The sequence below is a fragment of the Sycon ciliatum genome, chromosome 10 (genome assembly GCF_964019385.1).
Source record: "Sycon ciliatum chromosome 10, ocSycCili1.1, whole genome shotgun sequence".
Classification (NCBI taxonomy): domain Eukaryota; kingdom Metazoa; phylum Porifera; class Calcarea; order Leucosolenida; family Sycettidae; genus Sycon; species Sycon ciliatum.
The window spans coordinates 6,118,533-6,190,621 of NC_088652.1; the positions used below are offsets into that span (position 1 = coordinate 6,118,533).

At 47.0% G+C, this 72,089-nt stretch overlaps 1 protein-coding gene across 1 annotated transcript; it reads right to left on the bottom strand.

Annotated features, from left to right (window-relative positions):
* Positions 1 to 7,997: 7,997 nt before the first annotated feature.
* Positions 7,998 to 58,888, bottom strand: LOC135826543 (uncharacterized). Its single transcript, XM_065339152.1, has 15 exons — positions 58,488 to 58,888; positions 52,473 to 52,931; positions 49,781 to 50,056; positions 46,415 to 46,822; positions 44,415 to 44,885; positions 37,631 to 37,906; positions 36,648 to 36,932; positions 33,553 to 33,726; positions 31,446 to 31,465; positions 30,692 to 30,781; positions 30,228 to 30,341; positions 27,092 to 27,226; positions 26,458 to 26,604; positions 25,399 to 25,476; positions 7,998 to 8,885 (listed from the first exon to the last, which is right to left on the bottom strand). Exons 1-15 carry the CDS (start codon positions 58,759 to 58,761, stop codon positions 8,802 to 8,804), a joined length of 3,291 nt encoding a protein of 1,096 aa, XP_065195224.1. The 5' UTR covers positions 58,762 to 58,888; the 3' UTR covers positions 7,998 to 8,801.
* Between the last annotated feature and the right edge of the window lie 13,201 nt (positions 58,889 to 72,089).

A 72,089-nucleotide genomic window follows, 5' to 3' on the forward strand; every position in this document is an offset into this window, starting at 1 on the left:
AAGCCCATAACCCGGAACTGGAAATGACCGAAGGGAGTATTGATAGCCGTCTTAGGTACATCTTCCTGACGGATCCTAAGCTGATTATATCCCGAGCGTAAATCCAGCTTACTGAAGTATGAGCTACCTTGAATGGTATCAAACAGGTCATCAATGTTTGGGAGGCAAGCTTTGTTTTTGATGGTGATCCTGTTCAAATTCCGCCAATCACAAACCATGCGCAATGAGCCATCAGACTTTTTAACGAAAAAGACTGGGGCACCGTATGGTGACTTGCTGGGTTCGATGAAGCCCTTGCGGAGGAGTTCCGTGAGCTGGGCTTGCAATTCGTCCATCTCGGGTTTGGGGAGACGGTAGGCAGCCCGTGATGGAGGAACGGCACCCTCCTCAGTCACAATCTCATGGTCGACATCCCTCTCTGGCGGAAGCTCGTTCGGCAGGTCGTCTGGAAAGATGTCCGAGTACCGCCGCAGAAGGTTAGCCAGCTGCTCTTGATGATCTGGGTGTTGTCTGGCGGCTGATGGCTTGCTGTCCTCCTCCTCGTCGTCAGTAGCGTTGACCCACGCCAGGATTCCCTGCGCGCCTTTCCTCAACTCGCGGCGAGCCTGATAACCAGATATGAGCATGCTCTCAATTGGCGGCGACTCCTGACGCTCCGTATCACTATTTTGGCCTGAAGGGGGTTTAGCAACGAGCGGCTCTCCGTTCAGTTTGACTTCGTTGGTCTGAAAGTTGATATCCGGGTTGTGTCTGGTCAGCCATGGCTTGCCCAGGATAACATCATAGCGGCTCAACGGAAAAACTGTGAAAGATTGGGTGTCGCTGAAGTCTTTCACGATAACCTTTACCGGACCGGTCCTCTGCAGTTCCGATGATGTCGATGAGCCATCAGCCAGGGTTACCTTCAGTGTTTCGTCCTTGCTCTCCGTAACAAGGCCGTTTCTTTGCACGAAAGCTTCCGATACGAAGTCGTGCGTCGATCCCGAGTCAATAAGCATAATTGCCCGGCGGCCGTTGATCCTGCCCTCAACACGGAGAAGGTCATGCTCCAAAGGAAGCTCCGTGTCCTGTACTGCGATATCAACGTTGCTGACATGGGATTCCTGTTCGGCAACATCTTCCGAATCAGCTTGCAGCGTCTGTTCTTCCAGCTCTAGTACGCTGTAACGGTTGCGTATGTCAACCGGGTAACCGTTGGGTTGCTTTCCGCTTGGTCGCCAGCGAGCGCACGCCATTTTTCACTGGCGACCGGCGTTTGGGTGTTGATTGCTGGGACAATCCCGAGCTAGGTGACCTGGCTTCCGACAAGCGAAGCATCCACCCTGCCGACTCAGGTGACGCCTCTCCTCCGGTGTTAGCCTTTGGGGTCGTACGGGCTGACTTCGGTGCTGAATAGGGTTCGGCTGTTGGTCCGCCGTTTGCGCTGACCTGATCGCTTGGCTCAGATCAGTGGGGTGCTCTCGCAGCACCCGGGTCTTGACAGATGGGTGCAGTCCATTTACGAACAGCAGTCCTCGGGTCAGCTCGTCGATCTCAGGCACTTGTAGGCTTAGGCGCGAGAACTCGGTGACATAGCTCTCCAAGCTTGAGTGCTGCCTGACAGCGAAGAGATCCAGTCGCACCCGCTCTTGATGATGCAACGGACCGTACACCTTGGCGAGGGCTTCACGCAGCGCTGGCCAACCTGAATAGCAACACAGAAAAAACAAGGATCGCCGCGACAATGGCGAGCTCCAAGAACACCATGTTAACCATCCTCCGCTACCAGTGTAACCGTTTGAAGGTATTCTTGGAAAAGACAATGCTTGCTCAAGGCAACACAACTGATATAGGGCACTTCGTGCACTAAGGTGATAACGCGCGTGCTGACAGGATAGGGAAAGGTGCAAGATAAAGAGCTAGAGGGCAGATAAGGTTAGCGCTAACAGGGAACTGTTACACGCACGCACCGCCATACATGCATTCTTTGCCCTTTTTGGACGATGTCAATTTTGTTGTTGTTTTTGTAGTTGCTTCGTTGTCAGTTGATCGGGTCAGTGACCAATTTCTACAGTGTACTCGTTCAATACGATGGCAGCTTGGTCTGGCTTTTCGGTTTGGGGAATCATCTTTCTCTACTTTTCTGCGATGATGGAATGCCATACCTCAAGACATTTCAGTTACATATCATCGGAAAATACAGTTCTCATCTCGGCAACAGACGAAAGAAACCACTACCGGAATTTCCACTGCGCTGGCACTTGCTCTGACCGCCAGGTCAGGAAAGCGAAAGCGCTTGGATGTCAGCGGCAGTCTTTCAAGAGTCCAAACCTACCCGAATTATTTTCGTCGACTTCAAGTTCAAAAATACAATGTACGAGCGCGCCACGAGGCACTTCCTCCAAAATGCAACATGCGAAAAATTACATCCAAAACGGGCCACAACTTTATTAGGAAACGCACGAACTCTTTTGGATACGAACTGCAATACGAACTGCAATTCGTAAAGTTTGTGTGACAACTTCACGTCTACGCGTGTACGAGGCCAAGTGTGAGCACGACTGCCACGTTTCTGCGTTTTGCTGACGCATGGACGGGTGCTCATGGTCGCAGTGTGAGCGCGCCCTTACGGGGACCGTGATTGGTCATGGGGCCTTGACTGGTCACTGAGTCCTACGTGTATTTTTTTGTGAGCATTTTCATCATAGTTACGGCACCAGGATTGCGTCAGCTTTTTTTGTCAATGTTATCAAACCTTTCTCTTCATCGTGGTCTTTCTCTTTTTGTTGTAGTTTCCCACCAACCCTCCCCTTTATTCTCACTTCTGGATAGGTCCTGCATGCTACGTTTTGTTAAGGGATCTTATGGGGTTATGCTAACCGGTTTTTCCTCAGGGTTGTGCCTCCGCCGGGGTCCTGAGATTTTTTCCGCCAGCTTCGGGCCTGGTTAATTACCCGGCGGCCCCATTCAACACAGTGGTTCAGTTTTCCATCATGTTGGTCGGTTAAATACATCACATGAAACGCAGCGTTACAACGTATGCATATATAATTGGTGGAACCATTCTTTTTACATTTGTGGTTGCTCTCCGCTATTGTGGTGTTGAGCACTGTTCAAACCTGGGTTTGCCCACTTATACGTGGACATGTATATGCGTGAGGTGGCATGCCCTTCTTCTTGCTCATGTATACACTATGCTAAGCTCTTCCATCTTCCACCGTGAGTGAACAAAGACCACACTACTATTGTGATCTGTATCTTTCTGTTGTGTGTGGGTGTGTCTGCGGTGTACGCAGAGGCCAGCTAGCTGGCGAAAACAGTCTAAGACGACTGCTCAGGGAACCTTCAATATAGGGTCGCTGTTACCAGGTGGTCTCCTTGTCCAGGGTCAATTGACTGGAAATAGCATCTCTTGGGCCTTGCACTTGTAACACCAGTAGCGATTAGCTTGCTTGACACGTCATTCCAGCTCGACGCTGTAGTGGTGACTGTTCAGCAACTAACCTGTCCGCACAACAACGTTTGCCGATTTCACGGCGATCTCTCTCACTTACCAATCACGCTACCAGGGTTTCCATGGAGAGTGTTCCTGAAGTTTACAGTTGTGAGTCGCGACTTTAGAGTGCTCCCGTCGATTTCGACGGGTGTTGACAGCTCCGCACTCAAGCATTCATGCTGAGTGCTCCCTAGATCGTCGAACTCTGAATTTTGGGCAAAATGCCGACAGGACAGGGAAATCAAATCCCGCAAAAAAACCGGGGTCATCATACAAAAAGGTCGCGTACTCGATCGATCTCTTCGCGTGAATAAAAAAAACGTGATTTGTGCTGCAATTCAAGTTCTTGTCAAAATTTGAGAATGGACGCGGCTGATGCACTTGCTTTGCTTGATGACCTTGACGAGGAGGGAGCTCCTTTAGTTTCAGTGAGCGACAGGTAAGGGTTGGACGATCTGTTGGATGAGGGAGACATTCTCTCTTCAGACGAGGAAGACCAACTTGACGCAGAACTAGTTTCTCCTGGTGAAAACTGGAGCGATGAAGATTACAGCGCGAGTGATGCACTCTCGTCTTCTGGTGATGATGAGTCGAGAAGTTCATCAGCTGATCATCAGAAAGAGCTGGCTGGTAATGCTCGCGGCGGCAGGTGTCGTCGTGGCCATGGTCGTGGCGTTCCAGGTAGAAGACGCGCAGCAGCTAATGCAGCGCAACAGCAACAGCAAAATTTGCCTGGACGAGTTCTTGCGCAGGGACGTGGACGAGGGAGAGGACGTGGCGTGGTGCAGTGTATAGTCCACTGAAAGGAATCAACGATCCGGACGACGTTGGTCCAGCAAAGTTCCATGCGTTTGAGCCTGATTCCGAAGCTGGACTGAAACTGCCACCTGGTTTTGTGCCAGCATCAGAAGTCTCTTTTTTCAAGTTGTACTTCTGTGCTGAAATTGTTTCAAAGTTCAAGGGCTTCACGAATGCGTATGGGCATGCACATATCCATCAGAAGAGATCATATACCAACAAGAATGGAGAATGGACTGAGACCAGTCTTACAGAAATTTATCGTATTCTCAACATTCCTGGGCCTACTCCTCCACATGGCATGGCACCAGCTCCCACAGATCGAAGATTTCTGGAATACATCCTCTCTTCACAACGGCAACTACGCGCGCAAGATGATACCATCTTGCAGAAGGTTCAAGGCCCTGTTGTGTTTCCTGAAAATCGTTGACCATACATCAGAGGATCCTGGTGACCGCTTACGCAAAGTTCGCTACCTGTAGGATGCGTTTCGTGCTAAGGCTCACAGTCTCTTCAAGCCAGGCCAGCACATCGCAGTTGATGAGCGGATGATCCGGTGCAAAGGACGTAGCGTGATGCGCCAATACAAGCCAGTGGAGCCCACAAAATAGGGATTCAAGGCATTTGCAGCCTGCGACAGTGCCAGTTCTATTCTGTGATATTTTGAAATGTACACAGGGGAAGCCAATACGGAATATGGACTCCCACACGATGTAGTAATTTGGCTCGCCAATGGCCTGGAAGACCAGTAGCATGTTATCTTAACGGTATTTTTACATGTCTCGCTACATCACTTAAAGTCAAAACATCCACCTTATCGACAATGTATGTACCAACTGCCGTGGCTTCCCCAACGTCATTAAGCTAGCAAAACACCAAGACTTTCGAGTGCGTTGCAGAGCGTGGCAAAGATGCAGCAGGTCACCACGTCCAACTGGAACTGAATCAGCCGAAAGTCGTCTCCAACTACAACAGAGTGCTGGGTGGAGTTGATACCTTCGACCAAATGGCAGAAACGTACAGGATGCTCGGGAGGACCAGGAAGACTTGGAAAAGTATATTCTACGATATCGTAGACAGCCACAGGATGTTTGGCATCTGGTTAGCAGCATATCCAGGTAACACCACACGCTCAGCACGCAATCCGCACAACTCATTCCAGGAGCATCTTATCAGACAACATACCGGAATTGCAGTCGACGAACCTCCTCCCAATCGTTCCTTCTGAGGAGCTCCTGAAGAGCCACCAGCCAACCAGCCTGCAGCAGTGCTCATGCATACTGTGAAGTATGATGTGCAGAGAAAAAGATGTGCCTTTTGTGCCCAAGAGGGAAAAGAATTCCAGGTTGTCACGTACTGCAAAGTCTGCCAAGTGTTGCTGCACGTCGGTGAGCAAGACTGTTTCGATCAGTATCACTTGCATAAGTTGGTTAAAGTTCCCTTTGTTCTCGTCGACTAGTGTTTGCTGAACACTTGTTACTACTTCTCCTATCTTCTCCTGTCTTTTTAGTGCTGCACATTTTGTTGGTGCCAGCGACAAAAGTCGGGACTGTGTTCTTGTGCTGGATATAAAAGGTTTCGCATCAGTTTTGGCGACATATCTCCAGCCAATGCTCAAGTAGATGTGATTTTCGGATTCCTTGGTGTAATACCTTTCAGAAAACATACATGTTGCTATTTTGACAAAGTGAATGGTTTCTGAGGTATGATTCGTCCAGTGAAAACTGACGGAAATGTGTATATTGCAGGAAGTCAGTGGCCCTCTAAAGGGAGAAAACGCGTTGGGGTTTAAACTACCACGCGAGCAGTGAATTGAGGTGGGGCGAACAACACTTTGTTTTCTTTATTAATTTTGTCCTTTTCGCCTGGCGTGTTTTGTGCATGCCACTATCTTTCATTTCACCGAGTTGTACGGTTTACCGGGCTTTAGCACCTGCCGTGATTTTCCTTCGGTAACAGACACGATAATTTCCTTTTTTTTCCTTTTTTTGTTAGTTTCGCCCTGGTTTCTGTTCCATAATAATATTGTTCATTGAGTAGTTCACCCATTGTTATGTTCGTTTAATGATGACCGTAACAGGACAACTGTTCTAAACATTTCCTACTTTTACTTTTGTACCTCATAATAATTTTTATCTCTCTTACATGTATCATGCCTTGATCCAAGAGGGTGGTGGCGTTCCTGCGGATGCGGAAAACTGGGCCGTTGGCCGAGTCTCACGCGAACCGTGAATTTATTATTATTATTTTTTACATGTACTTTATAAGAAGAAATGAGGACCAACGAACAACAGGTTACGCGATAATGTCCAATAACATATATAAATGAAACCCTAGGCTCTCCACCCGAGTATCACGTGTAGTTTAGCTATGCATCCTCCCTGAATACTGGGTACCTCTGATGCTCACTGTCTGTCCACTTGTTTGCGATATTTAAGTTGCTGACTCCGAAACGCTTGTTCATAGTTTGCATAGATATACCAAATATACATGACGCACCGAAACAACGGGTGCAATGTTGTTGTTGTTGTTTGGCTTTATTTAAAGTGGAGTTCCAAAACAGGCCTAAACCTAATGACAATGGTCCCACTGATAATAAGAGAAAAGAAAAATATATAATAATAAGCGGGCAAACAGAACCAAGAAGAAGATACAACTGTAGTTAGATAACTAATATGAGCACGGCAGCAGGGGAAAAAAAGTCACAAGCACGGCAAACGGGAAGAAAGGAGTGAGTGAGTGAGTGAGAGAGAGAGAGAGAGAGAGAGAGAGAGAGAGAGAGAGAGAGAGAGAGAGAGAGAGAGAGAGAGGGAGAGAGAGAGAGGTAGTGAAGCAGATGAGTTCATCCTAGTTGACGGTACTGCCTAACAGAAAGGCCAGGCTTAGCGATTTGAAAGTGGAGCGCTTTCTTTTGAGGCGTGCTGTGTCTGGGAGCTGGTTCCACAGGATAGCTCCAGCATGGCTAATGCGCTTAGCTGAGGATGCAGTGGGGGAGACAGGAATGATGAGTAACTTGCTGCTCCCTCCTCGTGTTCGGAGAGAGGGACTACGGGTGAAAAAGCTTGCAAACAGAGTACTTGAAGATTTGTTCAGGCAGCGCCAAATGAATACAAGAATGTGCATGTGGGTGTATATGCTGAGGGTATGGGCATTCATGCGTTCAAGTAAGGGAGCCGTGTGAGTGCGAAAGGCTGCCCTGCACACCGAGCGAGCCGCATGTTTGAACAAACTATTTAGGTGCTTATCCTGATAAGACGATAAGAAAGGGGCATAGGCAGCAGATGCATAGTCAACTTCTGATAGTATAAAGGACCTGAAAAACTGAACACGGCAAGAAAAGGCAAACATGCTGCACTTTGATTTAGTAGCCCAATCTTAGCGGCAACGCGGCGTGCAACATGGCTTGTCATGGTGTTCCAGCTCATGTCTGAGTCGAAATGTAGGCCAAGACACTTGGCCGTTTTCACAACAGGCAGCGTTTGCCCATTACAAATGACATGCAGCTCAAGTGCTTGAGATGGGGATGGGGGAATAGGCAATATCTGTGTCTTTCTTTCATTAAGAATTTAACCACGGCCCTTCAGCCAGGTGGCAATGCGTGTAAGAATACAGTGCTCGTTTGAATGGGACCGAAGGATAATACCATTAACAGACGGTATAGCGATAGTAAATTCAACATAATGCTTTGAAATAACTACTTGATTGAGTTTTGGTGAGTGGCCTATCAGCAATTGATATTATTTGTAATGAAGCTGCGTGAGGCATTCTACAGAATTTTGAAGCGTGACAGTTTGAAAAAAGCGAAAATTCATGTAGTCCAGAACAATGCAAACATGCTAATCAGATCGTCATTCCGAGGCTCAGTAGCATACAGAGCAAGTTCACCAATAAAACGAAAGTAAAAAAAGTTTAAAAAAAGGTAAATCATCGTATCCGTTCCCGAAGGGAACTCACCAATAAAACGAGGTTACAACAAACTGCCAGGCCGAGTGCCTAACATGTGTATGACTAAGGTGGAGGAAAAGATCTGATTCTAGCAATACAGAACCAAGGAGAAACGTTTGCTGCTAAAACATGATCATCTGCAGATATTCTGTCACACACCCTGAGACAAGCTTTGCCAGGTTCCATCTTATGGGCAAGGCTGTGAACGGATAAACAAAACCGTCAATGTTGCAATGTTAAGATTTGATCGAAGTACGAACAATGCAAGGCTCCAAACATAAACAGTGTTGTTATCTTGGTTGTGGAAAAGATATGATCACAGGTATAACAACTCGCTTTGATTTGCCATTCCAGAAAAAACCTCATCTATACTAATACATGATTAGGCTGTTTACTACACAAATGTTATACCGCTGCACGGGGTGGATGTGCACGTCGTTCAGTGATTCGGGCGTATTGGGGCAGTGGGGGGGGGGGGGGGGGTGGTCGTGGCAGAGAGAGATTGAAACATGCCAATGAATTGATCACGGGTGGCAATGAACTAATGGTGGTGACCCGAAATCATATCGAAGGCGTTGATACGTCAACCCTGCTTTCTGTCATGAACGGGACCATCGTTGACGGCGGCATCATAGATGTGTTCGGCTTTGAATCCATCAGCAGTGTTCTGCAACACATTGATCATAGAGTTGACATAAATAAGGCGAAACTGAATCGTAAACGCAGTTCCTTTCTTTATGTTTAAATGTATGACTACTAATGAATAATAAAGTTCTTTTTCTCTCGTCGCTGCTCATATTGGCCTATACAGGCAGCTTGTGTATCAGCTTAGTTATATAGTTTTGCATTATTTTAATTTTTTCTGCTGTTAATTTGGGCTGCCTTTTGACTCACATGGTGCCCCTACGATCAGACTAGTTATGAGGTAATACATGCAGAAACCAGGCAGGCACAGTGGGTTGATCAAAGACCATGATTGAGGTACGAGAGGCACCTGGTTCAAGTCCTGCCTTGGAGTGGTTTTCTTCAGCCGTGCTGCACCCCACAGTCAACTGGGAACTTACGGCAAGGCACAAGGGGTACATAGATGCGGATAAAGGGAACTTTCTCGGCACTTGTGCCAGTGGTTGTGGGACTTATCCACTAACCCCCATCGTTAGGCACTGCAGCTGCCGCTAGGGTTTATTATTATTATTAGACACAATCTCATAGCATGTGACAAGCATAGTTAGTGCAGGGACAGAATCACCTGAGATAAGGGCGTTGAGCCAGCCACGGCAATAGTAAGCTAAAAAAACAAAGCAAATATGAATTAAAGCAGAAAATGAATGGAAAATTACAAAGAAAAACGATTAACAGAAGTGAGCACTATCAAAATTCGTGCATCACCCAGGTATTCGAGAATGTTCTTCGATAATAATTATTGCCGGGTGTTAGCGGCTGTCGTGAGTTTCCTTCGGGAGCTGGCAGGATAATTTCCGTTCATAATTATACCTGCAAATACATTGGACCAACGCTTTTCCTGGCCTCTGTCAACGACGCGCCAGGTGTTCTCGCTGACGGCGCCAGCTTGGAAGCCTATGCTGATGATACAACTTTGTACAGCTTAGTCACCTCCCAGCAGACCCCAACAGTCGCCGCGCAGTCACTGCAGGTGTCCGTTGACCGACTGCATGAGTGGGGTCGTACATGGAAAGTGATGTTTGAACCGACCAAATCCCAGGCCATGACAGCCACCCTCAGACGCACCGGCTTAGATCTTCCCCAACTCCTGTTTGGTTGCACACTGGTGTTGTTGTTGTTGTTGTTGTGTTTATTTTAATTCGCAAACCAAACGGGCAGATCTGCCCAATGAAAAGGTGGCGAATGCAGATAGAAAGCAGTAATAAATGAAATTGGGGACTGATGTAATTAGGATAGAGGTGGAGAAAAACTAAGCCAGCTGATCATCAAACAGGACGTCTGGTACTCTAGGTACTAAGGCCAGTAAGTGTGTGCGGGATCATGCTGGCGCGGAACTGGCGGAGCGTGGAGATGGCACGTATATCGCTGGGTAATGTGTTCCACAGCTGGGCGCCCCGGAACGCGAGGCAACCCTTGCCGAACCTGGTGGAAACTGGCGGTTGGCGCAGACCCATGGTGGAGTGCAACCTAGTTGGGCCAGCTGCCGAAGGAACTAGGAGGGCTTGCAGTTCAGAACTTGCGTGCTCATTCCGAGACCTCCAGACCAGAATGATGAACTTCTGCCTGAATATCTCGGATACTCTGTAGGTGTCCAATTGCAGCAGGAGGGTACGCGCGGAGGTGTGATGCGAGAGTCCGAAAACCGCCCTTGCCGCCCGATTCTGCATGACTTGTAGCCGATCCAATTGGTTGGCAGTAAGAAGCGGGGAAAACGCATTGGATCCGTACACCAGGTCAGACATGATGATAGCTTTAAAGTAGAGAACTCGGCTCTGATGAGTCAAGCAGCGACGCAACCTCCATAGTGCTCCGATCCTCTGGGCCAGTCGAGCGGTGCAGCGATCAACATGGGGCGTCCATGACAGATCCGGGTCGAGGAGCACTCCAAGATACCTGGCCGCAGTAACGACAGGAATCGGCGTTTCATGACAGTTTACATTGATCGTATGCTGGGGCTGCTGAGGCTGCCTGTTGGGGTATACAGGGATCACGTGGCTCTTGGCTGCATTCAAAATGAGACCACGGGTCTGCAAGCAGTCAGCAAGTGCAGAAACCGAGGCCGATAGCGTAGCAGATACCGTGTCCAGGGATGTGCTGCTGCTGATCAGCGCAATGTCATCGGCAAATTGAACTGATGAAGACTGGTTAGCTATGGTTGGAACTTCGCGGGTGTAGATACTGAAAAGGATCGGTCCTAGAACAGAACCTTGTGGCACGCCACAGGATGGTGCAGAAATGGCACTCTGATCCCGTCCAATACAGATACGCTCAGTACGGCCCGACAGATAGGCGGAAAACCACTTTAGGGCTGTCCCTGTTATGCCGATATCGAATAGGTCCTGGAGTAGCCGTTCAAGACGAACCTTGTCGAATGCCTTTGACATATCTAGAAGGCATATGCCAGTACACAAACGCTTGTCCCGTGCACTAAGAATACGATTTAGCATAAGTACCAGGGCATCCTCCGTTGAGTGGCCTGCGCGGAATGCAAACTGAGTCGTGGGGAGGGTACCAGATATGTCCAGAAACTGGGCTAGCTTCTTTTGTACGACTTTCTCCAAGAGTTTTGATAATATGGGAAGTAGGGACACTGGACGGAAGTTAGTGGGAATAGACGGGTCCCCGGCTTTGAACAGCGGGATAACGTGTGCGAGTTTGAAGGCTGTGGGGACAGTGCCATTGACAAGCGAGGCATTAAACAACGTGGCCACGGACGCAGCTAGGATATCGGTGCCCGAGACAACCACCATCACCCTCCTTGGTGTGAAGGTGGACGCAAAGTTGACCTTCAGCGATCACCTACGCCCCGTAGCCACCCGTGCACGCCAACGGCTTGGGGTCCTAAACAGGGCCGCCCACATACTCATCCCCGCCGGCCGGACGACCGTATACAAGGCGTTCGTACGACCAGTCATGGAGTATGCGCCTCTTGTATGGATGGGAGCTGCGCAGAGTCACCTCCAGCGTCTGAACAATGTTCAGCGCCGCGCGCTTCATGCTATCGGCCCTTGGGCACACCTACCCAGCCTGGCCATCCGCCGCACTGTTGCCTCGCTTGCCTGCCTGTACAAGCTGCACTACTTGCCTGGTCCTCCGCAGCTGCTCTCTGTGTTGCCACCGCGCCAAATCATCTCTACCAACCCCAGAACTCGCAGCGAGCACGGTGCTGTCAGTGGCCATGACCACCAGCTCCAACACCAGCTGCCTGCATCTGCCCCGCTGGCACTGAAGCGCTCGTTCCCACACTGCAGCATCAGCGATTGGAACTCCCTCCCTGCCGCTCTCCTATCCCAGCCTCCCCACAGCAAGAGAATGCAATCATTCAAAACGAATGTTTACCGCCATCTTCGCAGCACAATGTGGCTCTGGGCAGTCGATTCCCTATGAATAGTATGACGCTAAGACAGTTTCTTCCCCACAATCGCTCGTGTTAAGCCTTGGTTTTTGCATCTTTCTCACCTGTACAGCCCTATCTTCTTGTCTTTTTTCATTGTTTTTGGTGCGTGTTTTTGGCCGTGACGCCGAGACCTCAGGTCTGCGTCTCGGTGTAGCGCCTGCTCATTAGTTGTCACGTTTGTCCTAGTCGCCGTACCATTGTCTTTCCTTATTCTTTTCGAGCTGGTTATGTGAACGTAGTAAAAAAAAACAAAAAAAAACATACGAATAACTCGGATGGTGAACCAATTAAATAATGGTGAAAAAAGGAGGACAAAATGTTACAAAAAGACTCGATACGAGCGCCAAGGATTAAAATTCAGAAAGAGGACCAAAAGTTTACAAACAAAAGTAAACATTCCTCATTTCAGTGTGTTCCGCAAAGATCGGGAAGGAAGGCAAGGAGGCGGTGTTGCCTTCTACTGTCATACGTCCTTGCAAGTCCGTCGAAGACGTGACCTCGAGTGTGAGCTGGAGATGCTGTGGCTGGAGATTCTAGCCCCAGGTCGACCAGGCAATGAGACGGTCTTACTGGGCTGCTGCTATCGACCACCTAGTGAATCTGCGGGCTACTGGGATGGGCTGGAGTCAAACCTAGAGACTGCCTGCAGTGGACCGCAGACCACAACTGTGCTAGTAGGAGACTTCAACGTAAACTTTAATGATGCCCATGCTGTGACTCCTTTGCATCATGTACTCAACCAGTTTAACCTTCGCAACCACGTCACATCTCCTACCCGAGTTACCAGCAGTACTGCCACACTACTGGTTCTATTCTTGTCTACCACCCCGATCCAGGGTGTTTGCGAGACCATACATTTGGATATCAGTGACCACTCTGCAATACTTGCCAGGCTGCCAATTTCAGCAAGTCACCACTTGAAGGGACAGCATCTGCGCAAGACTCGCTGTTTGCACAAAGTGGATTGGAATATGTTTACATGTGACCTGGAGAAGACGCTAACTACCTGTGACTCTGTCTGTGTGGATGTGCTTGCGTCGTCACTCACTGCGGGAATCCAGACCACTCTAGACAAACATGCTCCACTTCGGGAACGGCGCCGCAAATCTCGACGTCCTTGCCCCTGGATTACAGATGAGTTAGTGGCAAGTGTTCGTGAACGGAACCGGGCGCATCGTCTCTGGCTCCGAGACAAAACCGATCAGAACCTTCAAGAAGCACACCGATCAGCTCGCTCCAAAGCACGGAAGTTGGACAGGAGTCTGCGCAACTTGTACTTCACTAAGAGATGTGATACATCTGATCAACGGCAACTTTGGGCTGTCATGAACGATGTCACAGGCCGACAGAAGACACGGAAAGAACCTGAAGCGCCGCTTGAGTCACTCAGTAAATTGTTTGGAGACATTGTGCATGACCCTATGCGGCCACCTGAGCTGCATATACCACATGGTCCAGCCTCTGCATCTAGCTTCTCAACATTTCAGCCGGTAAGCGTGTCTGATGTTGCACAATGCTTGCAAACTGTGAGTCCTCACAAAGCATCTGGGAGTGACAACATTCCTGGAATTGTACTGCAGCAGTGTTCAGATGTCCTGGCACCTCCATTTACCACCCTAGTCAATGCATCTTTGACATCAGGTACTGTGCCAGTGTGTTTTAAAACATCACACATCAGTCCACTGTTCAAGAGTGGCGATGCAACATCCCCTACTAACTATAGACCAGTGTCATTGCTCCCTATTCTGTCCTGGATTTTGGAGTTCTTTGTAAAGAAGCAACTCACAGCATACCTCACGCAACATAGCATATTACCTAGCAGTCAGTTTGCCTACAGGAAAATGCACTCTACCGAAGATGCATTAGTTCTAGCCGCCAACCGTTGGCTGTTGGCCAAACAAGAGCGAAAATACACAGGTATAGTGATGGTTGACATGTCAAAAGCGTTTGACCGTGTCCAACATCAACGTCTGATTGATAAACTATTCACCCTGGGAGTCAATGGCAGAGTATTGTTATGGTTAGCTAGCTATCTGTCTGGTCGTACTCAGCGTGACAAGGTATGTGAGGCTCTCTCTGATGCAGTACCATGCTCAAGAGGTGTGCCCCAAGGCAGTGTTCTTGGGCCGCTTCTCCTTGTCCTTTACACGAGTGACATTTCCGACGTCATACCTTGCATTGTTGTTCATCAGGAGTTCGCGGACGACATCATCCTAAATTATTCTGATTCAGATCTGGGCACTGTTTGCAAAACGTTGACTACAGCTGTGACACGTCTGTCTGACTGGTTCTCCGAAATTGGGCTTCTGCTGAACACCCGCAAAACCCAAGTCATGGTAATTCAACCTCGGGGACTCACTGGCGACATACCAGTCGTGAAATGTAAGGATCAAGCCTTAACTGTGACCTCCACTGCCAAATACCTTGGCGTAACCATTGATGACCAGCTATCCTGGCAGCCACATGTCTCCAGTGTTGTGCAGAAGGCGTCAGTCGCTATCAGCCAGCTATGGCGCCATGGGCGATCTCTGCCCATAAGAGCCCGCAGACTTTGGTACATTGGCATTGTGCAAGCACGACTAACGTACGCATCCAATGCATTCTTCCCGTCGCTGACACAGCAGCTGCAGAGTCGTTTAATCAAATCCAGCAAATCCGGAATTCGTGCAATTTTCCGACTCTCCAGCCGTGCATCCACATCCCCCCTCTTCGTGCGCTTATCTATTCGATCCCTAACTCACATTTTTAACTACAAGGTTTTGTTTTTGTTTTCCGTTGCCTACATGATCTTGCAAGTCCTCTTTTCTGCACCTACTTTCAGTTGATGGCTAACACAGGTCAAGCATCCCGGGATGATCGCCGAATTACTCGAGGACAGGAGCAGCGGCTACTGCAAGTGCCTTTCCTTCCTGGACCTTCCGGTCGTCAGTCATTGACATTTGTGGGAAGCACTCTTTGGAATGCCCTTCCCAGCGATATTCGCCTCCACAGTGCGGCGGTTGCCTTTAAACTGGCTCTGAACAGAATTAATTGTAATTTGTAACCACCTTGCTCGGCATCCCTAAACATTACTGCATGTTTTCTCGGTGTTTTCTTCACTGCATGCTTACACATACACACACCCATTTGAATTATATACAAACTTTGTGCTTTGGAATTATCATGTTATGATTCTTTTAAATATTTCCTTCTCTCATAATATTATATTCGTTCTTAGCAGGAACCGGAGGTTTTTCCTCTGGTGAGAAGGCAGAATTGCCTGTGCTCTAAACGAATTCAAATAAAAGAAACAAACAAACAAACAATTTATCCGTTTTGTCCAACACAAACGACCGGTTATAAGCAGAATATTTTTGAGTCAAAATAATAAAATTATGCAACAATTAGCACAAAACTGACTGATGATGTCATGAAAATAAATACTACATGTAGGTAGGTACATTTTTATTTGAATTCGCAGAACCAAACGGGCGGTGTCACCCAATTACATGGAAGCGAATGGAAACAGTAAAATATTGTAGGAAATAACCTAACATGATAGCAGGGTGTAGTACAAAGCAAAGAACGCTCAGTCAATGAATAACATTAACGTTAGAATACAACAACGGGGAGGCGGTAAACAGCACATGACTGGTACTGTGCAAACGTTCAAAGATTCCTGTAGGGTTCAGTAGTGGGTGCTACTGCTAGCAAGACAGAACGGGAGGCAGGCTTGTTTGAACTGGTGGTACTGGGTAATACCACGCACGTCGGATGGCAGGGTGTTCCATAAAATGGACCCGCGAGCGGTTGTACGGTCGTGGCCGGCTTTGGCGGCAGATTTGGGCACTCGAAGGCCCAAGCTGCGTTGTGCGCGCGTTGTTCGAGTACTGGGATGCTCCAGAAGGGCTTGCAGTGCATTGCTTGCCCGACCATTCGAGCAACGCCAGATCATAATAAGGGTCTTTTGCTTGTGGAGCTCTTCGATGCCATACAGCTGCAGACGAGCAAGCAGAGGTTGGGCGCTTGTGCGAGGTGGCAGGCTGAATACGGCGCGTGCCGCACGGTTTTGCTGGACCTGAAGGCGCGACCGCTGGTCTTGTCGAAGGCACCCAGAGAACGCCACGGACCCGTAGAGCAAATCTGGCATCACAAAGGATTTCACGTACTGCTCTCTGGACTTTCTTGTAAGGCAACGGTGGGCTCTCCAGAGTGCTCCCACCTTCTGCGAGGCCTTCTTCACAACATTGTTAACGTGTTCGTCAAATCGAACGTGCTCGTCTATCGTGATGCCCAGGTACTTTGCATGGGGAACTGCTGGTAGCGGGTTTCCACGGCATTTGACAGTAATGTCTTGGCCGGAAATTCCGAGGACATGGCTTTTGCTAGTGTTCAGGATTAGATTCCGTTCCTGGAGGTGGTTAGCAATCTCGGTTGTAGACGTTGTTAGAACTCGCGATACTTCCTGGCAATCAGGGTGGCTGAACGTGAGAGCAATATCGTCAGCAAACTGCACTGAGATGGACGGACTGGCAATGGTGGGCACATGCCTGGTGAAGATGTTGAAAAGCACGGGTCCGAGAACGGAACCCTGCGGGACGCCAAATGAGCATGTGCCACTGACACCAATGGATCAAGCGATTTGCACTTGTTGGGTGCGTCCTTCGAGGTAGTCTGCAAACCATTGGAGTGCAGTGCCGTGAAGGCCAACTTCGAAAAGATCGCGTACAAGAATGTCATGCTTGACTTTGTCGAAAGCCTTCGACATGTCCAGCAAACACACACCACTGGCTAGTCGCGCGTCCTTTGCATGGAGAATGTTGTCCGTCAGCGTCTTCAGTGCAGTGGTTTGTGCGGTATGCAAATTGCGTGGTCGGCAGCACGTCGTTTGCCGCGAGGAACCTTGTAAGCTGGCGATGTACTACCTTTTCAAGCAGCTTCGCAACAATTGGTAATAATGACACAGGTCTGTAGTTAGTGGCGACTGTTGGGTCCCCTGCTTTGTAAAGCGGCTTTACCAGGGCGTGTTTGAACGGCTTCGGTAGGTGACCGGAATGCAAGGAGGCATTGAAGAGGTCGCATAAGGCCGCGGTCACACCGAGCTCGATTCAGCCGTTCAGCCGAAACAAGCGCTTGTTTACGTCACTATTACCATGGAAATGGCTGAAAAATGTCCTACAAGCGACTTTCAGCCGTGGCTGACTCTCAGCCGTTTTTTTCCGGCTTGTTTCAGCCACAGCTTGTACAAGCGGCTGAAAGCCGAAATTCAAAAAATAATTTGAGTGCGCTTGGAGCTCCGGAGCACACCATGTAGCTAGTTGACATGATGAACTGATATTGATGTTCTTTCTTGTGTCCGTGGAACCGTGCTATCCCTGTGCCTTTGGTTTTGACCGTGAGTCTGTCTACCCCAACTACACTGTATTCAGTTTGATTTGGATTTTGTCCGACGGCCATGGATTTCTGCCGCAGTGCCTCTAGATTGCTGCGTAGATTGTTGGAGCTGTGGTTTGAGGCCAAGACAAGGCACCACACTCACGACCGAATTCATGAAGAAAGCCGGGTACGAAGAAGAGAGTGGATTGCAACTGAGTTCAATAACGGCAACCGGCGGGGCAGAAAGCTCGACATCAGGAAACACCACCCGAGCCATCGCGTCCATGCACACCGAACAAATAAAAGGAGCACGACTTCGCAATTCAGAATCCGGGCTTCCTTTGCTTCTTCATCAAACTAGAACAAGTACAGTTTTAGATCGCGAACGTTCTGCTCTCCAGTTTCTTGCAAACATTGGTGTGTTTCGAGATATTCAAAATTTGGCGGGTAAGAAAAACAAGCCATTCAAGCTTTGCACTCAAAGTCTGGCCGTGCTGGTGTGACCGCGTCACAGGGATCACGCAAGCCAGCTGAGAGCCAGCGATAACAAGCCCAAAGTGGCTTGTTTCGGTGTGACCGGGGCCTAAGTGCGGGGCAACAATATCACCGCAGACTCGCAGCAGACGGCCATGGATCTCGTCACTGCCTGTAGCCTTGTCAGGATCGATTGTGGCGAGTAATCCCTGTACTGCGGGACAGGTCGTTGGCTTGAGAGCTGATAGTGAGTTGCGGGTGCAGGGACCGTGGGGTATCTGTAGGGCGTCCGGACGACTTGGATCAGTGACAATACTATTGAAAGAGCTGATCACTGCAGAAACATCGCACACTGGGTCCTGCCTTGCCTTGGAGCGGCCGGTTACCGCGTTCAAGGTTGACCACATTCTCCTTGGATCATGTGAGTGCTGCTCACATTGTCTGGTCAAAAAAGCGTTTCTTTTCTTGCGGATTGCGCTGGATGCCTGAGCCCGGGCTGTTTTATACCGGGAGAGTAGGATGTCATTTCCTCTATCTCCTAGCCAGCGGTTGTGTAATCTGTTTTTCTTTTGCGTGAGTTGGTACGTATCCTTGTCGAGCCAAGGTAATCTCCCAGCAGCTCTCTGGCGTCTTGACGAGAGCATGATGGGTGCATGTATGTCTAGAACGGTTTTGAACCCTTCATAGAAAGCCGTCCACATGTCGTCAACATCCATGTGGGCGGATGTAGGATTAGCGCAGAGTGCTTCGGCGAGGTCACAGCGGAATTGGTCGATATCAATGTTGCGTAAGTGGCGACGCTTTTGGCGTTGCCTACCTGGACTAGTTGTGGGTATGGCGATATGGAGGTTCGCCATCACCGCGTGGTGGTCGCTAATCGAACATTCCATGACAACGCAACTCGAGACAAAGTTATGGTCTGCTAGTACGAGGTCGATTACTGAACCATGATTCCCACTTGGAGTCGGCCGTGTAGGGGACTTCACCAAATTCAAAATGCCAAACATATTGCTGAGGTCTTGCAGGTGTGTACGATGGTGGCTGTGAGTTGTCATGTTGACGTTGAGATCGCCAATAATGGTCATGTGTGGCGCTTGCGCTTGGGCCCGCTGCAGTGACTCTTCAAGGTCCTTCCAGTAGTCAATCCCCACGTCTGGAGCTCGGTAGACGCAGGCCACTGTATGTTGACCCTGGCCGCCTTTGATCGATATCCAGACAGCTTCTAGGCCGTTCAAAGACAGTTCGGGACAAGGTCGGATTGGCAAAGAACATTTGTAATATTATATACACGTACCTCCTCCTCGTCTACTCACACGGTCTGTCCTTGTGAGGTTGTATCCAGGAATGGCTACTTCTCCATCACCAATAGTGCTGTCTAGCCAGGTTTAAGCCAATCCAAAAATATCAAGGTCCTGCACCTGGAGGAGTGCTGTTACTTCATCTACTTTGTAGCGTAAGCTACAGACATTCAAAAAACCTAGCTTAAGAGTTCGGGTGTCCTGGGTGCTCACCGGAAAAAGGGAAGCGGGAGGCTGCATAGCAGCATGAGGCAAAAAGGGATCAGCACGGGGATTAAGAGCAAGTGCAGTAAGTATTAAACGAAAGAAAGGTAACAAATACTACTCATAGTTAACGCTGACAGACCGTAATTACCTTCACTGCGCTAGTGGCTTCCTCTGCGGGCAGCTTCAACTCTCTCCGCCAGCTTCTTGCGCTCAAGGTTTGAACACTCCTGAGCCCACGCAATTTGCGGGTCGTTCATGGCAGAGGCAGGTGGCTCAGTGCGCCCCGAAAGGACAGTGGCGGAGAAGGTGTGTTTGCCTGCTGCAAGTCTGAAGCCATACTACATGTACATGTGGAATGGAACTTGTGATGGACTAAAAGACGGCAATAACAAGTAGTGTCACACGACGTAAGTTTCGCCGTAAAGATAACGTTCTTTGCTGGTTGTGATATGTAGCTTGGTTTTGTCTAGAGTGCGCTCACTTTCCCCTTTCTTACCTTACTTCATAACTTAAAACCTTCCAAATTGGAAGGCTGCTGGTTTGCGTATTCTGGACGTGATGCATCTAAGCATGAGGTCGTTGAATGTCATAACATCATCAGTCAGTTTTGTGCTAAGTGTTGCACATTTTTGACCCAAGGGGGATTCCCCGAGCCCAAGTCATCATCTTCAAGGCTACATTTATTGGCGAAGTAGCGACCAAGGCAGTTCGCTTTGGAAGCATTCATACGGAGTAAGTGACCAGCGTCATCCATCAAGCATGGTATAGACGAGCCATGACTGGCGCCAGCAGAAGATTTGAGCACCGACCACCATTGCTTTTCTCTCAGGCCTCTGCGTGACAGTTTCCGACGAACTCTCAGTTCCCAGGATGTGCTCGCTTGCACATTCGCGAGGATAGCATCTTCTACTGGGCGCATGAAGCAAGCCTTGTTGGCTTCGCTGAAAATATTTCGTCTCCAGGCCTTCGAAGCCTTGACTTTAGTGTTCAATGCTGTGGTGCACTCAGGAATCCACAATTTGGGGTCTGCTTGGCGGGTAATGTGCTGCTTGGCAGGGATAAATTTCTGCATGCCGCTGGATATGACGTCACTTAGTTTCCTGCAGGACTCTTCAGGGTCGTCAGTCACAATGGTGGACCAGTCAGTAATGCGATAGACGGCCCTCAGGGGGCCTGACATTTTCCCTGATTGTAGCGCCAGACAGGCCTGGAGGTAGCTTGATCAGCATCAGGGGCGAGATAAAAGTCGGCAAGAACAACCCCGTGGTCTGAGCAAACAAGTGGCGCTGTGACAGTGGTGTCGATAGGAACGGGCATTTTGGGAAGGATGCGGTCCAGGGTGTTCAGACCCTAGTCGGCTGCAAGACATGCTGGTGGAGGTGATGCTCAACACACAATTCTTCGAAGGCCTCTCCAGCTACAGTTTGTTTGCTGCTGCAGAGCCAAGTCCAGTTGTGGACATTAAAATCCCCTGTTAGCACTATATGAGTGCCATGAGTGCGGGCCACGTCTAGTGCAGGTCCAAGGTACTCAATCAGACAGGTGTCGTTGTCCGCACAGGATACAGGCCGATACAAGGCACCGATCACACAGATTGTTGCGTAGAAAGACTGACTGCAAGCCAGAGGACTTCGTGGTGATCAGAGGGAATCTGGTCGCGGTGCACCACTTCATCCATACAGCAATGCCGCCACCAAATGCATCCCGGTCACATCGGATGGGAGGCGAGTATCCTGGAAATATCGTCTCAGAGGCTACGGTCTGGGCCGAAAACTTCGCTTCTGTGATAACCGCTATGTCGACGTTATCATTGAGCAGTGCTTGCTGCAGCTCTCCCAGCTTGTTGGTGAGGCCAAATGCGTTAGTCACCAGCCAGCTATAATAAAAATAATTATTATTATAGTAAATGTCTGCTATGTCTGCAGGATCTATTGCTGCGGTGCCGTCTGCAGCTGTCATTGATCGGATCGGCTACCGACTACAATTCTTACGGAGATGGCGGTGAAATTGATGGAGACTAGGGCAATCATGGGAAGACAGGGTGGCATGAACCGACTGTACATACTGACGATGGAGGGTACTTGACAAACATTTCACTTCGTTACGCTTGCGCTTAAAGGCAATGAAGTTGTCACTGGTTTGATACTTCCTATAAATGATATACAAATCTCGCTTCAGTTTCACAGCGCACTTGAGGTCTGCAGTGATCCAGGGTCGGATGCATTCCGCATAGTAGGATGAGGCCTACTGTAGTGTCCGGTCCGCGGAATAACTTTGTAAGGCAACAGATGACGACGGATTGCTGGCTGTAGTAGAGCATCAAACAGGACAATGGCTTCATCAACATCGGAATGCCGATGACGTAATGACCAGTCCGATCTAGACAAGTCTTCATTCACAGCCTGACAGACACTTGTAGGCATTTGTTTATACCTGTACTGAGCCCGGGGATGGAGTGACGATTTAGCCGTCGCTTGTGGCGTCGGTGTCGAGCACGATGCATAGTTGAGCGTACAAACAACCTGCAGGTGATCAGATGTGCGAAGAGGTGCTGCATGATCAACTGAACGGACATGTCGGGGTTTGTTGGTTACCATCAAGTCAAGACACGAGTTGGCACCCACTGATGGAGTGTATGTTGGGAAATTCAATAGTTGTTGGAGCCAAAACATGGAAAAACCTGTCTGTATGTTGGTACGTTGGTATGTTCGTACCGACTGTAGGGATGGAGTCAGAAGAGCACCAATCATTGTGTTTTGCATTAAAATCCCCCGTCAGGAAGAAGTCACACTCGTCATAGCAAAAGGACTGTAAAGCGACGACCAGCATATCCGAGAAGAAGGACAGTTGTTCCACCGTTTGGGAAGGGGGTAGATACATGCAACATACAAGAATATGGTTAGGGGCATTGAGACTTAACTTCCACCCAGGCAGATTCACAGGCCTGACGCTACAGGTCGGGTCTGTGTGATCATGTTGAAAAGCATCAGTCCGGACAAGCACGGCGAGACCACCATATCCTCTAGTGAAAGCGTGTGCATTACAGTTGTCGTGTGCTGGTCTGTCTTTTCTTAAACAGGCATAGCCCAGTACATGCACAGAAACAGATGGGCACAGCCAGGTCACCGTGAGGCAAACAATACTCGGCTTAGTGCTCTCCAGAACAATCGAAAGTTCAGCAAATTTATTGACGAGAGAGCGACAATTCACAGTTTTCAGCGATAGGTCGGATTCTGATCTGAAAATGGGGTAGCATCCAAGCTGAGGGAAGACATAGACAACATGATTATGACGAGGGATTATCAGCACCACGTTCAGTCACGTTGGTACTGTCGGCAAAACGCAACTTACGGACGGTGTGGTCAATTGTTTCCGGCCAAAATGCTGTACTGAATATTTTGCCTTAACTGGCTTCAAATACTCCTCTGCCCGCTGCTTGTCTGTAAGTGAAGTCTTCCACGCCTTGTCTGGCGTCCTTCCGAGCGAGGCAAGCAAACCTCGCTTTGCTTCCGCATAGGCACTGCAGCCAATACAGTTTTGTTTTTTCACAGCTGAGCGTAGCGAAAGAGTGCAAAAAACGTATTTTTCACTCACAAATATTTTCGTGCATTCGCTCTTGTTCTGCGCAACTCCGTTGAACCTGCCATCGTGGTCTTTGTTTTTCCTCGTGGTAGTTGAAGTTGCCCGCCCACTCACCCTGGTTTCATGCGAGTCGTCCGCTATTCTTCTTGACAATCTATGCCTATGTGTGTGGCTTATGATTATGACATACACCGGTTATTACATACCATTTCTTGCTATCTCTATTCTTGGGTCTGACTGGTAGCGGGGCAGGAATTAATGAAATAGTTTTTTGGCCGAAAGGCGTGTTTTTCCTCTAGCCCGGTTGAGCAGTCACGGCTAGGAATGTAGGGAGTCATTGTTTTTCAGGCGCTCCCCTGCTGCCCAGTCACCCTAGCTCACCACAGGCCATGCTGTTCCACTTGATTTCACGGCCTTTTCTCCCGCTTGCTGGCGGTTCTTTGACGGATTTAGATGTTTTTCGGCTATTTATTTATTATGTGGCTGTGAGTGTGGTTTTTTGCTTCTACTCATTTCTGGAAAACCATCACGGTGGTGAGTGTGATTGCTCTGGTAGACCACTACCCCATGTACTGAACAGTCGCTTTGTGAGTGAAAAGTTCCTTTTTACCGTGCTACCCGTTAGCGCGATACGCAATCGCAGCAGCCATTCGTTTTCGTCGAGCTCGTTCTTGGCAAAGATGTCCTCGAACAGGTCGAGATAATGCTCCAGTGGCTGCCTTCCGTCGTATGCGGGACTTGCATTAAAGACCTACGCCCACCGCTGTGACTGGTAGCTTCCACTGTACCTCCCATCAACCTCACACGCGCGGCGTCACCATTACCTTCATACACCCTGGCGATGCGCTCGTTCATCTTCTTGAGCTCTCCGTTAAACTCTATTCCTAGCGCACCCTCTTGCCGTTTGGCACGGCGCTTTTCAAGCTCCTCGCACTGTTGGAGCTTCTTCTCCGCGTATTCCATCAGACTATCGCCTTCAAATCCATGCCGAATTCCGTTGTCGATAAAGCTCGCTTCCAAATTATGCAGTCCCTCTGCCATGCTCACTTCGATCCTGGCGTAGTCGCCAAATATTCTGAACCCTTCTGATTCTCTTAAAGTGTCAAGGACGAACGACCACACGGCACGAGGTCAACTATTTACTCGTCAACGATATATTTCGCTTGATCGAGCAAAAACTAACACTTAAACCACCATGTTCAGGTAGTTATAGCGTGAAAATGACAGTGCATATGAGAAAGCATACACATACAACATACAACTACAGCGCACATAGCAAATCGCACATAGCGCATGTAGCGTATACCACGTCGTCAACTTCAGCGGTACAGCGGAGTCGAGATACAACTGCATTGAAACGAACACAATGTCACTCTTGAGAATTTGTGGTCTCATAACACTCCCAATACACTTCGCACCAAGAGTAGATAACTCCCAAGAGTGTGTAACTCGATTATGGGTTTCTGGCGGCAGGTCGGTGGAGCACTCTTCATCCAAACTGTCGTCAGGCACAATTTGCTGGTACTTTTGCTCACCTCACAAAGATTCACCTAGGATTCCCTGTAACAAGGCCATGCCTGTTGGGACTCCCTTGTCAAATACTTGTAATAAATACTAGTACTACTACTAGGTGTTGTCCCAACAGAATTTCAAGTTGACGTCATTTTAATGATGCAATGCGCACTTTACACGGATTATCAGAAGAATCCGGAACCTTTGGTGGACCAAAACCCATCTGATCCGGTACAAATTATTACAAAGACAAATCTGTGATGCGTTGACACCCTTACAAATCTTGTACATCACTAGTGCAAGTAGCATTGCATCATAAATAATGACTTCAACAACTTGAAATTTTGATGAGACAGCAGAGTATGTGGGAGTTGCACACTCTTGGGGGGTTATGTAATTTTGTTCGCTCACATACACATTCCACCGAGTTGCTTCACGTTATCATCTTTCAGTTGAAAGCCCTTTTTGAATAGGTTAAATGGTAGGGTACGGGAAACGTACAGGATAGCGCCGGGCATGGCCGACGATGCAATAAACAATTACAAAAATAGAGCTGTGTGGACCCTGACTAGCACCAGACGCAATGTCTTTCGCATAGCTACGGTAAGAAGAACTATTTGCTACATTTAGATCCAAAAGTATGTGATCTTATCATCAAGCAATGAACTCACTGATGGGGGATCTCCTGCAACATCATAGATTGGGTTGCAGATTGTCGCATATGACGTATGCTCACGCTCTTCTTCAACCTGGGGGGGGGGGGGGGATAAAAGAATGCAGGTCTCAAATCAAAGTAGGGTAGTTTGACTGATGTACACGATAGGGAGAATCCATGACGTAACACGAAAGGCTCGGCAATCATCTTCAACGGTCAACTGAAATACAAACTGTTGCTGAGAAAGAGAGAGATGTTGGGGGGGGGGGGATAAAAGAATGCAGGTCTCAAATCAAAGTAGGGTAGTTTGACTGATGTACACGATAGGGAGAATCCATCACGTAACACGAAAGGCTCGGCAATCATCTTCAACGGTCAACTGAAATACAAACTGTTGCTGAGAAAGAGAGAGATGTTGGGGGGGGGGCGGGGAAACGATCGATATGATTGTAAAATCCTGCGTGGAACCCTTTCGAAACGCCATTACAATACGAAAAAATAGGTGGACAAATTCGATGCTTCTGTATCTCTTTCGTAATCACTTACATATTATTCAGGAAACCTGATATTGCGAATATCTGCCAGAGACAAGTGTAGGGTGTAGTTACTGAGGTTTAGGACTATAACTCTCAAGATGGCCCATACTCACAGCCCGACGCTGTGTCAGAAGCTACCGAACTTCCTATAGCCCTTGTATTGGGTTGTCACCTCAGTCACAAAAGTTCAAAGTCGCAACACGCCTTTCTGTTCCTCATCGTTCATTCCCTAAACTTCATGAAGTAAATTTAAAAGGTAAACAAACGGACAAACATTTATTTCCTTCCCGGATGTAAGTCTAGACGGTCCCCGGCTTCCTAGACCATCAAGCGGGGGGAGTGGGGGGGGGGGGTTGAAAGACAATAATTACGTATGGAAGGAAAGGAAAGGCAGAGGCACATAAATGCCGTTTACAACAATTGACAAGACAAAATCCACCAATATTGCCCCACACTGCGTTTATGCTTAGCCATTGCGTCGGTTTGCCACACCAGTTATTCTCTACTTCTGTAACTGACAAGGAATAGTCAACACCCACCTTGGGATCTTGGCTTCTTGTTAACTGCGAAGTTGGCTTCATTTCGGTTCGATCCAGAACGGCATACTTGATTTCAATGGTTTCATCATCAGTCGGTGACAAAAACTCGCCCAACACGTTCTCACAGCCAATCTTGGACTGGGCCAACTGATAAGGGACAGGAAAAACGAAGAGAATAGCAAGGATATGAGTCGTAGAACAACCTAATGAAATCTAGTGAAATCAGGGTCTGTATGGGGGAAGAGGGTAGGGCGAGGGGAAGGGGAGGTTGGAAGGGGAGTGGAAAGAAGATCCTTTATGCCAGAGTGGAGAGCGGTATACATAGATGCATGATACATCCTTATTACTGTAAAATTAAAGTTGCTTTCTGACATACTTGGCGCCCTCGACCTGCACAGCCCATTTATGCTGGACGGCTGTACCCACACGTGCAAACGTACTGTGATGTGATCAGAACTGATTTATAGCGCATGTATTGCACATTGAGTGCGATTTCAGTGAATGCAACCTTAGAGATATAAAACACTGCATGAAATTGCTAAGCTAGAGACAGGTTCTAAACTACACCCCAAAAGACAAACACCGGATAAACGTCTGAAATTAACAGGCATCATTAGTTATGATAGCTTCCTACCTCTGTCGCTGGTTCCTCGAAGTTGTCGCTGTGTTCCGCTCCCTGTGCGTCTGTGTCCAACTCTGCATGTTTCACGTCTCTTTTACGACTAACAGGCGTGGCATAGGTATACTCCAGTGCACTCGCTCCCGATGCCTGTGGAGAAGAATGAAAAGAGGACATAATACTAGTAATATATTCCAGGTTACAATCGCATTAGATTGACAGTGCTGGAAGCCATCCACTCATGTATATGGGCATGAATTCACCAATAAAGTGAGACACTGTGCCATCATCCATGAGGGTCCTGCAAACCCCTGCCCATTTGTTCTCTGTTATCTTCTTAATCTTCTTTGTAGAACTGTGTGTTGCTCCCTACATGGGAGCTCGCAGTTTTCTTTCCGACTTGAATTCGCACGTGGCGGATTCACGACTGCCATCCAGAGCATACTAAGTCCATCGAACCGCTCACTCAGCATACCTGCTAGAAAGCACCACTCGTGTTTCAGCTTGAGTGGGCTGATGAAGATTGTGCCAGAAGAGCAGCACTAGTGCTATCCAGGCACAAACATCATCAGGGATACAAACTTACACATATGCTCCGTTTCCAGCGCGGCAAACACCTCGTGAATACCAGATAGCAGCGTGAGTCAGTGTCGGTCATTGAGGTGCTGAACAACGTTGTTGCCTCCAAACCATCTAATTCTCAAGCCCGCGCTCGGGAAAACAATGTGAAGAAGAGATTGTTGCGACTTCGGCGATACTTGGGAAAATGTTTGTTGAACCTGGATCTGAGCTCGCGGTTTTCCTGCCGGTTTGAATCGGAGGCAAGGAGGACTCCGAAACCAGTTTTCGTGCAATTCCGATTAAAGAGATGCTCGAAATCTGGTTTAGAAATTGTTCTGGGCAGTAATTGATGCTGGGCATGAGAAGGCCAAATTTTTAGATTTCATGAATTAATTATAGAACCACATAATTCGTCAAATGGCTTCCGTAGGATATTATAGGAATGTTATTACAGAATGAATAGGGCGCACCCAGTACAAGCGCCCTAAGCAACAATAATGAGCGCTGACAGTAATAAAACAAATCAAAAATATCCTGTGACAATCAATTAGTATATTATGAGATAGATTTATTTATTATTTATTTATACTTCAAAGTATATTTATTGCAGCATCTCATAGCACAGTGAGAACACAGGCCAATACAAAGAGAGAGGGTGTTAGCCAACCACGGCAAGGAAGGGAGAAGGGGAGGAGAAGAAAAAAGGAACCGGCATGGATAAGTAGTGATTGAAAAAAAATGAGAAACACAAAATCAAAGTCAAGGCGCGACAAGGCTCTTAAAAAGGCGGGGGGAAGAAAGGTCCTTAGCTTCTTGGGGAAGTACACATTCACAGCCAGAAAGTAAATTTTCTAACAAGAAGGAGAGGATAACTGGGCCGGATTTACAGAACAATTCGGTGTCTAGTGTAAAAACCTTTTCTGTTTGTGGAAGTCTGGTTTGGTTGTAAACATTGAGATAGATTTCATAACACGTAAATGTCTTTGACTGCGTAAACCAGACACTGTTCTGAGTAAAGTTAACATTGACTCAGCTAACGAGGTTCGCCTCCGGTATGTATGTGTTCTTTATTTTACTTCGCAAAGTCGAACGGGATCGTTTTCCAATAATATGATAGCGAAGGGTGGTGGGGGGGGGGGGGGGGGGGGTTAGCGGACATTGGTGACGAGTTTTTCCACCTCACCTTCGGCATTTATTGCGCTGCATCTGCCACCTTGGTAAAATCATGCACGGTGGTGGCCTGGAACAAGCAACACCTCTCTGAGCTGGTTGTGTTTCTCAACCCAGCCGCAAGCCGGTTATAGCACTGTTGTTTTTTTACAGAATGCACCTCCTATTGATAGACTATACAAAGAGAGGAGAAGAAGAAGACAAAAGAAAATAATGATCGAGACAACAAAGTAGAACGACAGACAGTGTACTAGTAGGGGCTCTCAGGGAGCCTGTGCCCGTGAGGTGGGACTAGCAACGCCGACCTAGGGTCTCGGCGTTAGCGCTATCCGGCGCACCATGGGCGGGATTACGAAACAAATGGAAATAAATAAGTGAATGGGAGGGAGCTGATTGTGGATATACGGGGTGTTACAGCGAGTTTGTAGTATGGGGTGTGCCAGCGAGTCTGTAGCCCGATACCAGCGGCTTTGTCGTAGGTGCTGATACATCTTGCCCTTGAACAACTGGAGAGACGTCAGGCGTGGCGGAGACTGCAGCTCAGTTGGGGGCAAGTTGTTCCACTCGTCAATGATGCTGTAGGGGAAGCAGCGTCACACGTAGTCAGGAGAGGAAGCCGGGAGGACGTTCTGTAGTTGAGACTCGTGGCGCACCGAGTAGTCGGACCGAGTTCAAGGACATGTTCGTGGAGGAAGCAGTGGGGGAACCAGCGACGTTAGTTGCGGCGGCCCTGCCAGACACATCAGCTTTTACATATAGCTGAGGGCGGCGACCAATTTCCTTGCTGCCAAACTCTGGAGGAGGACATCTGTGCCAAGAATGTGGAGTGCCGCACAGTTGCGCGAACTTAACCTTTTTTTCCATGAAAGAGACCAAGTATCTCCAATATTGACAAGAACGTCACGGACTAACAAGTCAGTTCCATTGTCTCGTAACTCGAACTCATGTACTGAGCCTGGTAGTGCTGTCACGGAGTATGAGTCTGCTGTTGATAACTATCTTGTGGAAAATAGTGATTGTCGTTGTAGTTACACTGATGATTGTGTGACGTGTGGTCTCCTTCTCATAGAAAAGCAGCTATCTTTCATAATACCGTTATCCTCGGTGAAATCAGATTCAAAGAGCATACTTCACACCCTAGGCTCGCGCGGACCCTGACGTCAATGAAATGCCACGATTATAGTGTGGATTTCAGGACTCTCACATGTAGAGGTGCAATGATGTTGCCAGATCTGGTGTAAAGCGCTAGTTGTGCACACATTGTGTCCGATTTCAGTGTGCGCAACTGTAGAAAGAGCGCGGAAGAAAGCTGTAACCAGCTGAGCTGAATACCCGTTCAGTTATAGGGACAAAAAGAAAATATACAAGATCCAAGTCTAAAACAAAAGAATTATCCTCACTTCTCCTCCACAGGTCTTACCGCTGTCGCCTCTGTCTCATTGTCGTGGCTGTGTTCTGCTACCGTCACGTCAGTGTCTGCTTCTGCAGGTTTCTCGTCTCTAATACGAGCACCAACTGCAGAGTAGGAATAATCCTGTGAAACAGGGTGAACAGAAGATTGCAAAATTAGAGGCCCCATTCGCCAAGCTGCACCCACGCTAAAATCCTCGTCATTCAACATGTGAAGCTGTTGAAAGCCATCTCGTCGTGCAAAATGGGCTTGAACTGACCCGTAAAACTAGATACTAATTTTGAATTGCGTTCATTATATGCTTGAGAGTCAGCACTCTACTCATTTTTCTGTGTGTAATCTCGCTAATTCATTCTCTCCTCTTCGTGTCAATCCTTCATACAAGGCTATGTTTAATGGAGATTACACTTGAGTAAATGTCATAATTATAATTATACTTTCGAAAAATTATTTTTGTTCCTAGTTCTCCGTACCTGTTCATCGTGATCTTGCGGCCTGTGGGCTTCTCCTTCATCATTGCGTTGAACATCCTCGTACTGGTTAAGTTCAATTGGATCATCTTCCTGTGCGGGAAATTGGGAATGGTACGAAACCGCTAGAGTATATTCTGGTGAGAGTCAACACTTTACTTGTGTTTCTGTAGAATATTATGTCGCTGGGTTACCAAGGGCTCCACAGATTCCCCTTCATGCGATAAAAGGAGGTGGAAAATTTGTCTCAAGAACTAACTGCATGGAGGTAGCATTGTCCAACCACTGAAATGTGATCAAGAACGCAGTCGTCCACACAATCGCGGGGTACGAAGCTATGTTGCGACGCAGAGTTTCAAATGGATCAGGTCACTTGACTCAGAGGTGCATCGCAGCTTCCTTTGGCGCTTTCTTGGCCAGTAAAGAGTTACCTATACTCTACCTAAGTAATTCTAAACTGTTGGATGGTTTTTCTCCGAAATACAAAAGAGGTCGTGGTTGGCCAGCATTTTCCGCTTTTGCGACAGTGCTGGTTTTAAAAAACCATTAATTTTAACATTGAGGTGCACAGTCAAGGAGAAGACGTAAGAAAAGACAAAGCCATAGAGAAGATGCTGCCGCAACATTGCTCGCAAGGCGTACGTGGATTTTCTTGTGCATAGTACTCAATAGGCGATACTGTGTGATATTTAGACCAAAACAGATGAATGAGGACAGATAAGGTGCATACTGTAAACGTGTTCCTCGCTGCACTCACCTGTGGCCTCTCTTCTGGAACTGATGATTAGAAGGAGAGCGGAACACACAAGAAAACATCGCATGTAATGGTAAATTCCCTGTCCAGATTGATAATTGATATTCGACATTGACTCGTGAATATATACCCAGCATTTCATGTAGCGTTAAAGCACAGAATTCACATTACTTCGAAAATACATGCCCTCAGCGAAATTCATGCTGCTAACATGACCACATTGGTTGACGTTTAGAAGAGCGGAGAGGGAGAGAGATCGGGAGACATACCGAGAGACGAACAGGCAGGGAAAGGGAAAGAGGTTTAGAGGGACAAAGAGACCGACAGAGAGAAATGGTAATCGACAGATGAAGAGAGAAAGAGAAGGGAAGACGGACAGAAATAAGTATAGACTGAAAGAGCAAAAGGTCAGAAAACTTCTGAGAGGCAGACAAAGGCATAGAATTATGAAAACAAAGATAGAGAGTTGCATTTTTATCTCCATACGATCCCCATTAAAATTAATATAATGTTATGCAAATGGTGAGGGGACAATATTTTGATAACCGCAATCAATAAAATGAGCTAGACCGACATTTGTGTACTTTATTCATGCAATGGTAAACCAGTGGAGACGATGTACACCATTTATTCTTATTTTCATCGTTTTATTGCACATCGACTATACTGTTTTTACATTGCATGAATATCGTACACAAATGTCGGTTCATGTTGAGTGACCCCCAACATCACACTGCGCTCCTTAGCCGACTTGACGCTCCTGCACACAACCATCACCATTGCGAGGACACTTCCGTACATGATATTGATAAACTCCTTCAGACAGCTATTTCGCTAATACATAGCTCATCAGTGAAGGTAGATGTTGATTGATTAAAGTGTAGACCAAACTGCTATTATAAAAGGTTTCCACATACAAAACTGGCATAACTGAGGTGATAACCCGGGAAAGTGTGAAGTTTTGTTGACGCGCATGGGACATGCATGCAGCGTCAGAAATTCGGCACGGAAAATCAATCATTATTACTATCAATGCAGAAATAACGTGCCAGAACAAGTGTACTGCGTAGCTAGTGAGAGTCTGTGTGTGGCTCTAGTCCGAGCGCTATGAAGGCCGGCAAACACACCTCACGACTCTCCCACGTCAACAGCCACAGCAGCCCCTGAAGCACTGTACTGGTCGCCCGTCGCGCCAAAACGCTTGGCACTCATTAGTATTCATGCCACCAATGTTGTCCGCAAGCTACCTTGTTATCTGCCTATCACCCAATGCCGCTGACACGCTGCGAGGCCCCGCGGCATTCGCCCAGTATATCGTCGTCAGATGTGTGTGGACAGTACAATAACGCTGGTAGAAAAACACAGTTGGTCGTATGGTATTGCGTTCTGCGGATTGTCCCTTGACTCGTCTTGTCCCTCTTATTGCTCTGACGCGAGGGGCGTTTGCCGGCCTCCACGGCACTCGGACAAGTGCGATACACAGACTCTCACTAGCTACGCAGTACACTGATTCTGGCACGTTATTTCTGCACTGATAGTCATAGTGATTGATTTTCCGCGCCGAATTTCTAACGCTGCATGCATGTCCCATGCGCGTCAACAGTGCTTCACACTTTCCCGCGTTATCACCTCAGCTATGCCAGTTTTGTATGTGGAAACTTTATAATTATAATAGCAGTTTGGTCTATATTTAAATCAATCAACATCTACCTTCACTGATGAGCTATGTATTATCGAAACAGCTGTCTGAAGCAGTTTATCAGTATCGTCTAAGGAAGTGTCCTGGGAATGTTGATGGCTGTGTGCAGGAGGGTCTAGTCAGCTAACGAGTGCAGTGTAATGGTAGAGGTGACTCAACACATTTTCTTCAATGGCCAAGAACTCTGTGGCACCCTGTAATAAATGTCGGTTCAGCTAATTGTAATGATTGCCTTCATCATAATATTATGCTTTAGGATCTCTTAGGGCAGGAATTCTTCACAAAACAAAAGCTTTTCTAGCTTCAGTGAAGGAGGCATTGCAGAATTTAGCGCTGTTTATACTGAGAAAAAGAATCGACCGTGCATTGAACACAACGGCTTCAAGACAAGGAGGACAGTGGATTGTGTACCTGTAAAATCTTTCGATGAGAACCAGCGAGAAATCCTTTTTCGGTTGGCCGCCATGGCTACAGCCAGGATTACAGTTAGGATTCCTGCCACGGCTAGGCCGACGAATCCTCCAACACTGATCCCGCTGGTGCTTGCTTCATTGCCCGAGATTGGGGGTATTGTTGAAGATGGCACTATAAAATTGGCAGATAACAATGTTGACAAGTTCAGATGTATTATATGAGCCAGAGCACGCCAAAATATGACCACAGACCAAAAATTCGATTTTCAGTTTTTTGTTCAAAGTTTTGGATTGATCCGACATGTCTAAGTGTTACTACAATGGTATTATATGCAGCACTGTTGAAATGGTGAAATTCTATGTGCAGCAATGGGATTGTCATTTTTTCACACAATTTATATGCCCCTTGGTTCATCCTTTCCGGGTCAGTTCCTCTGTCCAGGGTCTTATAGCATGAGCTGACAGGTACTCAGCCACATCCAAATTGTCTATAGGCAGCTGAGCTGGGTGTCCGAAATACCTCATGTTTGGAGCACCACTGGAGAACCGCCAGCGAAAACACGGTCAACATCTGTAGATGGCCGAAGAAGTTGGCACTCCATGTCCTCTCCATCACACTCCACCTGTACTTTCAGATATACAGTATACACTGCTGCACACAGTGTTCCTCAACATACGCAGTACTAGACGTCGCACTCATATTCCCCACACCAAAGCCCATCTGCACACGGTTTTCTCCGCTCGCCAGAGAGTACTGTTTTCGCGGCATGCTGCTCATGCTAGCGATGTTCCGCATACGGGTACTCAAATTATCGACTTGAGCAAGTTGAGGGAGCAGCAGAGTCCAGTGATTGTTTTTGCACTTGCAACCAATACTGGCATTGTCCCGGATATGTGCAGCGATGTCCATTCTGGCCAAATCATCGGCCGACTCACCTCCCAAGTCAGCGTCGATGCCAATCGCTTGCCAGGTTGTCATCAGAGTAGAATTCCTCGTCACTGCAGATCGTGGGACTACCAGCTGACCAGCATCAATTCCTTTTACGCTCGATGAAAGTGTCGCCCTCAAATGACTCGTCGCTGTAGCCATCATCGTCTTCCTTCTGTTTCCGACTCGAATCCTCAAAATATTTTATCCTGCGCATGGAGTGCGATGATGTCGTCTTCTTCCGCTCCGCAGTACATTACTACTACTAGGCTCTCCTGTCGATACATCGATGACGATCAGTTTTAGGCGACTCAGCGCAACATGGAATACAAACTCTAACAAATAAACTACTTACTTGCAACAAAGAATTGCATCCGGAACAGTCCAGTCGACCGAGGAGAACAACAACAGCGACTCGCGTTGCACTGCACTTCGTATTTTTTTGCCGCGGAATTCAAATCGCGATTATCTCGACTTTTTCAAAAAAAGCTGTGGTCATGTTTTAGCGCGCTCGGGCTCATATATAGACACCAATGTAGAGACCAAAAACGATATTCGTTTTTCTGTGTAACGAAACAAATTGTGTGTCTGTTGTTTTCATTTTTTGTGCGTGTGCCCTGTCCTTGCTAAGGCCACACATGGGGATTGGGATTGGTTTATTTAACGTCGAATAACAAACAGGCAGTGTTGCCTTATTACATGAGATCGACTAAAGACAAACAGGCACACAAATGTAAGGAAAAGATTAAAAAGAAAAAAAGAAAATAGAAAAAAAGTATTTAAATAACCGACGAGGAGACAACAGTCGTAAAATAGCAATGAAAAATATCAATTGTGCACTCATAATCATGTATAAACAATTAAAATGAAACAATTCCAGAACGTTTTCGTGTGACCATCATCAGTGGAACATCGTCACATAGCAAGAATCACTAAAACAACCAGTTATATAGCTAGAGTAACATGAAAAGAAGCGTGAGAATGCAGCACAGCTAGCGGTTATGCATAACGCGTGTAGTGTGAACCTTTGCAGTGTATCTGAGAATGGTAGCAGTAGATGAATGTGGCAGCTGTGAGTGCGTGTGAACAAAAACTGGTGAGTGTGTATTATTTAAAAAGTGTGAGTGCTACAACATTTTCTTTTTGCTTGCATAGAACAGGGTCACGTGTGCGAATATATACAGCTTCCAACACCTGCAACTGCTTAAAGAAACGCGCGCGACAAATAACACTAAACCAGGAATCGTCAAACAACTTACGACAATCCGGACTGGACACCAAATGCTTGTAGATGGCAGACTTGCTCTTGTCGATGTCGAACTCCTCCTCGTCCTCGGATTGTCGTGAGCTACTATCGCCGCTGATGACGACTTGTTGTTGACGATTTGAGAGGTAGTCGCTTAACCAGTTCAGGGCTGTGCCGGAGATTCCAAGCTGGAATAGGTCTTCGACAAGTGTCTGATGCTGGACCTTGTCAAAGGCCTTTGACATGTCCAGGAAAGCAGCGCCAGTTGACAGCCCGTCATCTCGGGCTCTTAGGAATTTGTCTGTAACCATTGTGAGAGCATCCTCTGTAGAGTGCTGGCGTCTGAAGCCAAATTGACAGGAAGGGTAAAGATTATGTTCAGCCAGGTATTGACTGAGTTGCTCATGGACGATACGCTCAAGCAGCTTGGAGACTATAGGGAGCAAAGAGACAGGTCTATAGTTGGTGGGTTGACTGGGGTCACCACCTTTGTAGACGGGAGTGATGTTGGCGATTTTCATGTTCGGTGGCAGCTGGCCTTCGGACAATGATTTGTTGAAGATGAGCATCAGTGAGGGTGCAAGAAGGTCAGCGCATGATTTAAGAATCGTTCCCATACCTTGTGAAGAAAGAAAGCGTTGATTGCTGACAACATGTAGCTAAACACTTGGCAATATTCATATTCTGTTTTGCTAAGTCATCCATATTCTATTTTACGCATAACCTTGACACAGAGGTTATCATGTCTGGCCACACTTTCAAAGTTAGTGTAGGTAGCTTTCCAAAATTTCATAAGTGATATTTTGTCAATGCTCTGACCTCCAAAGTGCCGGTTATAAGGATTTGCTTGCAACTTTGTTCAAACCGGGTTGCTGTGTTATTCACTACATACAATGCTTAAAACAAAATTCATCCTCACCTGTGGGCAACGTGGTAATGCGAGTGGAGCTGGACTGGTCACTGTCTCCATAGGCATTGCTAACAAAGGCGGTGACATTATAGCTCATGTTGGGTTTTAGGCCAGGTAAGGTGACATTTTTCGAGGCGCTGCATACTGGTACCAATGGCATATTCCCGGACAGATCATTAGCAGGCATTCCGTGCACACAATACTGGCGTATGGGAAGGTTGCCTTCTTCTATTCGACCTAGAAAAACCGTGATAGTAGTACTTGAGATGACGGGGTTGAGAGGCGGATTTGGCGCTGATATAAAACACATCCACATCACGTGTAATGACTAAGGAAATTGTTTTGTTTAGAAAAAGATTAACCAAAGGACTGTATTATCATTCATATTATTCTTATCCTTCGTTAATTTGAGGGAAAGACACAAATTATTCTTATTATTATTAATTTAGCACGGCCGCGTTCAAGTCTGTGGATCAATTAGGTCCACTCGTAGTTTCTCTAGTACCGTATAGATTCAAGAAAGGTGATAATGATGTTGAGCTACGTGATAATGGAATAGTTTCGAAATATACACTCGGAGTGACAAAGGAAAAGACTGCATGCAAGGCAGTGACTAAGGATCATGCACGTGAAAATAACACTGATAAGAAACTATTGTGAAAAGAAGAAGGACAAAATGTTACGAGTTATGACTAACTGTCCCCCGACTCGTAACATTGTGTCCTTCTTCTTTTCACAATAATTTATTTAGCTCCACATCCTGTCAACGAAATAATTTGGGCACATTAGTGGCTATACCCTAAATCGAATCAGCAATGCATATTATGTGAAGCGTGACATGGAATGTCATTTGAGGAAATCGATCATGGCAAAACGAATTTGCCTGGAACAATAAGTAGAATGTCCATTTCACCAAATCCTTAAAGAGTCACGCAAAACTCTTAACTCCTGACCCTGTTGGTGTCGGTGTATGATGTAACCGGATCCCTTACCTTTTGGCAATGTTCCAATTATGATTTCGGAGGACATGCTGCTGTTGTGTCCGATCGTAGTTTTGAAGAATGCTCTGATCCGATACAAAGTATTTGTTGCCAGGCCTGACAGAACAGTTGATTCATTTTTGTCGCACACTACAGTCGGGGTAGCCGAAGTTCCATTTTTCGCGTACAGAAAGCAGAAATCAGAAACCCAATCTCGAAGTATCTCAGGCTGCACTATGCGTGCGTAGATTTGCGTGTCTGTAGAGTTTGCAGCTAAGGCGGAGGGCACTACAGGGGAAAGAGCATAGTGAAGAACGCATGGAATACCAGTGAACAAGACATATACAAGTACATGGTTTTTAGTTTGTCGAATATTACCTTTCTAATGGAAGAATAGTTGTATATGTACGGACTATTTGACTGCTTCCAAAAATCAGAATTCTAAAAGATTTTCGAACCGAGACTCCAGCAATCTTTAACAGGTTTATATTTATATAGATAGGAAAGAAAATGATCCAGGAAATGCAAGTTACGCTATAATGTCCACTAACACCAATACTAGTTGCTTGACTATCAGCTCATTGATTGATTGATTTGATTGATTTTTATTTCACGGATCCTCCAGAGGCAAATAGATGCCTATCGAAGGGAGTCTCCTAAGCAAGTATGGAAAATTAGAAAGTATGTTCGTGAGGGAGAAGAGGTAGAAGATACATTAGAATATAGAGTACAGAAGAAGTAAATTCAGTGCTTCGGGTAGTACATTGCATGCTAATCATAATGAGAATTAGAAAAGCAGCATTGTGGATTACTATAACTGAAATATACACAAACCATTGAAACTATCATAGATGTGGTTAGCCTAGACACAAAAGTCAGGAATACCTTTCAAAGAAAACATTGATTGCGAATGATACCAACGAACAGCAATACTAAATTTCGCTGTTGTAGAGAGTGAACGAATATCTTCAGGAAGTTTATTCCAGGCAACACTCAAAGAAAAAAGGGTTGATTTACGCTCAAGCAATGCAATTGAACGACACTGTTGAACAGTACTGACGGTCAACTCTAGCACGTATTCCAGCATGTACTGGAATCGCTCTCCAACCTCCTTCCAACTTGAAAGGTTCTAAGTTATAGGAGTAGGAGGGGAAGATGCGCGAAAACAAGACTGAAACGTGAAACTCTTAGATGTGAAGGACGTTGACGAAGGTACATGCAGAACCTTGCCAGAGTGCTCAAACTGACAAGTCAGGGAGCTCTGCATAACGCACACAGCAAAGACAAGAGCGCTCAACTGCTTCAAGAGCAGGAGCAAAATACTCCAAGTGGGGACAGAACTATAATAATTGTACTCCCATCGCGCCCATCTTCCCGTCCGCTTTCGCTCTTCTTCCTACAATGCATTATATCTTGCCACATGTTAACTACTGCCGTATTGCCTGGTCAAATCTATCGTATCTACTGCCCAATAGCAAAACTGGAAATTCCTTAATTAGGTGATATCATTATTGGTTAGTGAAATGGCGATACTCCTAGTGCCCAATGTGAATATCGCGTGTAATGCCAGCTAGTACGTGCTTCGTAACTTTTTTTTTTTTTTTTTTTTTTTTTTTACTATGTTCACACTCCCAGCTCGAAAATAATAAAGAAAGACAATGATACTGAGACTAGGACGAACGTGACAACTATTGAGCAGGGGCTGCACCGAGACGCAGCAGTGATGGTGGGGCATTGATGGCTCTGCCGACCTGAGGTCTCGGCATCACGGCCAAAAACACGCACCAAAAACAAAAGATAGAGCTGTACGAGTCAGCAAAATGAAAAGAAAGGAAGGGTTAACATCAGCGAGTGTGCGGGAGAAACTGTGAGACTATTAACAAATTACAAGGGCTGTACTGAGAGGAGCATCATCATGGCTGGTCATCGCGAGTCGGTTGTCTGAGCCAGTTGTGGTGCATAGATAGGGATAGAGGAGAACGACGAGAGCATCATCATAGCGAGTCGACTGCCCAGAGCCAGTTTGTGAGTCGCAGATGGCGATAAACATTAGTTTTGAATGCTTGCATTCCCTTGCTGTGGGGAGGCTGGGACAGAAGAGCGGCGGGGAGGGAGTTCCAGTCACTAATACTGCAGTGTGGGAACGAGCGCTTTAATGCCAGCGGGACAGATGCAAGCAGCTGGTGTTGGAGCTGGTGGTCATGGCCAATGACGCTACCATGCTCGCTGCGAGTTCTGGGGCTGGATGAGGGGAAATGGCGCGGTGGCAAAACAGAGAGCAGCTGCGGAGGGCCAGGCAGGTAATGCAGCTTGTATAGGCAGGCAAGCGAGGCAACAGTACGACGGATGGCCAGGCTAGGTAATAGTGCACCTGGACCGATGATTCGCAGAGCACAGCGTTGGATATGATCCAGGCGTTGCAGGTAGCTGGGCGGAGCACCTATCCAGATGAGGGGGGCATACTCCATAACTGGTCGAACAAATGCCTTGTATACCGTGGTGCGGCCGGCTGGAGAGAGAATGTGCGCTGCACGGCGCAGGAAGCCTAGGCGTTGTTTGGCTCGAGTGGCAACCTTCCGGAGATGAGTGCTGAATGACAGCTTCGAGTCAAAGGTCACTCCAAGTAAAGAGAAAGCCTTCTCCTCAAGGACAGGAGTGCCGCCGAAGACAATGCGAGGCAAATTGATGGGGGTTCTGCGGAGAGTGGCGGTCATGGCTTGGGACTTCGACGGTTCGAAGGAGATGCGCCATCTGCGGCCCCACTGATGCAAGCGATCAACAGAAGTCTGGAGGCTCAATGCTGCGTCGGCTGGGGATGTGTCGAGGGATATCAGGCTGTACAAGGTAGTATCGTCGGCGTACGCCTCCAGGTGGGCTCCGGGTGACAGGGTCTCTGAGGCGTCGTTCACGTAAATCAGGAAGAGTGTGGGGCCGAGTATGCTCCCTCGGGGAACTCCTGCTGATATGGTATACAGCGATGAGGTTTGGCCGCCCACCAAGCATTGAATGGACCGTCCACCTAGGTAGGAAGAGAGCCAGGTATGCAGGGGGCCGCCAATGCCAAGATGGCGGACTTTGTGGAGGAGGCCAGCATGGGGCACACGGTCGAATGCTCCGGCAATATCCACGGCTAGAATACGTGCTGCACCGCCTCGGCCGACGGCTGTGATCCAGGCGTGGTGTAGAGCCTGTAGCGCATCTGAGGTCCCGAGGCGGCGACGAAACCCGAACTGGTGGGGTGTTAGGAGTTTGTAACGCTCAAGGTGATTCATGAGCTGACGATTGATAACGCTCTCCATGATCTTAGAGATTATGCTCAGCAGTGAAACTGGACGATAATTCCTTAGGGCGGATCGTGAAGATCGCTTGTGGATTGGAACCACGCTGGCAGTCTTCCACATTTGTGGCTGGACTCCGTGCTGGAAGCAAAGAGCAAAGAGCTGACACAGTGGCTTGGCAAGTTCTCTGGCGCATTCCTTCAAGACACGAGCGGAAATACCGTCGGGTCCAGTCGCCTTTGAGGCATCCAGGCGAGCTAAAAGCCGGTGGACTGCATCCGGGCGAAAGTGGACTGTCGTTAGTGCAGGTGCGTCAGCGAATGCCGTGTCCGGTAAGTCCATCGTGGTAAGGTCGCGGCCTTGCACACTGCACTTGTGGGAAAAGAAACGTGCGAAAGCCTCCGCTTTCTCATAGCTTGTGGCCCTCTCGCAACCTTCACTATCAACGAGCAGGGGAATGTCAGTGTTCCGACCCTCGCCACAAGCACACTTTAGCTTCGTCCACCATTCCTTCTCCTTCAGGGACCCATTCGACAAGCTATGTCAGAGGCTGTTCTCTTTGGAAACTCTAGATCTAGCGAGGACTGCGATAGCATTGTTTACAGAACGGGTAAACTCATGTTTCAGTGCAAAATCGTGAGGGTGCTTCCTCCAAGTGCGCCAGCGTTTGTCCTTCTCCTTCATGGCGGCTGCACACTCAGGTGTCCACCATTTCGGATCCGTTGACTTCACTGTCAGTGTCTTGGACGGAACGAACTGGGAAACGGCTTTCATGATTGTGGCAGTAACGTGCTCACACGAAGTTTCTGGGTTGGCAGTAATGACGGTTGACCAATCAACCTGGCGGAAAAAGTATCGGAGGCGGTTCCAGTCTGCCTTTTCATAGCGCCAGACAGTTCGTTGCACCGCCGCTTCATGGGTAGGAAGAACACCTGTGAAGTCCGAAAGAATTACAGCGTGGTCAGATCGACCAATAGGGGACATTATCTGCGTGGTCACTGGAGAGTTGAACGTGGACATCACCAGGTCGAGTGTGTTATCCCCGCGAGTAGGACTCTGAACGTGCTGCGTGAGAAAGTGGGCTGTGCATGTGTCTTCGAGGGCTTCCCCCGCAGGTGTGGTCTTCGAGCTATGGAGCCAATTTCGGTTATGCACGTTAAAATCACCGGTGAGTATGAGGTTGGCACCAAGTGCACGAGCAGAGGGAAGGATGTCATCGAGATGGTTAATGAGCGTAAGGTCACTGGGCCCCGTCGAACCTGGCCTGTAAGCAGCGCCCAAGACTATCTTTTGTCCAGGGGACAATTGAATGGATAGCCAAATGAGTTCGTGATGTGGAGAAAATAACTCATCAATTACCATGGCTGGGAGTGTAGATCTGATCCATACCGCCACTCCGCCACCGCGTGCTGTTCGATCCAGCCGGAAGGTGGTGTAGCCAGGGAATGTGGAGTCGGATGGTGGAACGGTTTCAGAGGAAAACTTTGTTTCCGTCACTACTGCTATGTCGGGATTATGCTGGTGCAGTGTGTGCTGGAACTCAGCTAGCTTGTTTCCTAAGCTAAATGCATTGGTGCAAAGGAGTCTGAGTGAACATTTAATGGTATTGTGATGAATGACAGAACTAGGCATCGGTGTAAAAATGAAAGGTAAATGTGTATCAAAGCGGTAAGTTTCTGAAGTGACTTACTGCAGGACTTGTTGGCCACTCTCAGGAGATTTTCGTTTCCGTTTTTTCCGTTGCTTGGATCCAGTGGTGGTGGCACTCTGGTCCCGATCAGGTGTGACGCTATGGCGTGAACGCTTGGATCGGTTGACTTCCCACCCGCCAGAATCAGGATCATCGTCGCTATGGCCTCCCAGCTGTGGGCCCAGAGCTGTACATGCATCGCTGTCTGCCTTCTTGGCCTCCCTGTCGGAGTCGCAGGGCAAGTTAGACAGCTGCTGGTTTTCTGGCTTGGATAAGCTTTCGTTGTCGACCAATGATTCAGTATCAGCAGAAAGAGGCAACTCTTCAGACTCAGAGGAGCTGGAGTCGCTCTTGTCAGCTGCTGGGAGATTAGCCTGCTTAGACTTGGATGTTGGGCATTGTGATTGGGCTTTACTTTGCTGCTCTGTCTGGGCTGGGTTTGCGACCACATCAGACAGGAGTCGACGTGTGCGTTCAGTGTCTGTACATGTAGGTGACATTGAATGCCGTGACTGCTGTGTACTACCGGTACTGGCAGTGGTACTGCGGGCCTCAGGGCAGTCCTTGGCAAGGTGCTCTGGCTTGCTGCAAATCCGACACGTGGGCTTTTGGCCACTATAATGTACGCGGAAAGTGCCTTTCCCGTCTCTGGATTTCACGTACGAAGGTACGGCTTTATTCGACCCCAGTACAAAGGTTGCAAAACGGACTCCGGTTGCAATAACAACGTTGTCCCGTACCTTAAGTTTACCGTGGCGGATGGCACCCTGCACGGTACCGTATGGAGCAAGTGCGGCTGTAATGGCGCCATCCGACACCCACACAGGAACATCGTGAATGTGCAACTGAACATGAGTGTTTTCTGTCAAGGATTTTGGAAGGATATGTTGTCCATTGATATGGAAGCCATTCTTCACGACTAACTGGGCAAGCTGGATATCTGTGAACGTTAATCTGCATTGGCCTACCGAACTGACCTGGATAGATAGGATGAGCTCAGCTCCTATTCCGTGTTGCTCGAGGCAGCTCACGTACTCGGCGAGTTTCAAATCCTTTGGAGCTGGAAATAGCACAGTTCGGGCCATCAGGTCCCTGGCGCTTACTTTCCGCCATGGGTCGACTTCAGCTGGTTCCCGAGATGTATCAGTGGTCTCCATGATCCCGGAACGGGCATATGTGGGGCTAAAACGCCCAACCACGAGATTTTTTCAGAGCTAAAAAAAGCTTTACCACACGTCACTGAGACAAAAAAAACGAGTGCAAGGGTTAAGATTATTTAACACATACCCAAGTCTATTTCGAGGAAATATTAAAGAAAATGGTTGTGTCCGTGTCCGACCGGAACTTTCGACGGACGCTAACCCAATTAGACCCTAGCGGGATATTGAGCGCTTTTAGCAGCACCCACGTACCCCTGCCAAAAGCCCCTGGCCACAAGTTTTCAACTTTTCCTTCTTCATTTTTCGATTTTTTTCTATAAATTTTCGTACTCCCGAAGCTGGCTATGAATCCCTTCAATCACCGCGCAAAGTGGTAATTGCCACCCCGAGCCATGTTTTCCTAGAAATAAAACAAAGCCGAAGGTTTTGGAAGAAGAAATGTACATCTATCGCGATCTTTGTACTATGGAAGTAGTGATAATGATCATGGATCGGAAAATGTGCTTTGAATGGCCTTTGTGGGTTAAGACGTTTTAAGCAACCTTTGTTCCCAAATTAATGTTATAATCAGCGCCTTCAGTGCATAGTTAGGTGAACACGGAAAGGTTGTTAGGCAAGTACAAGAGTTGCCTAATGGGTGTGTAAAATAGTTTATATGAGATTCCTACCTTTTGGTGTATATCTTTGGCAATAGTAACTTAGCTTCATTGAGCAAGATTCGATTCCAAAACTCTCTTTCTCGGGGAAATAAAACCCGCATTCGTTCCGTCCACCTCCTCCTTGTAGTGGTGCAGTAATCCAAGAAACATTGTTTGCTGAGATTGGAACAGGTAACATCCATGTCCAGGTATTGGATTGAGATGGTCGTTGAAGAGCAACCCACACATTGCATGTATTGGTTTTGCAGAAGTACGAGGAAGTCTTGCAGTTGTCACTGGAAGAACTGTTGCACTGACCGTTTCGGGGTCCAAGCAGGTCTCCTGCACACTCTCCATGATATCTATTCTGGATATTCGCTAGAATGCTACGTCTCCGGGCACACTCAGCAGACGCATCATCGTATGTCTTAGGTGAGGGAATATAAAGTGTTTCGAGTCTTCCCGATGCTTCTTGGTCCAGTGAGCATTCGTACCAGTTATCTGCAGAATTGACAGTTTGTATTCCAAACAAACACTTTTATTAAGACATTGATATAATCCTTCCAACCAATGCAAGCAATTTGCGTATATGTCCACAAAAGGTGGAGACACCCCGAATAGAGTTGTAAACACACCAATGTTCAGAGAAATATAAGGAAAAGCGCCAAGAAGAGGTGCAAAGGGAAGTTTCAGGCATTGCAGTGGTCACCAGACAGGGGAAATTGGGACTGATGTTTTGATAGAGGCACTAGATACTGTAGAACAAAACTATACAACTCATATGTTCGCACTCTATATTTCGCATGCAGAGACGCAAATCGACACTATCAAGTAGCCTCTTTCTTTCATCTATCCAATATTTCCTTCTCTTCTCTTCAAGATAGAATGAAGTTGAAGACACCACTGCAGCTGTACCTATGGTTGATAAATATGGTGGTAAAGACACAACTGGCAAAATAGCGGTAAACACACGCCTGCCCACCCACGCTCTCTAAGCTGCAAAGTTCTGGCACAGAGCTCTCCTTCTCACCTCCACCACCATCAGTTCGGGCCTGGCGCCTCGTCTATGCATGGTTGGCGGTATCCGACATACCAGGCTGATACATCAAGTTGCGCATGGCACATAGAAGATAACACAGCAACGACATAGCTCGATTGCGACGTACGTTTCGTCCCCGCTGGACTCATCAGGCAATCTTCTTCTTGGTTGTATTCAGACGGAGCTTGACTCGGGAGAATGAAGTTGTAGACACCAATGCAGCTGTATTTATGGTTGATAAATATGGTGGTAAAGACACACCTGGCAATATGGCGGTAAACACACGCCTGCCCACACACGCTGTCTATGCTGCAAAGCTATGTCGTTGTTGTGTCATCTTCTAGGTGCCATGCGCTACTTAATGCAAAACAAAGCGCATAACGTCAGTCTTGAATGCAGTACAAAGCAATTCGGTGCAGTGTGCGCGCTAGTTCGGATTGTTGCTAACGAGAACTAGCCCAGATATATTATAAAGAAGCCTTTTGCTTGGTAGTTTAAAAAATAATCATGGTTCGCGTGAGACTCGCATCCGTAGTAACCCCACTTTTTTCGCATCCGTAGTAACCACACCACCCTACAATGATCACCTCCTAAATCGGTGGGAGGAGAGTAGATCAGCTCACCAGCAAGTGCTCAAAGACCGAAAATCCCATTCACAGGATCCATGTGTCCCTCGTGCCAGGCCACGAGTTCCCAATTACTAGTAACTGTGGGTCGCAGCAAGGCTGGAAAAAATCCTTCCGCTTCCAAGCAGGACTTTAACCTGGTACCTTCTGTTTCTCAATCATTGTCTTAGACCGGCCCAATATGCCTGCCTGCTTGGTAGTTTGTTACCCATTAAAAGATTCTAATTTGCAGCGACGACACCCGAATAGATTTGAAGATAGTGGGTGTAGGCTTTTCGTAGACTTTATAACTTTATGAACCTCTCTGTTTTAACTTTATCAACAATGTGATATCAAATTCGGCTTATCAAAGGCCATACACCTACCTTTAGGCACATATCGTTGACAGAGATATCGAAGTGATTGTTGTTTGTCCCAATTCCTTAACCTGATTTTGTCTGGCTGATAGTATCCATATATGTAGTCAGGCCGAATGAATGGAAATTGCAAGGACCATGGAAGTTGTGCCGTAACGGACGACAATGCAGCTTCCCATTTCCAAGCACTCCAGTTCCCGGGGCTCCATGTACCAGTCAGGCCTACCCACGTACCGGACGTTCCCATGACTGTAGAGTTGGCGCATTGCAGCTGAGCAATTGTCTGAACAGTAGCCAGTGATCCGCCAAGTGACCGACAGGATATGTTGGCGTCTTTCCAGGTTTTGTGGTCAAATCGAAAAGTCCAATCGACTTGCCAAGTACTGGTGTTCGTTTGAGCACACGCGTTCCATCTTACTGTACAGAGTGAATCAATGCACAAGAACAGAAATTGCATTGGTGGGTCTGACAATATATTTCCATTTCACGTGAATATTTGATTCCTGATACAAAAAACAGCATTATGCATCATATTTTGATCTTTATGGCCGAGGTTTTTTTAATACAGAGATGTACTTACAGAGATCCAATAATAAAGTCTGACATTGGCTGCTCGGGCAGCATGAGTTGTCTGAAGATTACCTATGGGTGAGAAAATTAAAACGAATCATCCTTGGTGTTTTGTGTCGTGCGTACTTTACACATGCACTGTTGGTGATCACATGCAGCCTCTATGGTATGCCGTCTACTGCCAGCTCTGACCAAGCATGAAGCGAGCGATTTGGAGATGGAGATGGTAACTCTGCCTGCCCGACATCGCGGTTTATCTTTCGACAACCCTTTTGAGGACTCTCCGAACGCTGGGTCTTTGGAGTGCACAACCCACCTCGCAGCTCAGATCAACACCGGCGGATCGGAGTCGTTGGAGAGCATTCGGCCGGACCAGGCAACTATGTCGGGAGTGCGAATTCGCCACCGCGTAGTACTGAGCGCAACAGCGGCCGCCATCCAAGGCCGCCTGCCGCAGCCACAACAGCGAGCAAAACCTTGGCACGCGAAAAGGGCGGGTCCTGTACCCTGACCACCGTCCCTACGGCTGAGCACGGTTCCTACTTTGTTGTGAAAGCTTACTTTCATGATCATATTCGGCTCCGGTACTGTGGCCCTCTGGAAAACCTGCGAGCATCCTGTCCCTGTGGCTCAAGGTTTTCAGTTGACCATGAACAAATTTGTAAGCTGTCGGGATTCATCTTGATGCGACACAATGCTCCCACCGACTTCCTCTCGTCGTGCATGAAGGAGGTCCATCATGATGTGGAGGTGGAGCCACCATTGCAGCCCCTAACTGGTGAAACCTTACACCATAGGTCAGCCAACACTGATCCTGAAGCCCGTGCCGATCTGCAGGTGAAGGGATTCTGGACTGACAGCCGCCATGCATTCTTCGATACAAGGGTATTTTATCCCCACACGCGGAGCTATCGGTCCAAGTCTCTTCATTCCGTCTACCGAAGGTTTGAAGGGGAGAAGAAGAGTGCTCACGGTGAACGTGTCAATGGAGTCGAGCATGGCTCCTTCAAACCGTTAGTCTTCTCCTTCTGTTGTGGGATGGGCTCATAAGCAGCCGTAGTAGTCACGACGCTGGCGCATGGCTTGGCCACGAAACGCAACGCTGACTACAGCCGGGTTGTAGCTTGGCTGCGGTGCTGCTTGGCATTTTCTCTTGCCAGGCTTGCCATCCGTTGCGTACGCGGATCATGCCCTGTTGCCGTCGTCACGGTCTTTTCCTGTTAGCCCTGTTTGTCCAGTACATGAGATACAACGTCTTTCTTGTGGTTTTTTCCTTCTACAAGTAGCTGCTTGCAGCATGGTCAACGACAGTATCATGTATTTTCAGATGTTCAATGTGCTTGTAGTCTTGTACCTATTTGTATTACCTCCCGGGAGCAGTCTTTCTACTTGAAATACTGGAACGACAAAATGTCTCAAAAAGAACAACATCAACTTCGATCTTGCACCTGTCAACCTTGTCCAGGCTGAAGCGCGTCTGGCTCGACATAAGACTGTATTGACAGCCATTTATCTCCTTTACTCATGTTGTATAATTACTGTCTGCCGTGTGTTTACCGCCATACTGCCAGGTGCGTCTTTACCACCACCATTATGAATAAAGTACTCACTGGACATTGTTCTGTGACTGGTCATGGGGCCTTGTGACATGTACACTGATTTGTGACTGGTCATAGGGCCTTGTGACTTGTACACTGATTTGTGACTGGTCATGGGGCCTTGTGACTTGTACACTCATTTGTGACTGGTTATGGGGCCTTGTGACTTGTACACTCATTTGTGACTGCTCATGGGGACTTGTGACTTGTACACTGATTTGTGACTGGTCATGGGGCCTTGTGACTTGTACACTCATTTGTGACTGCTCATGGGGCCTTGTGACTTGTTCACTGATTTGTGACTGGTCATGGGTGGTTTGTGACTGTCTTACTGTTTGTTTTGGCCTTGACTGGTCACTGCTTCCTATATATACTCAGCCTACATAGTCACAGCAAAGGCGCCAAGTACCTACGAATATATCAGAAGAAGGCAGCATTCATGCTGCATGTAAAGTAGTGCGATTTTAAAAGTTGCAAAACGACTGCTGATGAAATACTACTACATTATCCATCACCGTCACCAGTCATTTTATCATAAATTATCATTATTGAAGATTTAGGGCAGAATCGAGGTGCAGTATCTCTTTCTTGCTACTAAAATGGTTTGTTTTCAAGGATGAAGGGCTTCCTATTTGCCTTGCCGAGCATGCTCATCATTTCGCGATCAATGCCGCTTGCATGATTTGTAGGATGCATACATCAATAATAGTGTGTTCTGTGTTCTGTTCTGTGTCGTTTGCAGGCATTCTTCGTAAAATATTATTTTTCATTGTTAAAAATAACACCCTACTTCTTGCGTAGGGATGTCAATTGAATAATTATCCTATCGACGACGGAAATTAACCGTATTACGTGACCGATCCTTTCAACGGCCTAATCTTACCTTTTCCTTTTCTACCTGGACTCATCCTTCGTTTCCCTTTTATCTCTAGCTTTTCTCTTGTACCTTCTTGCTGTTATCCACTTAAATGTGGAGCTTTGAATAAAACAAGTGGAACAGTTATTAACCATCCCAACCACATCTAGGACGTTCTAGAGCTAATAACCAGTCAGTTGTAGAACATCAATACATTACATTATTATCGTGCATTGTCATCGCTATAGCACATTTTTTTAGATAAAAGTAACTGGTGGCGTTAGTGGACAATATAACGTAACTTTTAGTTTCTTGGTCCTTGGCTTTGCATTAATGTATTTACTGTATTACCTTTAGGCAATGTTCCAATATAGACTTCTTGGGAGATGCTGCTGTTCATGCCAGTCGTAGTGGTGTAGAATGCTCGGACTCGGTACGACGTGTTGGCACGCAGGTTTGTCAAAACGATAGCCTCACCTGTGCCACAAACCGAAGTTGTGTAAGTCGCTGTCCCATTTTCCGCGTAAACAAAGCAGAATCCAGATATCCATTCCCAGAGTATCTGTGGCTGCAATAAACGTGCGAAGATCTCAGTTTCGGTGGAGTCGCCAGCTATGTTGGAGGGTGCTACATGGGAGAAAACATAGTATGGACCGTTCGTACTGGCTATGTAACAGCAACAAGTTTATATTGTACATCTATAGTGTTCATACGAATATCAATAAACTGTTGAACGGTACCTTTCGGCTGTTGATTGATACTAGAAACTAACTCTCCTTCTCCATGTGCTATTATTTTTATATTAATATTCTTGTTTAGTTGCTTGCCAAAACTCTTTTCTTTTCCATGATCAGTTACGAATTTACACGCTCGTAGTCTGAATCTGTGCTGCATTATCGAGCCATGCAAAATGTTAGCAACTTGTGATTGGACGAATACAGTTTTTCACCTGCCTAGAACCAAGGGCTTTGAGAATGTTCTTGGAACTTCTCATTTATTATTTATTATTATTATTATTATTATTTGAGGGATTCCCCAAAGGCCGAAGCCTAAATCAAGGGGATCTCCGAGAATAAATATACGTGTAAAATGCGTGTACAATAGGGGGCAATTCTTAAAAGGAAGACAATATTACGATAAAAAAGATGAATGTGAAGAGGTTAAATACGAAGTCTGAGTAGAAGCAAGCGAAAAGGGTACTGGTAAAGAAGGGGGGTAATCAGGAAGTGAGAAAACCTCGAGGATGGAATCTATACCTGTGGAAATGGGACTTAACGTGCTGGCTAAATACACCACGGGTTTCAGATATCCTAATCTCTGTAGGCAGGGAGTTCCACGTGGTGATCATGGAATGTAGTAGAGTGGATCGGAAACAGGGACCAGTGTGAGTGGGCAGCAGGTAAAAGTGGGGATGTCGTACACTCTTGGATCATTTTTACACCTTGCCTAGTTTCTTTCTTGCGCCCATAATAATTACACCGTATAAAATCAATATGCCATGTCAATTACAATATCAGTATTGTATTGTATTTTTGGTATTGTATTTTATTATTTTATTAGGGCAATCCCAACAGACCCTAAGGTCTTCTTACAGGGTGCCCAAGATGAACGAAATTGTTAGGCTCCTGGCGAAATGAATTGGGGATATGATTGGTGCGAAGAGATTCGGGAAGCGCATTAAAGCGGTCAGCACCAAGGATTGAAATAGATGTGTATCCAGCTTGAGCTTGCACAATGGGTAAGGAAAGGGAATAATTGACTTGGCCGTGGGTTACTCTATCTGTGTGAGCGCAGTCACGGCAAAGGGAGAACATGTCAGAGAGGAGTGAACTGCAGATATTGTGGATGCAAAGGAACACGAAGAATATGGACTTAGTATGATATCTTTTGTCTAAGCTAATTATGTGGTATCGCTCAAGCAAGTATGATGTCTGCGTGAATGTGTCATGCTCAAATATGCATCTAAGTGCTCTCTTACTTATGCATAGCAGCTGATATCTCACTTTGTCAGCGAGGCAGTGGACGTAGGCAGTGCTGGCGTACTCGAGCTTGCTCTGGACTACTGACAAGTAGAACTGCCTTCTGGCCTGGACAGCAAGGTTCCTCCTTCCACGTCGAAAAGCACCTAGTTTCTTTCCGATGTCTTCCCTGAGGGAGTTAACGTGGGCACTGAAACTTAAAGTTGAATCGAGAGTCAGTCCTAGATACTTAACTTCGTCAGACGGGGCAATAACAGTCGAACCACAGACAATGCTCAGGTGAGGTGGAGGCTGTGAGCGTCACCTTCTCTGACGAGCCTTTGATAGGCGAAACAGCTGTCAGAAGGAAATGTTTTACCCATGACCCTTTCGTTGTTTGAAGGTATTGGTGTGAGTAATGGCTAACGAGGGTAGCAATGGTCGGCTTTAGAGTGCATGGAGGAGGAGAGTTAGTTTCTTGTATCTATAGTGTTGACTATGATATTACGTAGTTATCGGTCGGCAAGCACGCCAAACAGTTTGGCAGTACAGGTCAAAACCCTCACTTGTTAAATCGAAAGAGAGAGAGGAATTAAAGACTTGAATCAAGATACATGAAGTTGAATTAAGATTAGGAACCCACAATAGTTTCCTTGTCAAACGTAACGACAGAGGACATAATATATTATGTTTTTTGTTATGTTTTTTTGTCTGACCTGTGTTTAAAATCATTTTTGTTGCCGCAAATCTTCATTCCCTTTCATGCGGGGTATGATGGATAAATACATGATCAGCACCATAGAGTTGATATGGTAGTAGTGGTCCTTGTTACTTTGAGTTACATATTGGTTTGGCAAAAGTGGATTACTCCTTCAAAACCTCATTTATTGTCAATATTAAACCTCTAGTGTTTTTCGAATCGTTATCTTCTTCACACAGTGAATGCACACAGTGAATGCATAAGGTATTGGCGGTCCACGAAAGAGTAGATTGTTGAGCATTATCGGCATGCAGTTCTTAAACCAGTGTAACTAACGCTATACCGACAACTACACGCTAGTTAAGTCCTAGCTAGTATACCTTACCATTTGGTGTATATCTTTGACAGTAGAAACTTAGCTTCATTGTGCAAGATTCGATTCCGAAGCCCTCTTTTTCAGGTGAATAGTAACCACATTTTCGCTCTCCACTACCTCTTGTTGTTGAATTTATCCATGGAATTGTACTCGATGCGGATGGAACAGGCAACACCCATGTCAAATTTTTAGATGGTCGTTGTAGAGCAACCCACACATTGCAAGTATTGGTTTCGCAGCCGGACGAGGCATTCCTGCAGTTATCGCCGGAGGAACTGTTGCATTGACCATTTCGTGGTCCAAGCACTGACCTTGCGCACTCTCTATGGTTTATGCTCTGGAGATTGGCCAGAATGCTGCCTCTCCCTGCGCACTCGGTGGTGGCCTCATCAAATGTCTTAGGTGTTGAAATGTAAAGTATCTCCATGAGTCCAAGAGATTTGCTCATGGAGCACACGTACCAGTTATCTTCACAAAAACATAGATTGCATTCCGACACAGCCATAATGAAACATTTGCCATATACATGTATAGGAACATTTGAGCTACCTGAAATAGATTGCTCAATACACAAAGTTCCACGCAGTTCAAAAGCAACAGGCAGGATAACTTGAGAAATGGGTTTGTTCAACTCTGAATTGAAGTCTCAAATAATAATTTGGGCGGTTACCATCAAAGATTTCAATTTTCAACTCACGTTTGTTTGTTTGCAAGTTTGGCTGATGTGAATCGACTATTTTTGCGCGAATATTTTTCTCGGCTAACATTTCGGGCTGAGTGTTTGAAATCTACCGCTGCAGAGATTTTTTTAAAGCTTAAGTGGCACAAATTGTGTAGGACGGTGAAACAGAAAATAGGAATTGATTGTTGATGGTAAGTGATTTAGAACTCAGACTCTGAAATTTAAACGCTCGGATAATTTGAAGGCGAATATCTTTGTTGTGTTGGATTGGGATTAGACTGTATCTGTAGGGGATTTGTTCAGTGGGGCTTTGTCATTATTTTAACGTGCACATTTATGTGAAAACTCCGCTCCATGGTGGTAAATAAAACCGTCGAATTCGTCGTGCAAGCAAAGGTCAGAGACTGAAAGGTGGATCGTAGTTTCTCCCCTGCATGTCTACCGTATTATCTCTAATATAAGCACGGTCCTTTATTTTTTAAATGTACCTCCGCCCCGTGCCATTAATGGAGACGTTGTTTTATTGGAGACTGTTCCTTTATTATTTCATAGTTTCTCCCCTGCATGTCTACCGTATTATCTCTAATATAAGCACGGTCCTTTATTTTTTAAATGTACCTCCGCCCCGTGCTATTAATGGAGACGTTGTTTTATTGGAGACTGTTCCTTTATTATTTCAACCTCATTTAAGAGGCATGTTGCCATGGCCCAATTCATGTCAGACACACACATTTCAGTTTTTTCGCCGGTACAGATAATGAATTTACACAGTGTGCTTATAATGGAGACTGAGCACTTTATTTCTAGAATGCCGCCCCAAGGTGTACTATCTTTGGAGACGTGCTATTATTGGAGACTGTGCTTATATTCGAGATAATAAGGTATGTTCGAAAAGATAATTATATAAAAGCAACGAACCGTAACCCACTATTCAAGAAATTACCCAATTCTCATCCATTTGCGTCATCCAGCATAAAACGGAGCATAAAGTTTTCTGTACGCGTTCCTGAACCAGCAGAAACGGCAACCATAATTTTGATCCTTGAACCACCAGTGCAATGGCATGGACAAGTCCATTAGCAAAACAGCACCAAACTTGCATAGGCGCTTGGTTAGCAAAAGAAAACCAAACATTCACAGGAGCTTAGTTGGGCACAACTCAAGAGAGGGATTTGTTTTTATCCAATAGCTCTTAGAGATTGTTACCCTCTGACTCTCTGAGACAGTGCAACTATTCCACAGTGGGGTATAATCGCGGAAGTCTGGTTCTCGCTTGCTTATCTAGGGAAGTATCACTCGGATAGATAATGGTTACAGCATCACATTAAAGATAAAAATATCAACAACAACAAGAACTGCTTTCGCACCGCAAACACTGAGGCGTCACGTTATGAGACAATGGCGTACTCAATTATCACAAAGAAACATCCTGGGCGTGACTGTTACATCACTCATAACGGTGTAGTAGTATACAAAGGCACACAATGAAAACTTGGCAAATTAATTCCGTTGCGACTCAGAGTTTCATGGCTGAACCAATCATCAGACAACGATAATCGAATAGGAGACAGCGCTGGTATATCTAAGTGGAGAGAGGTGTGATAATACGATAGCGAGAGGAGTAATCGCGTGAATGTATACAGGGAAAGGCTATTTCAGAGGCAGATGCAGTAGGCGCAGGTCTAGCACTAACACGTACGCGCTTAATCTCGCTCACACACCACACACACACATACTTACACGCACACACACATAGTAACACCCACACGCATACACACATACACGCACACACTAACACACACACACATACACCCACCCACAACAACCCTAGTAGTATTAGTAGAATTTATTATTTTACTAGGGAAATCCCAACAGGCGTTGACTTTTTACTGGGAACCCTAGGAATGACTTGGTGCTTGTGACAAATGCAGAAAGGGGCTTAGCTTGACGGCATCCAGGTGGAAGCATGTTCCACTTGTCTGCTGTCAAAAATGAAATAGCATTCAGGCCTTAACGGAGCGTAGATCTGGGTAGGTTCAGAGCGGCTGAAGCTTGACCGCGGGTAGCAGCATTTGTGCTGCGTGATGCAGTGCGGAGGGGTAAATATCGTGCTTAAAAGAGGACTGGTGCAACGAGATAGACACCTAAAAACAAACACAAACAGCTTCAAGTTTACACGGCGAGAGAAAGTATACAGGTTATATTTGGTGAGAATGAAATCGATAGAAGTATACTGATCATGGCCAAACACTCACCTTAGGCACTTATTACTGGTTGACTCAAGTTTTTCTCGGACTTTAGCAGACAACCGGTGAACACAACATGTGCTGGCATAGTCCAAGGTACTCTGGACAATTGTCAGGTAAAACATGCGGCGGCCGTTCATAGAGACATCGCGGCGCCCGTGGCGGAATGAGGCAACCTTGCACTGTGCCTTGGCGCACACACGCTCAATCCGCTGCTCGATGCTGAGCGACGAGTCCAATAGGAGGCCAAGGTACAGAACATGGATGGACTCGGGGATTACGGTGCATTTGCAGGTGATGCTTGGGATCACGTCCAGTTGCGCAGTAGGTCGTCTGAGCAGCAGTAGCTAAGATGTTTTGGGATTCAGCACCAGTCCCCGCTTGCTGAGGAAGTCCTCCAGATTCAAGAGATCTGAATGCAGCATTTTAAGCACGGTAGAAGCCTTGCGACCAATGAAGTAGAGCGCGATGTCGTCCGCAAACAGGAGAGCACGGCAATGTTGAAATTTCTGAGGGTACGACGGATATAAATGCAGAAAAGTAAGGGGTCTAACACAGAGCCTTGTGGTACACCACGTTAGCAGGGCTCTGTACTGCCTCGGGCATCCCCGACAACGACCTGCTGGGTTCTCCCAGTAAGGTAGTCTGCGAACCAACGCAATGCCACACCTCCGACGCCAACTGAAGCCAGTTCCTGCACGAGCTTGTTATGCTGAACGTGGTCAAAGGCCTTGCCCATGTCCACAAACAAGGCTCCACACAGCTGCTTCTTGTCCAAGGCCTACTGCCAATCGTTTATTGCATACGCCAAAAGGTCTTCACAGCTGTGATTGCGTCTGTAAGCAAACTGCTCCTCCGGTAGTGCACCGAGTTCCGGATGATTGTCGAAGAATGCTACAAGTTGCCGGTGTACCACCTTTTCAAGAACTTTGGATATCACTGGCAAAAGTGACACTGGTCGGTAGTTGGAGCCAATTGTTGCGTCGCCAGCTTTGTTGAGTGGGCACACGTGTGCATGATTTAAACTACTTGGAACTTGGCCTGTATGCAGAGACGTATTGATGATTGCGGTGAGTGGACCAGCGATGTCTGTGCGGCATCAGTTGAGGAAACATGGTGGTATTTCATCGGAACATTGTGCTTTGTTGCTGTTCAATGACTTCAAGACATCTTCAACATACTCTACTGTGACTGGCGTAAACTTGTCGAGGGTGGGAATGTCGACTGGTGGGCTGGGTAGAACACGTTCAGACGGTCTGGAAGGATCACAAACTACGGTTGCAAATGTGGCTGTCAGGTCGGATATAGTCGCCTTAGGTAAGGACTAAGGATTTGACTTTTTCTCGTCCTGCAAGCTTGTTCAGGATTAGCCACTGGGCTCTGGGTTTGCGTTTGCGGATGTTGAAGGCCTTAACGCAGTATTCTGTTTTGAGTTTCTTATTCAAGAGGGTTCCTTCGCGCCGTGTTGCCCGGTACTGCTGGAGGAGGGGGCCATCGGCTGGGTTCCTTCATAATTTCCTGTGCAAGTTTATTCGAAGCTGAAGAAGCTTTTTCAAGTGTGGCGTAACCCATGGTTGCCGACGAGGCCTGCCAAGTCCAGACACGTTGGGCTGAGTAATGAGGGATTCTATTTCCAGAACATTTCTCAAACAATTGGAAAAATGCATCACTTGACCGTCCAGGCTGGTGGGCAACTCCCAAGTTCTGAAACTTGCACTGATTTCCTGGCCACATTGGTCGAAATCCATAGAATGGGGTGCAGGCTTCCGAATCTGTGAGTCTGCGCAGGAATGGGCTCAAGGTCTTGAAAGGCACATTGGGCAATGATGAGATCGTGATCACTAACACCGTTCATTGAGACTACGTCCGCTTTGACTACAGGGGAGCCGTCAGTAACCAGAGCAAGATCTAGGCAAGTGCGTGCTAAACGAGTGGGTTCAGTGATAACATTTTTGAGGTGATGTTCCGCACAGACACGCTGTAGACGGCGATATCCTGGAGTCGTTGGCTGGAGAACATCAGTAATGAAGTCGCCTAGGATTAATGCGTTCGGAGGTTGAAGGGCTTAGTCAAGTTCAGAGCTCAACTTGTCTCAGAAATCCACTGTGGCTTACGGTGGGCGATACAAGGTGGACACACTAATGTCTGTTGCACGTGGCTTGGTAGCAATACGGAAACGGACTGTTAATATCTCTACGGTGGATCCTGTAGAACGTTGGATTACGGTTCCAGCAAAGTGAGAATGAACATAAATGCAGACACCGCCACCATGTATAGTGCGAGCCAGCGAGCCAAGCAGTTCTACCCTCACTTCTATTCTTTTTAGGCAGCGCTTCGGAGCTGTTGTGTGCCCTAGGAAAATTCTACGCTAACCACCTTGAACAGGGCTGTTCTTAGTACTAATGAAATGTCCTGGCTTGCCGCTTGATCCGCAATCATCGGGCCATTGACATGTTGAGCGTCCAAAACCTTGTTTGCTCGCTGGAACGCTCCGTCTGTAAAGATGCTCAATGTCAGCACCTGGTCACATGCGGATCCAGCGGCAATTGCAAGCAAGGAATTTCGTTTGTACTCAGAAAAGTCCTGTCCACGGAAGTATTAGTTAGCGTAGACATCTTCTAGGGCACTCGACAGCTCCGGTGCGCTGACTGAAGAGGAATCAAGCGCAGCACCGAGTACTGCTCTCTTTACAGTTCATGTAAGTATCGTTTGTACATGCATATAAGCATGAGTCAAGGGTCGAGCACTCTTGTCTACTAAGGGTTTGCATTCATGAACATATAAGAGCGCTCTGACCTTACAAGCATCATTAGTGTTGACGCAAGTACAGCGAAGCTTTGCTTTCAGGTGCGAGTGAAATGGTGTATTAAATTGCCACTTCGTTACATTCGGGAACCTACCATTCGCTAACACCGAAGAACACTATCCCGTGCCCTGTTTCTCTTTCAAATATCTTCAGGTATATCCGCGGTCTTCGTTTTTGGGAATTGTGCTTTAAAGAGTAAATGGAATGTCTAATTTAATCAGAGGAGTGGCCCGTACCGATTTAGATCAGTATAGATATTCCTTCAATTTAATCAATGGATATAGACCTACCTTTAGGCAAATATCGTTGACAGAGGTACCTAGCTTGAAAGTTGTTGATCCAGTTCACTAAGCCCTTGTTTGGATCAAAAAAACCGTAAGTATAACTAGAGTTTTGAAACGGAAGTTTATACTTGGATGACCAGGGAAGTCTCGTCGTACTCGTGGACGATGCCACTTCCCATTTCCAAGCACTCCAATCTCCAGCTTTCCATGTACCAGTCAAGCCTACCCAAACAGCGATAGTTCCCTCCACTGTCAGGTTTGCACACGTCAACTGAGCCATTGTGTGCACAGTCGCTAGAGATCCGCCATATGATTGACATTCTGCTTTTGCTTCTGTCCAAGTTTTCCGTTCACATTGAAAGGTCCAATCGACTTGCCACGTGCGAGCACTGGTAAGAGGACAGGCATCCCATTTCACTACACAGAATTACAAATTATGCAGAAGCAAGCACAAGTATGTGTATATGGGAGCAGTGTAAATAGAAAAAGGAGCGAAATGAAGGATGGAACAAGTTCGGGTGATGATGGTGGTGCGCGCAGGGGTGGAGAGGGAGGGTTCGGTTGAATGCGAACATTGTACAGATCCCGATATTATTGTTGATCCCGGGAAGTATTTAATTAATTTGTGAGAAACCCAAGGTACTGTGATGTATACAAGTATTGTGTTTTTGTGTATGCTACTTGTGCTTGCACACTCAATGGTGGAGTCCCTAATTTGCGTAACCCAGGTTATGCATTCAGAAGAAGAACTTTTCCGCACTCAACGTTCTCACTTTAAGAACTACTGCCTTACACTCTTTTACCTCCCTGAAACGGGATTTTGATCGTGTGTTGTTTATAGTGGTGAATACAACAGACATCTCCATATACTGTACTCGCGCAAATAGAGCCATCTCTTGGATAGTTCACTCTTTCTCAAGTTATGCCCCAATCTCTAAGAGACAATGAAAACACCAAGCTCCCTCTCTCTCTCTTGATTAGTATAATCCCCTCCCTCCCCTCAAACCCTCCCCCCGTAGTTTCAGGATCAAAATCTCAGCTCTCGTTGTCGTATCGGTGAATCGTAGTAGTTTACAGTAAGCATTCGGCTCGGTGTTTTCTTAGGCTTCTGCCCTTTGAAGATTCCCTTAGTACCCTCTTTCGAACAGCTCTCTCTCTCTTGAATAGTGCTCCCCCATTTGTACTGGACAAAAATATGTGGCCCAGGGTGACTTTTAGCGCGAAAACATAATATTATAGATTCTTTCCTGAGAAGGAAATAGAATGAAATGATAACAGAAAAGAAAGAACAAATTGCAACCGTTAGCGCAAAGACATCCGCACGTTTATTTTCTAGAAGTTACCATACGCATCTCCCTGTGTCCGCCCTATACCGGGGTTCTAACTTTTTCTCCTATTGTCCAATTTCGTCAGCACTGCCCAACGGACTTAGAATAGAGTCTGCCATCTGTCACTGCGCTCTTCACGCTCCTAGCACTTCCGGAGCCGCTTCTCCACGTGTTCCATCAACCTAACGCCTTCAAATCCGTACCGATTTCCTTTGGCGATAAAGCTGACTTCCAAATTAGTTTGTTCTTCTGCCATGCTCGTTTTGGACCTGGCGTAGTCGTCAAATGTTGTGAACCCTTCTAATTCTCTAAATTGTCAGGAACGAAAGACCACACGGCACCAGGACAACGATCTACTCTTCAACAGTATTTGTCACTTCGAAAAACTTATAAATCTTCACTATCAACTAATAACTAACACTAAAACCACCAGGTAGTTTTAGAGTAAAAATGACAGCATATATCAGAAAAGCATACGCATACAACACACACATACAGCGCACACAGCAAATCGCACCTAGCGCATGTAGCGTATACCACGTCGTAAACATCATCGGCACGGCGGGGTCGAAATACAACTGCATTGAAACGAACACAATGTCACGAGCGAGAAGGCCCTTCACACTTGACAACTTGTGGGTTCATAATAGTCGTGGTTGATTGCCCGATGGCAAGGGACAGCTGGCCCAGGTTTTTTTGGGGTTGGGTTTGAAAATCTTTATTTTACACACGCATTTTCTGATTTCTTCTCCAGCGTATGATATATTGCATTTTAATCCATTGTGTTAATTTGCTCATAAAAGAGGCCTGAATAACTGGCCCATGGTGGACCAGCCGCATTGCTAAGCTGTCACACTGTGGGCCTGCGTAGGGGGTTCTTACTGACCTCATTGCGCTATGAGATTCACCTTTACACCAGGCAGCTGCTGGGTCAGCTGCGCCATGTTCAGGTCGGTCATACCGATGTAGTGCAAGACTCTCTCGTTCTTTCATAGGCCCATAGGCCCATCGCCATGATAATAATCAACATAAGTACAGCTGCAGTGGGATATCATTCTCCCACGTCAGGCTTCATGCGAAGACTTTCAAGAAGAAGATTGCCTCATGAGTCCAGCGGGGACGAAACGTGCCTTACAATCGAGCTACTAGTATGTCGTTGCTGTGTGATCTGCTGTCTACTATATTGAGTACCATTAACCATTCATCGAATAGGCGCCAGGCGTTAAGTGATATTGGTGGAGAAGGTGAGCTGTGCCAGAGTAACTTTGCAGCGTAGAGAGCGTGTGTGGGCAGGCGCGTAATGACAGCCATAATGCCTGGAGTGAATTCATCACCATATTAATTTGTCGCAGATTCCGAATTGCATTGTAATAGGATCGTGGGTCTGGTCGTAAGGCATCAGAAGCTTCTGCCTGCCTTTGCCAGAAGTAGTCTCCATCCTGTTTTAGTGTTGTTCTAATCTTATAAGATACATATCACAATGTGACGCATGTGTTAGTGTGCGCCTCCAAGATGTGCTAATGCTGTTAGCCAGTTCGTAGTAGAACGTCAGTACCATTGGCCAGCCTCTTGCAACGATATGGCATGATCTGATTGCTTGGTAACAGGTGGTGTTAGTGGACACAAAACCGTATCTTGTAGTTCCTTGTTGTTGTTGTTGTTACTTTGTTTTACTTCACCAGCATTACAGGCAGTATAATGACTTCTCACTGATGTTCCTTTTCCTTTTCTATCAAATACTTTGTTTTATACTTTTTTGCAGTGCTAATGCCTCTTGTACGGGCAAAACATAAAATAAAGACAATCAATGATTAGATCGAGCGCACGCGGTGATGATCATGTATAATGTCATTAATGACAATTGACAGATAGCTGAGGTTCTTGCTTTAGCAACAAAAAGCGCTGCCGAGTCTGAGGCCATTGCTGGTAAGAATGCCGTGCGTGCACCACGCAGGCACATCAGCGCTGAACGGCTTTACTAGCACTCCTCTTCCTGTTGAGGGTCTTGATGATGGAAGTTGTATAAGGCACAAAAAAAGATTGTCGACGCCACCGATGAACTCATCTAAACATATTCCGTAATAGTAGAAAATGTCTACCAACTGGTTGCGCGGCACTCATTCGCGCACACATCTACCTGAGGAATATAAAACACCGACCTACAGCTACATGTGTAACTGCATGCATTCTTGCCATTCGTGTCTCGATGCGAAACGTTTGCACACTTGTGAATTAGTCCATATGCTTGGAGAATTGACTTACACCTACCATAAAAAAGTATTGCGATTTGAGTCGAACATCGACACATGCCGCCATCCGGCAAACCTCTTTGTGGATGGTGAATGCTTGTTATACTGTGAAGCACTACCCATGCAGATTGATCCGGTTGCGATGCTGATGTGCGCCCTTTGCATCGTACGCTTGGTCCAGGCAGTCAGCTCATCTGACGTCATCCAGGTGTGGTACGCAGATGATCCTTCAGGGTGTGGAGAACTTCGAGCCCTCCGCACCTGGTGGGATGGACTGACCGAGCAGCTAGTTTCGTAGAGGCAAAGCTCATCTACTTGACACTTCAGGTGTCGCGGCTAACCGATTTTGTCCTGACACAACCCTTTGCCGCCAACTCCACATTTGTCCATGGTCTACAAAACAAGTGATAGTTCTTGTGCCGGACCTTGGAGATGTCATCTGAGGAGTTTGGTGGTCTGGAAGCTGTTATTAGGGAGCGCCTCATCCCAGGACTTATTAGTCGAGTCCCTCCGTCCAGTGTGGAGCGACTTATGCTTTCGGTCCCTTGTCGGCATGGCAGTTTGAGTCTCTCGATTCCCACGCCCAATCACGCCAATATGCCCACCAAAGAGGTCAGAGTAAGGATTGGTGGGGCAGATCTCTCGCCAGCTTGTGTGGCAGACGCTACCAAGACCACCAAACGTCAAGTCCGCACTGCAGCTCGGTCATCACAGCAACATCTGAAGGAGGGGGTTTGAGCGGTAAAGGTGCGGTATATGTGCCTCAGTTTGAGCTTTCTTCCCAGTGTGGTAGCTATACTTGGCTGACGTAACGTCCTCTACCCTGCTATGGCTTTCGTCTCTCTAAGTCTGAGTCTGGAGATGCTCGGTTTTTGCGCTATGGCTGGGTGCCGGAGCGTTTGCCGTCGTCCTGCATTTGTGGAAACGGCGGCTTCGATGTCTCCCACGCATTTTTCGGCCCGACCGGTGGTTTTCCGTCGTATGGCACAATAAAATCCGTGACGTCACCGCTGACCTCATTCGCTAGGTGGCTCACTCAGTATCCGTGGAACCTCCACTGCAACCGCTCTCTGGTGAGCAGTACAACCTCCAGTCTGCGTCCTTAGCGGACAATGCTTGCCTCGACTTTACTACCAGTGGATTCTGGGGTGGCTGGTTAGAACGCACAATGTTTGATATACGGCTTTTCAACCTCTATACTGCTTCGAATAATGCTCCCTAAACCCCCGCTGTGCATGGTGGCTATGAACTCGAGAGGAGGAGATGATATGAGGAGAGAACTCGGGAAGTCGAGAAGGCCTCCTTCATTCCAGTCGTCATATCGGCCATTCGTGATGCTGGGAAAGCTGCCACAGTTTTGTACAAGCGCTTGGCTGCTCTTATCTCTGACAAGAGAAATGATCAGGATTTTGCCACTATGGGGTGGATTCGCACTCGGCTGTGCTTTGCGCTGGTAAGTTCCAGCATCATGTGTTTGCGTGGTGTCAAATCCTCTAAATTCCCGCTATCTGAAGCGAGATCCTGTTGCGGTTTTCATTGCAGAGGCACGCCTGAGTCATCTGACTAGCCTAAAAAAATACATTTTGAAAGTTGACAAACTGTCCACCAACGTAACCAGATCTTATACCATCAGCGAGTGCGACAAAATGGCACAAACCTGACAAGGAGTACTGAAACATTCGACGACCTGACCCTTAGCTCCAACACTTCTCTAAGGCGCAAACCAACAACCTTTTCCTTTCTTCATCATAATTATATTGGCTCACCATCCGAGTTCAACGTTGCACAACTGATGAGCCGTCATCATCTATACGGAGAAACGCACGTCGTGTGGAACTACTTGTTATTGTACATAACTAGCCCATCATAATTACATGATAGTGGAGTTAATAAGTAAGATGTTGACGTTTCGATGTGTCACAATTCGTCTTCGTTTTGCTTCCCCTTTATATGTTTATTACATGTACATAAACGTGAGCCTCCCAAGTTGGGTGCTTTGTTGCTTTGCGTCGTCGAGGTGTAGTAATGCGGGAATGTCCAACAGTCATACTAGTTTTATCATCATCTCGTGACTTTCGGCATTTTTTGTTGCCGTGGCGTAGTTCACGCTCTTGTTCGTTGCGCTTTCCTTCCCCTCTTGGAACTTTCCGAACCTCAGCCTTCCAAGTTGAAAGGTTGTTGGTTTGCGCGTTGGAGAAGTGTTGGAGCTAGGTGTCAGGTCGCCGAATGTCTCAGTACTCCTTGACAGGTTTGTGCCATTTTGTCGCACTCGCTAACCTTATAAAAAAATGGCTATATTGGTGGATAGTTTGTCATAACTCGTAACATTTTGTCCTTTTCTTTTCTTCATAGTTTTAGGAAAATTAGAGACCATATGCCACGTACTGCTCTTTTCTCTCCGAAACTCAACACTTGCTAGCTAATTTCCTAAAAACTTTGAAATTCTCCTTGAAATCCAAATTTGAAATTTCCTTTCTTCATCATATTTTATTTTTGGCTCACTATCCGAGTTCAATTTTGAAAGTTGCTTGGACTGAGTTTCACTTGTTTTATTAGTATGTTATAGAAACTGCGCAGTACTGTAGTGTATATGCTACGTACATAATCATAATAACTATTGTTGGTTTTGCCCGTAGAAGAGGCTTGTTGTCTATGATACGAGAAAGTTTGATCCGCACACAGTGAACAGCTTTGTTTGTCACCTGCTCGTACAGCAGTAGCACATCCCTGGTCAGCTTCCTGCTTGACAGCTTCTTATCACCTGCTTGGTTTTGAACCAACAGAAATGGATGTTAAAAATCTGGAAGCTGAAATTCGTTCTTATCATGGTCTGTCACAACACCAGACCTACCTTATCTCAGTGAGTCAAGCCCAGCCACACCCACCTTTTGACTCAATCGCGTATACCAGTATGTCCAAGTTAACCCTGTCACCACAGGAGGGTACTGCCACCTGTCGACTAACGACAAGCGAAAATGGGTCTTTTTTTACTGAAGAAACGCCATCTACAACGTTCGTAACTCTGGCATCCATTCTCTGATTTACTAGATCTTAACCTTCCTGGAAAGCTGATGCGACGGGACAAACGATGGACTAAAGCACAAGCCGCCACAAGGTGGTACACCAGCCATGGAGTGAATCTGTCCCAAATTCATGACGCAGTCTCGCAAGTCAAAGAAACTGAGCTCTTACCCGCCATTCCACTCTCCTTGCTCGTGTCGAGCTCTATATTCTTCTGCACACTCCCGCTAGTCTACTGTTCGATTTGAACTGCAGTTGCCAAGGCACCATGTGACAAAAATGCAGAAAGAATGAAATCCGAGGGCCCACGCATGGCACAAAATAGTGGGTCTGGCCGTGTGAAGCTGTGTAGCCGTCGAGCGCCATAAGTCAAAGGTGCTATCGCTTCGACGATTGTTGCAATCAAAAGCTGATAAACATAACGGTACTTCGAATGTGGAAATCGAGTAAGAACCGATTTAGGTACGATTGTTGTTCTCTTCTCAATTTACAAACACCCGGATTACGTAGCGACGATCAATATACCTCGATCAGGCAGGGCTCAGCGCGCAAGTAAACTTGTTTTTAATACCATGGCCACTTAATTTTCAATCTCTATTTTCACAAGATTGGAAAGTTCCTGAAATGATTTCCCCGAGCATTACCTCACCTCACACCTGGGCCGCTGTATTGCCAATTGCGCTTGTGCTCACTAGAAGCTATGTACTGCCACAAGCTCCTTGGCTACACTTGGGTAAATGCAGCACATTGCTTACCGATATGTTCAGTCCTCTTAATGCTGGCCGTGCTACACGTAGTCAGGGAAATCGAGGACTTAAATTTCCTGTACTCTACTCAGTATCTTCAGTATACCCAACTCGCAACACACTACCAGTCCTTGGCTACACCACGTACATATGAAATTGTCCAAATTTTCACCCAGGAGGGCATCATCAGGGATTATACTCAGTATCACTACCTTTAATGGCGTTTTATACTATATTCTCCTTTTCAGTCTATATCATATAAAAAAGGCAGACGTGCCTGTTTGTTCTTGGACTCTAACTAAGACTATATTTGCAAGAAAACTAGTAGTGTTCTCGGCATACTATATCCTCATCGTTCTCATTTGCCAAGTACATGCCGTTCTATGTTTTATCGCTCGTATCTATTACCTATTTTCCAGTATGCATGTCAGTCTTGGTGTAGTCTAAGTCAACAGCTTGTGAACAAACTTGAAATCCAACATAAATCTCTTCTTATCCCTTTATGGACGGATCACTAGCACAGTATGCACCAGAACTACAAAATGTCAGTACAATTTTCAAATTTTCCATGTCATAACTTTGGTATCCTTCACTTGATTTTCACAATCAATGGCTCATTGGAAAGCTCTTGGCGAGAACTACGCCAGGGTACCAATCTCCATTATCCGGCCGCCACAAATCAGGCGCGGTAACACAGAAAAGTCGTCTCCAAGCCTGATATGCAAGCAAATTCGTCCCATCAACGCCATTCCAATCTCCTTCATGGCAGAACGCTCAAATCTGTTTGAGAGGATTCAAACTTCAGCCAGCTACGTCATAATCATGTGCTCAGTCGCTCAAAGAGCACACGAAAAGGGATTTTCCCCCAAAATTGCGAAATAATAGATCAAAAATTTGAATTTGCCGAGGTAAGAATACGGCGTGCGATTTCTCTGGCGTCCGACATTGTAACTCTTCGGCGATTGTTGCATTGGACAACTTGGAGTTCCATCTACCACGCACACCCTTCGATTGTGGAATTTGCTCAGGAAGCGAGGGAGTTACGAAGTTTCGAGTGAAATAAATAAAATAAAAATAAAACATACCTTTGCAATGACTGGACCATGATGCTTTAATTTTTCTTTCATTTTTCTGGTATTTGTTCTTTCTCTTCCTCTTACCGGTTGTATTAGCCCACCCATCTCGTCACTCAACCGAAAACAGGAAAACCTCTCGATGGGCGAGCCGCCTTTTGATGAATCATTAAATAAATAACGTAAAGTAAGACCATGGCGTGACATGGGAAAAGCTTGCAGAGACTATCAAGTGCTCAGCAGAGGCTGTCCTGGGCAAAGACACCCGTGGAAGGCAGTCTTCCAGCTATGTCACCGATGACCCAACGATCAGAGATCTATCTACGCGCCAGAAACAATTACGAATCCAGATTAATGCAACACCAAATTTCGAGGAAAAAACTGCTCTGAAAACGCAAAGAAATCGCCTGCTACAAGGCTGAGTGCTGCAGTCAAGCAATGTGAAGTAGACCGTCTGGAAGCCAAGGCAGTGGAAATAGAATGCATCAGAAACGACACCTCAAAATGCATGCTTCTGTTGCTGCCCTCTGCAGGCCGAGAAGGTCTGGTAAAGCTGTTGATGATGGGAACGGCGCAAGAATATGCAACCCAGCACAGCAAGCCAGGCGAGTCTCAGACCATTTTTGTGGGCAGTTCTCAGACTCTAGCAGTAAGGCGGAGTCGGCGACACCAGATCCTGCGGTTGGTGCTGGCGTGCTGATACCTCTGCAGAAGCCAGGGAAACCCAAGGGTCCATGTAGCAGCCTTCGTCCAATTGTTCTTCTGAATTCAGTTAGAAAGATCCTGTCAAGTATCACACTGCGACGGATTCAACACCAGGTGGAACAATACCTGCCATCCTCACAGAGTGCGTACAGACCAGGCCGGTCGACGAGTGATATTGTATTCAATCTTTGTATTCTCAGCAGTTTAGTAGAAAATAAGCAGTGGTCATTCAACAAGCTGGGCATCGACCTCTCCAAGGCCTTTGACACTCCGCATAGAAACAGCCTGCTTGAATCAATCCTCACTGCAGCGCCTGGCGTACCTGATGCTCGAGCCATGGTCTCAACGCTGCTTGTAGACACAACGCTCAGTGTTCGAGTATGCGGACAGACTGCAGACGCCTTTCAATCTGGCATCGGCACACCACAGGGAGATTGCCTGAGCCCTGTCCTGTTTACGTGCTACTTTGAACATGTTCTGCAGCAGCTGAGACATCAGTTCCGAAGAGAAAGTACAGGCCTAGCACCGTCTATCCCTGAAGAAAACAACAACAAACAACTTCAGTACGCAGATGATCTTGACTTCCTCGATGAAAATGACCAAAATCTTGAACAAACCCATGACGTATGCGTGCTGAAGATGCCAGAACACCAATTGATGGTCAACGGCGCGAAAACTGAACGGACCCACTTCTACCTCGATGCAGACCTGGAAAAAAGAGGGAAAGAAGAATGGCGGATGGCAAAGTCGGTTGGATCGAGAGCTGGTACTGCCGAGGACATCAAACACCGAATGGTTCTGGCATCGCAGTCATTTGGCCGGATGCAAAGCCTTCTACGGTCATCAGGGACCTCCCTAACGCTGAAGCAGAGGCTGTACAATTGCTACGTTCTAAGCATTTTGCTTTACAACTGCGCTACCATGGGCCTCACTGAGGCACTCAGAACGTCTCTGGACGTTTGCCACCGCCGTCACCTCCGCTCGCTACTCCGTATAAAGTATCCAAATATAATCAAAAACACGGAACTCTACAACCGCTGTCGCACCCAACCCATCTCCAAGGAGATCGCGGCGAGGCGATGGAGCTTCCTGGGGCATGTGCTCCGGATGCCATCAGGGGCACCGCCACAGGTTGCTCTCGATTTTGCTGCTTCTGGTGCCTTTCGGGGAAGGATAGGCAGACCAAGAACAACACTGCTAACCACTCTCTCACTGGATTGTCGGGAGAAGCTGGGGCTTGTGCTTCTGTAGCGACCTGGCCTAGCCCAGCTTCGGAAGGTGGCGCATGATAAATGCCGATGGAATTCATTGCGAAACAGCACTGTTAATTAGCCTGGCCATAATAATACGATTACATCTGACATGCTTGCCTGCCTACTTGTGCGCACGCATGCATTCTTGCCGGAGATGTCTACCTGTGGCGACAATAATTTTTTCATGGACTGATCTCCTTTTTTAGTGTTTGCACACTCTTGGCTGCTGCTGCTGTGGCACTTTTGTATTTTCATGCTGCGGCGCTCTGTTCGGCTGCACTAGCCGTGTTAACTGTCGTACCCAGATGCACACTTAGCTAGTACTCGTTGACGAGTGTGGTTGCGAGTTTTTTACGTCTGACGTCTTGCTCCCCCAACCGGGAGCATGGCGTCCATTGACTTCGGAATTTTGGATAGTGAAGGCTTGGAGTCACTGGCAAAGGCCAATAACGTCAAATGGGCCGGCCTGAGCCGAGTGCAATTGGTAGGCGCCCTGAGGGGAAAGTTGCAACCACTGGACGATCAGATCGACACACACAGGGTCACAAAGCAGGCAGGAGGATGTGAATGGACCAGTACTGATGCTACTGCGCTAACGAAGATGATGGTTGACCTGATGGAGACGGTCCGAAACCTGGTAGCAGAAGTTTCCGACCTACGAAAAATCTCTCTAGAAAAGGAGAAAGGAAAAGATGCCGCCATTGCAGAACTCAGGGAGGAGCTTCGCGCCCTGACACAACACCACCAGCCCATCGATGTCTCTAATCGCGCCCTCGACCGCCTCCAGGATGAGTACTCGTACCGAGCAGCTACAAACATTCCCGCCACGGGTGTACCAGTACCCGCATCTGCACCAACAGGGCTTGAATCCGCAGCTCCGGGCGAGACGTACGCTAGTCGTACCCTCTCTGCACCACGAACAAGCAACGCCAGTCGTACTACTGACAAGCCTGTCAGTACCAAGTACGACTGGTCGATCGTACGTGAAGCCGCCAACCGCCAAAGGAAGCCCGCAGATCTGCGTGGAGGTAAGAAAATAGCACGCAGAGTTGTATTCGTTGGGGGCATCAATATCAACTGCAGTGCTGATGATCTTGTAGCGTACTGTAGAAAGAAGAATGTGGAAGTTACTGGCTGTAGACTGATCCCCTCCAGAACAGTGTACGGCACGTTGTACGCACATCTGACAGTTGCTGAGCATGACGAAAGAAATGTTCTGGAAAACGAGTTCTGGCCCGAGCATGTAACAGCACGAGAATGGAAGTTCAAGAACCCACCCCTCCCCAAGAAATCATAAACTGTGATGTTGAATCCACACGCACCCATCTTTTTTCCCACATCACCACACGCTTTTACTCTTAACCCAAATGCAGCCCTGTTCTCTCCCGGCCGACAATCGCAAGTGAGCGCACTGAACCCTCTTGCTCCACCATTCCAACCGCCCCCTTTGACTTTCAACTTTTCACCTTGTATTCCTGATATGAAGTCTCCGTCGAGTATCAGGATCTGCACAGTTAACGCATGCAGCTGGCTGAAGCGGGCTGATGAGATTAAAAACTTATTCTGCACATCTCAACTAGATATCTTGGGCATAACTGAAACCTGGTTGACTCCTGATATCACAAGTTCAATATTAACACCGTCAGCTGAATACAAAATTATCCGGCATGACCGTCACAACAATACCGTGCGACGTGGAGGTGGAGTGGCATTCCTCTTCCACCCTTCCATTTCCCATGCTACCAAACATCGTCCAGATCTTCAGCCTGCTGATCCAACCATTGAAATTGTGTGCATAGAACTAGAGCATCGCCCCAACTCCACGTTTGTGTTTTGTTGTTACCGTCCTCCTTGGCAGCCACCTGATCAGTTCTGCAGCGCACTCCGGACCTGCATTCAATCAATATCTTGTCCTCAAGCTTCCATATTTGTCATTGGCGACTTTAACGCTCGCCTCTCGAAATGGCTAGCATCCGATCCTGATACACCTGCTGGTACATGCATGTATGACACCCTGGATGATCTGGGCTTATCGCAACTTGTGGATCAACAGCCTACCCGCTACTCCGCAAGTGGTAAGAGTTCATCACTACTCGACCTGGTTATCACTAATGCTCCAATAGCAGTCTCCCATCTCACCATCCTCCCACCGGTATCTGATCACTGTCCTGTAGTTTTCGATGTCGTCCACAACCGATCAGCAGGCTCCACAGCCCAAATATCTTCTGCACAAAACACCTGGCTCGACTTTACCCACACGGACTGGCAAGCATTTAACAACCACGTGTGGCAACTACCCTTGCTAGATGCCGTCCAAAATGCGCAAACAGTTGATGAGGCCTGGTCATTGTGGCGCACAGCGCTGGAAGACTCTGTATCGTTGTTTGTTCCCGTTGTCCGGAGAAGCACATTTCCATCAAACAAGCCTTGGTACTCTGCTGTTCACCATCGTCAGAGGCGGCTTCGGGATCGCCTCTTCGCCAAGGCCAAACTTCTCGGATCTACAGATAGTTGGATAGCGTATAGACTCTCACGTAACTGTCTTCCTTCCTTGCTCCGGAAGGCGAAACGCCATTACCACGAGAGGATGGCGAGAGACATGGCTCAGCATCATGGAACTCGTACATGGTGGCGCAAAGCAAAGATCCTTTGTAATGTGAATCGCCCGTCTCCGGTTATCCCTGACCTCTACCATGACAACCAAGCCTACCCAGCCACGAGTAATACGGAAAAGACGAATCTCCTAGCCAAAGTGTTTGCGAGCTACAGCCAGGCGCCACTGCTAACACCTGACCTGCACTCAGCTGGTATTTTAACACCCACGTCCACTGTGAAGTTCTCCATACAACCATTCTCTGTGCAGTCCGTATTTGACACGCTATCCAGACTTCCCATTCAACGTAAAACAGCTGGACTGCTGAACAATCGCATCCTCCGTGAAACAGCTGAGGTCACGTCACAGTCTCTTTCCGCCCTTTTCAACCGCTGCTTGCTGTCCAGTACTCAGCCCAGGGAGTGGAAATCTGCCGTTGTTGTACCTGTGTTCAAGGGAAAGGGTAATCCTTCTCACCCAGTCAATTACCGTCCTATATCGCTGTTAAATGCAGTTGCCAAATTGTATGAGTCTATGATTAGCCGTCAGTTTTACTCGTTTGTTGAGAGCCATAAAATTATCAGTTCCAGCCAGTTTGGCTTTTGTCGAAAGAGGTCAACAGTTGACCAATTGGTACAGC

Bases quoted from the DNA above. Each gene is read 5' to 3' on its own strand.
- LOC135826543 (XM_065339152.1), bottom strand. From the start codon at position 58,761: ATGGCTCAGTTGACGTGTGCAAACCTGACAGTGGAGGGAACTATCGCT. The intron at 50,057-52,472 runs GTAAGGTATACT...TCTCCCATGTAG, and splicing joins TCAAAGATATACACCAAATG to CACCCTCCAACATAGCTGGC. The intron at 8,886-25,398 runs GTGAGTTCATTG...AATGTGTTGCAG, and splicing joins TTGCAGGAGATCCCCCATCA to AACACTGCTGATGGATTCAA.